Below are 72,089 nucleotides of genomic sequence, written 5' to 3'. Positions count from 1 at the left end.
ACAATGTTTAAACGTTTCAGGACCTTTATAGATATATATTACAATTTTTAAGGCAAGTCTTTATTTTGATTGGTTTTGTTTTACGGTGTATCCTTGTCAACCATCCCTGATCTGTCTGGACCCCTCCTTGTTCAGACCATTTCTTGATTTCGTCTGGGGTAGCATGTGTCTGTATGTCTAGTACGTCTTGTGTAGGATCCTTAACTGTCATACAAGTCGTCTGATCTGGAACATCTGTCTTTGTCGTGTTAACTGGAATGTCTGGAGTCTGAGCTGTAAGCTTGGCTGTTCGATCTGCTAGATCGTTACCCTGGGAAATGGCGTCAGTGGCTTTCGTATGTGCTTTGCACTTCATAATGGCAATGGCTGTCGGTAAATGTATTGCTTCTAAAAGGGCTTGAATGAGGGGGCCATGTTGAATCTTGGCTCCATGAGAGGTCATGAAACCTCTTTCTTGCCAGAGGACTCCAAAGTCGTGTACGACTCCGAATGCATAACGTGAATCTGTATATATGTTTACTTTCAGGTTCTTGGCTCGTATGCAGGCTTGGGTCAGAGCAATGAGCTCTGCTGCTTGAGCAGACAGGGTGTCAATACGATGTGTTTCTATAACTTCAGTTTCAGTAGTCACTGCATACGCGGCTTCTAACTCTCCTGTACTTGTTCTCATACATGAACCATCCACGTAAAGTGTCAGGTCGGGATCAGGTAATGCAATATCCGTCAAGTCTTGTCTTGGCTTTGTCATGGTGTTAATAACTTCCACACAGTCATGTGTGGCAGGGTTTGATGTACTCGAGGGTAACAGTGTAGCAGGATTTAAAATGTTGCAGCGTCTGATTTCTATGTGTGGCTGAAACAGTGTTAGTTCATATCCTGTTAAACGTGCAATTGTCAAATGCTGAGTCTGTGTTCGGTTTAAAAGAACTTCCACGGAGTGTGGAACTTGTACTGTCAGGGAGCGTCCTAACACTATGGAATCACTCTGTCTGATAGCTTGAACTGTGGCTGCAACTGATTTGAGGCACGCAGGCAGAGCCTGGGCTACTGGATCTAATGTGCTAGAAAAATAAGCACAAGGCTTGTGTTGTCCTGCTTGATCTTGCGTAAGAACAGATAATGCTGTACCATCACGTTCAGTGACAAAAAGTGTAAAAGACTTACTGTAGTTTGGTGTCGCTAAAACAGGTGCATTACATAAAGCTTTCTTTAACTCATTGAAAACAAGTGTATGTTCCTGGGTCCAAGGGAGGACAGTCGATGTCGCTGCCTCCTGTGTTGTCAACTGTATCAGTGGTTTGGCTAGATATGCATACTGAGGAATCCATTGTCTGCAGTAAGAAGTGAGGCCGATAAAAGCTCGCACCTCCTTCTGTGTCTTGGGCTGTGGAAGATGTGCAATTAACTGGATACGGTCAGGTGTCAACTGTCTACCCCCTCTTGGACAGCAAGTGTCCAAGATATACCACTTGCTGGACACAGAATTGCAGTTTCGAAGGGGACACCTTGTGTCCCATTTCTGCCAGAAAATACAAGACTGTCAGTGACGCACGTTCGCAGTCACGTTCTGTACGAGCTGTGATCAATAGATCATCGACATACTGGAGCAGGGCAGTGTCAGTTGGCATGTGAATACTGTCTAGTTGTCTTTTAAGTGCTTGACTGTAAATACTAGGACTCTCTGTAAAACCTTGAGGTGCACGTGTGAATTTATAGCTTCTTCCATTTAAACAGAATCCGAAAAGGAACTGGCTGTCTGGATGAATGGGGACACTAAAGAATGCGTTCTTGAGATCAATAACAGTAAAGAACGTAGCTTCGGAATCAATGGCAGTCAATAGGGAAGAGATATCTGGAACCACTGGGTACTGGGGTATGATACATTTATTAAGTTCTCGAAGGTCAATCACTAATCGATAAACTGGAGGTGCATTTGGGTCAGTACGTTTAAGAATCGGAATGATAGGAGAATTACATACATTGGAGTCAGTTTCTACAACTACTCCTTGAGCGATGAGCTCGTCAATGATTTTCGATAAGGCTGCTACAGCCTCGGGTGGCAATTTGTACTGTCGGATTCGTGGTAATACAACACCTTGTTTCAGAGTGACACGATAGGGTGTAATATGCATACAACCTACATCAGTTGGACCTTGCGCCCATAAATGCTGTGGTACATTCAGTAATCTTGGATCAAAATCTCGTAACACATAATGACCTTTAAAATCACGTAAAAACAATCTCACTCCTTCCGGAGAACAGCAAATTACAGCTCCTAATTCTTTCAATGTTTTAATACCAAGTAAATTTTCAGGACATGATTTCGTAAGTAACAAGTCTGTAGTTCGGGACAATGGACCAACTTCTAGGGAAACTGATTTCGATATTTCATTAACAATAGGCTTTCCTGAAAATCCCAGGGAAACATTTCTTGAGCCTGAGAGTGGAGCCCCTGGAACCTCGTCATGACTGATGGTAGTCCTACTTGCCCCTGTATCAATCAGAAACTTTCTGTCTTTCCCTAATACTTGACTGTGTCCATAGGGACCCTCTTGATCTACAGGAACTTCGATGAGAGGCAAGCCAACCTCCCTTTCTAGGCTGTTTCATGAATACTGCTGATATTCTGGATAATCTGACTGTGCGTACTGGTACATCTGCTGTGTAACGTGTTGTGTGGCAGCTATAGGCTGCGGTACTGTAACTGACTGTTGTGCGTTCTGCGGTGGTTGCGAATTCTGCGGAACATGTTCTTGTCTAGGAGGACGCGGTCTCTCTTTCGTCTTACCTGTAGCTATATTGTGTTTCAGAACTGCACATTCGTTTATATAATGACCTAGCTGTTTACAGTAATTGCATGTCCCTTTAACGGGAGCTGCAGAATCAGTAGTCTGATTCGTACCCCTCTTCTGACTATCTGCTGGAACAGACTGTGCAACTAGAACTTTCATTTTCGTATCTTTCATACGTCTCCTTTCGTGTTCTTGCTCTTCCCTGATACGGTTCTGGTGATACTGTAACATCTGTAGCATTTGGGACGGGGTATTAGCTTGCCATGTACTCTCGACTTTTAATACTCGATTTTTAACTTGTGGTAAGGAATTCTCAACTAATTTGGTAACAAAAAGATGTGGATACGACTCACTACTTGTTTTCAGACCGCTATTAATAATGAAACATTTCTCAAATCTGGAATAAAAATCACTAGTGTCTTCTTCTTGTTTCTGTTTACAGGCTGAGATGGCATCCCAGTCTTCCTTTTTCGTGGCTAGTAATCTTGGCAAGACTTGAATTAACAGTTCGGGCAACTCTTTGGCTTTATCCCCGAGACCAGTACCTGGAACTCGTGTATTATCTTCGTTCTCTAACGCTGTCCAATCTATCTTTTTCTCTCCCACCTCCCATTCTTTCTCTTTGAGTTTTTCATATATGCCCGCAGGCAACAGGACCTTTAACATTTTGATGATATCAGGATACGTGTATTCTCCCATACGGAGCATGTCTTTTAATTCACGGTGGAACCCTGCTGGATCTTTATCGTGACAGGGCACTAACCTTTTCATTTCGAGAAGTTCTATTTTCGTTATTGGGGTGTAAACAAATACTCGTTCGAGCTCACCCCCCGTTCCCTTAACAGGATGTACTTCTCCCAACGGATTCTGTCTATCTATGTAGAATGGGGGTGAAACAGGAACAGAATGTGGAGTCAGGAACCTTCTGTATTTGTGGCGCTGTTCTAAAATGACACTAATTAAATCGGTACCTAGACCTTTCCATCGGTTTAGTAGTAACTCGTTCAATACATTATATAAGGGACCTGGATCAGAATGCTGACTCTCATACAGTGTAATGAGGTGCTGGATCATGTACATACCCACCAGTCGCTGTTCGTCTGGGGGCAGTTTCAGAAACATTTGGGCCACTATTTCGTCTGAAAACGTGGTAGAATCACTAGTCCATCGAACTGCTGATCGGGCTAGTTCTTGTTCATGCATGGTACCAAGCTCACTGTAACCCATTCGTAGTTTCAGAACTTTATCGGTAGCCTGGAATAATTGTTCAAGAGAACACTGTTCTGGTACGGGAGGAGGAAAAGCTTTCTTGTAATCTAGGCGTGTGTGTCTATCGGAAGGTCTCGTTCTACCTACATACGCTATTCTAGTGGGATTCTCGTTGTCTACCTCTTCGTCTGAAGAGTCATTCTCTTTCTCGGCTACTCTGCTTGCTTCCTCCTTTTCGTGTACGCTTATAATTTCTTTACGAATCTTTCTGTACATGGTTTCTATACAATTTTGTGTCCTGTGTTTTCCTTCTGCTATATTGTCACTCCATCTGGTCAGGACTTTCATCTCTTCTTTGTCTTTATCAGGATGATCCTGTTCTCTTATTAAACAGTTTATTAAAAATTGCAAAATCATGCCTTGAGTCTCGACTTTCCTGTGTGCCATAGCTTCGTGAATACTTTCTGGTTTCTCCCCTGTACGAATAAAATGATATATTCTGTCTAGATGTTTTTCCATACCTGGTATGGTAACTAAAAAATGTGCAACTCGTCGTAAACGTACGGAATACAATATCATGTCATCTTCGCCTGGCACTGGGTAATATCTGCAATCAGTAAGATACTTTTTGAGGGCTTCGAACGTAGCCACTTTTGGCGTATGCTGTAACGCTGCATCTCTCAGCGTTAGTCGTTTTGTTTGAGGCGGGGTGATAGGAATACCTCCCCCTGCTCCTCCTGGACTAGAATCGCCAATTAATACTGAATGTGCGGCTGCTGGTAATGTGACTGGTAAAGCAGGAGTACGTAATGTGGGTTGATCCTGGGGTACTGGCACATTAACAGGATTCCCGGGACCAACGACTGGAGGCACAGTAATTACGTTATTAACAGGGTGCTGAAGTTGAACAGGCGGGGTAGGATTCGTATTAGCATATTCCGGGACAGTGTCGTCTAAGTAGGAGGAAAGAAAAATTTCAGCTGCAGTCGGTTTATGACGTATCTTAATCGGGACCAAGGGTGGCGGTAAATTACGCGGTGTTTCCGGGGTCGCCTTAGGCAAACCCTCGGCGAGAAGGGGATACATACCTTTAATAAGGGCATTTCTTTGTCTGTCTGACTGTTCTGCTCTAACTCGTTCACCTTCTTCTAGTAATTCCCTTTCTTGGGCTTTTCCTGAGGACTCTCTACTTAGTTCTGCTTTTCTGAATTCCTTCTCTGTTCTTTTATGGGACTCTTTACGCCATAATTCTATGGCATCTTTCTGGGATTGTCTGGCTTTCTTTTTCCATAATGCTTCTTCTACTCTCATGATGCACTCGGCATCCCATGTTCCTGAAACAGGCCATCTATATTTCTCTTCGAGATCTTTGGTGTAGTCCACCCATAAATCTAGATACAGTATGGCATCTAAGCCATGCTTATGATACATGAAATGTCCAGGACTGTCCCTAGGTGGGACAGGAACTGATTCTTCGAGTACTGCTTTTCGCGTTTTTATCTGACGTAACTTTGAAAACAGAGGCATATTTGGACCGTACTTGAACTTGAACACAATACACAATGAACACAGTAATAAATAGCAAAACAATTCACTCATACCACGACATCAAGAACACATTAATAACAGTTCGAACAGATACTACCTAATACATTGAAAACATAATACTTGAATTTCTCGAGAACAGACTTACTAGAATTACTGGATGCACTGCTAAAACAGTACAGAACATACCGGTCTCCTAAAGAGACACGTCATACCGTATCCACCTAGGTGAACACGTCGGACCGGATCTGTGTACCCAAACCCGTCGGACCGGGCACAAATTAATGAACCCGTCTAGATACGTTCCCAGCAACGGTACTCACCGGGAAGCAAAACTGAAGGCCTCGGACTGGACTGGACGGCTACGACGTCTGGTTACTGCTATGCACTACGCATGCGCCTCGGGCTTCGGAAACAGGTGGGCCTCCGGATACCTCGGACCTTGCTCTCTCGGCTTGGGCTCTGGTCGGGACGATCCGCCTTCCTCACCGCCTCGTCTGGATGCCGGACCGCAGTCTCCGTCTCCTCCGTGGGCCTGAGGGAGACTTGAAGCAGAAATATCTGCACGTGCACAGTAGGGGTCCGTCACGGCTGTAGAAGGGTCAGGCGGCCTGCGTTACATCGCCGGCGCGTGGGGAGGGGGCTCGTGCCTATTCGGGCGCCATCAACATCCATCAACAGCCATCGGGAAACATCAATATTCATGAGACCATCTATCTGTTCATAGAGCATCATTTGCTCGTCTTTAATCTTCTGAGAATGAGACTTTGGAATTGGAATACAAGAGGTAGCGCACAAGCCGCAAATCGCAGGGCCACATTGTAAACAGAGACAACAACTGAATATGATCATTACTACTATTCCCAGAAATGACAGTACTTTCCATCCCCAGGCAGATATTATACTCCAGAGCCAGCCGGACCATGTCCAGGTGCCTGGATTCTGGTGTAGCTGATGGGCTATTTTATGAAGTCTTGTTATTGCTGAATATACAGACGGTGCGTTATTAGGAATGAAAACGCAACAACTAGATCCGATGACTCTACAAGCTCCGCCCCTATCGGCCAGTATGACGTCAAGAACAAGGCGGTTCTGAAGAACGACAAATCTCATAGCAGATTGCTCTTCTGTTAAGTTACCTAGAGCGGAAGTAGTCTCATTCACTACTGCTTCAAGGGTTCTGGTTAACCTACGTATTAGCTTACTATTCTGGATAGGTCCTATGAAGAAAAAGAAACCTTTATTGAAATCTGTATACTGTTCTAAGGCAGTTTCAGTTTGATCGACAATTGGGGACTCGATCTCCCTTCTATGTCTGACGTGTACTAGATGTGTATTTCTGTGATAATCGGATGGGGCTAGAAAAACTGGTGGCAGTAGGAAGGCAATGAAACATGTTCCATCCCAATCTAGGGGTAGACGTACATATGCGGTCTGACCACATACAAAATACGAATGACGTGAGGCTTTGAAAGTAGATTTCCCACTGTCACTATACTCGACCACAGTAGTACAATCACTGTGTCCTAGATGTACTGAACCATTCTTTCTAACACATAATTCGCCTTTCATTGGGAGAACTGTAATAGCAGGCAAGTCTGGAGTAGTCTCGGACTGAACATTCAAAACCATAAAATCGGAAGAGAAATTACCTAGATCATATACTTCATTTTCTAGATCTAACCCTGTCCTATGGGAAAGACCTTCCTTGTCTGGGAAACATGTTCTATTCAAAAGGGACTTATCGTCTAAAGATGACGTTAATGTGAACCATGCTCCACACGAACCATTGTGTGAAAACGGATAGGGAAAGAGTGGCAGAACTCCCTTCGGTGTCTGGAAAGGGGGGAGTCGACCACACACCCAACAATTAGTGGCATTGCTGGTCTGGTGTGAATAGTGTAACATACATATAAAAGTATTGTTGCGCATTGCAAGTCGATAGGATAACTCGTGAGGGGGTAGTTCACTAAAAGTGTGCTCTACTGTATCATTAGAGGAAAAATGTACATGCGAACCAAGAGGAGGAAAAAATACATGTAAAACATAACTTATGCATGTAATCGTAAGACTCAGAAATAACATAAACAATAATGTAACAACACATCTGCTGCGCAGATTCTTACAGTATCGTATTTTCTTGGAGTTTCTAACTCTCTCACTATGTGGGTCTATCTCATACATGTCAGGAACCTGTCTAACCGCTTCACCCGAGAGGGACTTAAACAATTAAACTGTCTGACTTGCTAGACCTTAATTTGAGTTTATACTCCTGCTGCGGAGTTTTCTCTAACAGGGGAAGTTTAGAGTCAGTATCGGGGCAGTCCTTGAAAAAAGTCTTTGGACGGAGTCCATGGAAACGCTTGATGTGGCTGGAGTGTAGCCAGCCCTTCCGGCCTTCCAGCTTTACGGCGGTCCTTGTGGTCATCAGAACAAGTTTCGGCTCCTTCCAGCGCGGCTCCAGGGGGCTTGAACGATCGAAATTCCTTACGAGGACGAGGTCGCCTGGAACGACCTCATGCGGTTTCACCTGAGTGTTGTCTGGAAAGGCAGCCGCGACCTGTGAACGACAAGAGAGTAGTGCAGACATCAAGGAAGCTAGGTAATCTGTCAGCATATTACTGTCAACATCGGTGATTTTACGTGGCATAGGTGTACCCCACATGTTTGGGGGACGACCAAACACTACTTCATACGGTGACAGACCTGAACGGGAGTGGGCGACCATTCTCATATAGAAAAGGGCAACCGGCAGGGCTACCATCCAATCTACACCTTTCCCTGCACACACTTTCGCTATACGTATTTTCAGAGTCTGATTGTGTCTCTCGACGAGGCCAGCTGCCTCGGGATGTCGCACGCAGTGGAACTTCCACTGGTACCCTAACAGAAGTGATACTTGTTTCATGAGTTCGGATGAGAATGGCTGTCCGTTGTCTGAATACACGACCCTGGGCAAACCATAGCGTGGGAAGTACTCACGAACCAACTGCCTGGCAGTGGTCGCGGCAGTGTAATCTGGGACTGGATATGCTTCTGTCCATCTGGACAAAGCGCATACAACTACGAGGACATACTTGAAACCTCGGCATCGATCCATCTGAATGTAATCCATCTGGAGGACTTCAAAAGGGTGGTCAGGAGGATGGAATCCACCTTGTTCCACCGGAACACCTTTTCCTGGATTGAACTGACAACAGATCATGCAGGTACGCACTTTCTGCTTCGCTGCTGCTCGTAAATGCTTGTTAAACCAAAGGTTCTGGATACTGTCTAGCATGGCTTTTTCTCCTAAATGTGCTGGACTATGTGCGGTGTTAATAATGACTTGAACCATAGAGTCGGGGAGAAACCATGTGGCTTTTCCCTTCGTCAACCATCCCTGATCTGTCTGGACCCCTCCTTGTTCAGACCATTTCTTGATTTCGTCTGGGGTAGCATGTGTCTGTATGTCTAGTACGTCTTGTGTAGGATCCTTAACTGTCATACAAGTCGTCTGATCTGGAACATCTGTCTTTGTCGTGTTAACTGGAATGTCTGGAGTCTGAGCTGTAAGCTTGGCTGTTCGATCTGCTAGATCGTTACCTGGGAAATGGCGTCAGTGGCTTTCGTATGTGCTTTGCACTTCATAATGGCAATGGCTGTTGGTAAATGTATTGCTTCTAAAAGGGCTTGAATGAGGGGGCCATGTTGAATCTTGGCTCCATGAGAGGTCATGAAACCTCTTTCTTGCCAGAGGACTCCAAAGTCGTGTACGACTCCGAATGCATAACGTGAATCTGTATATATGTTTACTTCCAGGTTCTTGGCTCGTATGCAGGCTTGGGTCAGAGCAATGAGCTCTGCTGCTTGAGCAGACAGGGTGTCAATACGATGTGTTTCTATAACTTCAGTTTCAGTAGTCACTGCATACGCGGCTACTAACTCTCCTGTACTTGTTCTCATACATGAACCATCCACGTAAAGTGTCAGGTCGGGATCAGGTAATGCAATATCCGTCAAGTCTTGTCTTGGCTTTGTCATGTGTCATGTGTGGCAGGGTTTGATGTACTCGAGGGTAACAGTGTAGCAGGATTTGAAATGTTGCAGCGTCTGATTTCTATGTGTGGCTGAAACAGTGTTAGTTCATATCCTGTTAAACGTGCAATTGTCAAATGCTGAGTCTGTGTTCGGTTTAAAAGAACTTCCACGGAGTGTGGAACTTGTACTGTCAGGGAGTGTCCTAACACTATGGAATCACTCTGTCTGATAGCTTGAACTGTGGCTGCAACTGATTTGAGGCACGCAGGCAGAGCCTGGGCTACTGGATCTAATGTGCTAGAAAAATAAGCACAAGGCTTGTGTTGTCCTGCTTGATCTTGCGTAAGAACAGATAATGCTGTACCATCACGTTCAGTGACAAAAAGTGTAAAAGACTTACTGTAGTTTGGTGTCGCTAAAACAGGTGCATTACATAAAGCTTTCTTTAACTCATTGAAAACAAGTGTATGTTCCTGGGTCCAAGGGAGGACAGTCGATGTCGCTGCCTCCTGTGTTGTCAACTGTATCAGTGGTTTGGCTAGATATGCATACTGAGGAATCCATTGTCTGCAGTAAGAAGTGAGGCCGATAAAAGCTCGTACCTCCTTCTGTGTCTTGGGCTGTGGAAGATGTGCAATTAACTGGATACGGTCAGGTGTCAACTGTCTACCCCTCTTGGACAGCAAGTGTCCAAGATATACCACTTGCTGGACACAGAATTGCAGTTTCGAAGGGGACACCTTGTGTCCCATTTCTGCCAGAAAATACAAGACTGTCAGTGACGCACGTTCGCAGTCACGTTCTGTACGAGCTGTGATCAATAGATCATCGACATACTGGAGCAGGGCAGTGTCAGTTGGCATGTGAATACTGTCTAGTTGTCTTTTAAGTGCTTGACTGTAAATACTAGGACTCTCTGTGAAACCTTGAGGTGCACGTGTGAATTTATAGCTTCTTCCATTTAAACAGAATCCGAAAAGGAACTGGCTGTCTGGATGAATGGGGACACTAAAGAATGCGTTCTTGAGATCAATAACAGTAAAGAACGTAGCTTCGGAATCAATGGCAGTCAATAGGATAGAGATATCTGAAACCACTGGGTACTGGGGTATGATACATTTATTAAGTTCTCGAAGGTCAATCACTAATCGATAAACTGGAGGTGCATTTGGGTCAGTACGTTTAAGAATCGGAATGATAGGAGAATTACATACATTGGAGTCAGTTTCTACAACTACTCCTTGAGCGAGGAGCTCGTCAATGATTTTCGATAAGGCTGCTACAGCCTCGGGTGGCAATTTGTACTGTCGGATTCGTGGTAATACAACACCTTGTTTCAGAGTGACACGATAGGGTGTAATATGCATACAACCTACATCAGTTGGACCTTGCGCCCATAAATGCTGTGGTACATTCAGTAATCTTGGATCAAAATCTCGTAACACATAATGACCTTTAAAATCACGTAAAAACAATCTCACTCCTTCCGGAGAACAGCAAATTACAGCTCCTAATTCTTTCAATGTTTTAATACCAAGTAAATTTTCAGGACATGATTTCGTAAGTAACAAGTCTGTAGTTCGGGACAATGGACCAACTTCTAGGGAAACTGGTTTCGATATTTCATTAACATTTCTTGAGCCTGAGAGTGGAGCCCCTGGAACCTCGTCATGACTGATGGTAGTCCTACTTGTCCCTGTATCAATCAGAAACTTTCTGTCTTTCCCTAGTACTTGACTGTGTACATAGGGACCCTCTTGATCTACAGGAACTTCGATGAGAGGCAAGCCAACCTCCCTCTCTAGGCTGTTTCATGAATACTGCTGATATTCTGGATAATCTGACTGTGCGTACTGGTACATCTGCTGTGTAACGTGTTGTGTGGCAGCTATAGGCTGCGGTACTGTAACTGACTGTTGAGCGTTCTGCGGTGGTTGCGAATTCTGCGGAACATGTTCTTGTCTAGGAGGACGCGGTCTCTCTTTCGTCTTACCTGTAGCTATGTTGTGTTTCAGAACTGCACATTCGTTTATATAATGACCTAGCTGTTTACAGTAATTGCATGTCCCTTGAACGGGAGCTGCAGAATGAGTAGTCTGATTCGTACCCCTCTTCTGACTATCTGCTGGAACAGACTGTGCAACTAGAACTTTCATTTTCGTATCTTTCATACGTCTCCTTTCGTGTTCTTGTTCTTCCCTGATACGGTTCTGGTGATACTGTAACATCTGTAGCATTTGGGACGGGGTATTAGCTTGCCATGTACTCTCGACTTTTAATACTCGATTTTTAACTTGTGGTAAGGAATTCTCAACTAATTTGGTAACAAAAAGATGTGGATACGACTCACTACTTGTTTTCAGACCGCTATTAATAATGAAACATTTCTCAAATCTGGAATAAAAATCACTAGTGTCTTCTTCTTGTTTCTGTTTACAGGCTGAGATGGCATCCCAGTCTTCTTTTTTCGTGGCTAGTAATCTTGGCAAGACTTGAATTAACAGTTCGGGCAACTCTTTGGCTTTATCCCCGAGACCAGTACCTGGAACTCGTGTATTATCTTCGTTCTCTAACACTGTCCAATCTATCTTTTTCTCTCCCACCTCCCATTCTTTCTCTTTGAGTTTTTCATATATGCCCACAGGCAACAGGACCTTTAACATTTTGATGATATCAGGATACGTGTATTCTCCCATACGGAGCATGTCTTTTAATTCACGGTGGAACCCTGCTGGATCTTTATCGTGACAGGGCACTAACTTTTTCATTTCGAGAAGTTCTATTTTCGTTATTGGGGTGTAAACAAATACTCGTTCGAGCTCACCCCCCGTTCCCTTAACAGGATGTACTTCTCGCAACGGATTCTGTCTATCTATGTAGAATGGGGGTGAAACAGGAACAAAATGTGGAGTCAGGAACGTTCTGTATTTGTGGCGCTGTTCTAAAATGACACTAATTAAATCGGTACCTAGACCTTTCCATCGGTTTAGTAGTAACTCGTTCAATACATTATATAAGGGACCTGGATCAGAATGCTGACCCTCGTACAGTGTAATGAGGTGCTGGATCATGTACATACCCACCAGTCGCTGTTCGTCTGGGGGCAGTTTCAGAAACATTTGGGCCACTATTTCGTCTGAAAACGTGGTAGAATCACTAGTCCATCGAACTGCTGATCGGGCTAGTTCTTGTTCATGCATGGTACCAAGCTCACTGTAACCTATTCGTAGTTTCAGAACTTTATCAGTAGCCTGGAATAATTGTTCAAGAGAACACTGTTCTGGTACGGGAGGAGGAAAAGCTTTCTTGTAATCTAGGCGTGTGTGTCTATCGGAAGGTCTCGTTCTACCTACATACGCTATTCTAGTGGGATTCTCGTTGTCTACCTCTTCGTCTGAAGAGTCATTCTCTTTCTCGGCTACTCTGCTTGCTTCCTCCTTTTCGTGTACGCTTATAATTTCTTTACGAATCTTTCTGTACATGGTTTCTATACAATTTTGTGTCCTGTGTTTTCCTTCTGCTATATTGTCACTCCATCTGGTCAGGACTTTCATCTCTTCTTTGTCTTTATCAGGATGATCCTGTTCTCTTATTAAACAGTTTATTAAAAATTGCAAAATCATGCCTTGAGTCTCGACTTTCCTGTGTGCCATAGCTTCGTGAATACTTTCTGGTTTCTCCCCTGTACGAATAAAATGATATATTCTGTCTAGATGTTTTTCCATACCTGGTATGGTAACTAAAAAATTTGCAACTCGTCGTAAACGTACGGAATACAATATCATGTCATCTTCGCCTGGCACTGGGTAATATCTGCAATCAGTAAGATACTTTTTGAGGGCTTCGAACGTAGCCACTTTTGGCGTACGCTGTAACGCTGCATCTCTCAGCGTTAGTCGTTTTGTTTGAGGCGGGGTGATAGGAATACCTCCCCCTGCTCCTTCTGGACTAGAATCGCCAATTAATACTGAATGTGCGGCTGCTGGTAATGTGACTGGTAAAGCAGGAGTACGTAATGTGGGTTGATCCTGGGGTACTGGCACATTAACAGGATTCCCGGGACCAACGACTGGAGGCACAGTAATTACGTTATTAACAGGGTGCTGAAGTTGAACAGGCGGGGTAGGATTCGTATTAGCATATTCCGGGACAGTGTCGTCTAAGTAGGAGGAAAGAAAAATTTCAGCTGCAGTCGGTTTATGACGTATCTTAATCGGGACCAAGGGTGGCGGTAAATTACGGGGTGTTTCCGGGGTCGCCTTAGGCAAACCCTCGGCGAGAAGGGGATACATACCTTTAATAAGGGCATTTCTTTGTCTGTCTGACTGTTCTGCTCTAACTCGTTCACCTTCTTCTAGTAATTCCCTTTCTTGGGCTTTTCCTGAGGACTCTCTACTTAGTTCTGCTTTTCTGAATTCCTTCTCTGTTCTTTTATGGGACTCTTTACGCCATAATTCTATGGCATCTTTCTGGGATTGTCTGGCTTTCTTTTTCCATAATGCTTCTTCTACTCTCATGATGCACTCGGCATCCCATGTTCCTGAAACAGGCCATCTATATTTCTCTTCGAGATCTTTGGTGTAGTCCACCCATAAATCTAGATACAGTATGGCATCTAAGCCATGCTTATGATACATGAAATGTCCAGGACTGTCCCTAGGAGGGACAGGAACTGATTCTTCGAGTACTGCTTTTCGCATTTTTATCTGACGTAACTTTGAAAACAGAGGCATATTTGGACCGTACTTGAACTTGAACACAATACACAATGAACACAGTAATAAATAGCAAAACAATTCACTCATACCACGACATCAAGAACACATTAATAACAGTTCGAACAGATACTACCTAATACATTGAAAACATAATACTTGAATTTCTCGAGAACAGACTTACTAGAATTACTGGATGCACTGCTAAAACAGTACAGAACATACCGGTCTCCTAAAGAGACACGTCATACCGTATCCACCTAGGTGAACACGTCGGACCGGATCTGTGTACCCAAACCCGTCGGACCGGGCACAAATTAATGAACCCGTCTAGATACGTTCCCAGCAACGGTACTCACCGGGAAGCAAAACTGAAGGCCTCGGACTGGACTGGACGGCTACGACGTCTGGTTACTGCTACGCACTACGCATGCGCCTCGGGCTTCGGAAACAGGTGGGCCTCCGGATACCTCGGACCTTGCTCTCTCGGCTTGGGCTCTGGTCGGGACGATCCGCCTTCCTCACCGCCTCGTCTGGATGCCGGACCGCAGTCTCCGTCTCCTCCGTGGGCCTGAGGGAGATTTGAAGCAGAAATATCTGCACGTGCACAGTAGGGGTCCGTCACGGCTGTAGAAGGGTCAGGCGGCCTGCGTTACATCGCCGGCGCGTGGGGAAGGGGCTCGTCCCTATTCGGGCGCCATTATGTGGTAAATAAATAAATAAATACCGGTACTATTTTTCTATGCATTAACTGAAAAAGGATAGCTCAATAAATAAGAGGCAGAATCCGTGGTATCTGAGTCATACGGGCTTTAATTAGATGGCTCGAGCCAATAGACCATCGGGTTCCATCACCTGCAAAGGATCAGGAAGGGACAGACACAAGACAAAGGGAAAAGCCTAATGTCATATTAACATCATACAATATATATAGTAAAACAGTACAATTGCATTGAATACAGTAGGCGTAACAAGTGACAATCGAAAGATAAGAACATATGGGCGTGAAAAGAAGGCGTGCACAGGGCGTGCACAGAGACATGTGATGTAAACGTCACAGAAGTGTCATAAGTGGGTGGACACATGGAGGGGGCTACCTGAGCAGCTGGAACCTTTAACCTACTGGTGCGCGCAAACGGATCATGACGCGTAACTGAGGAGAGCCGGGGGCTCTGACTTCTAGCACTAGAAGAGGAGACTAAAGTCTGGGATGTCAGAACGACCTGTACCTATAGCATATCTGATATCTCGTGTTTGGAGTACATGTTGCTTGAATCTAAAAGTCATCAGGGGAAAGGCTACTTGTCACTAAGGCTAGTGCATGCATATATTTCTTAGTGTATTGCGTGTGCTATGAATCTTCTATGGATACTAATTCAGTAATTATCTTGCATGGAGACGGGAAGACTAGACTATAGATGAAGATGTTTATGCGGTTCGTTAGCTAGGAATGTGAAGCCGGGGAGCTGAACTGATAACTGTAGGCATAACATATTCTTGGCAGACAGGCAGGCAGGCCAGGCCGGGCACCGCGCTGCTTGGCAGGAAGTAAGTGAAGGGTCAGGGATGCGGGAGGGGCTGCATCTCTCCTCGGAGTGGTTCAGGAGACTTGAGGCTTGAGTCTGGTGTCCGGGCCCTGTGAGGCCTAGAAACGGGTACAACTCGATGATTTATCGTGCATAATGTAAAGACGTTGGCAACATAGGCCTAATACTTGTTGCTTTCAGGAGGACGGAATGACTGACATATTAACGTTGGACACAACTGTAATTGCGTCTTTATTCGGTCAAGGGGGAAAATATGCATATCGATCATGCACATATAACATACGATGGGGAACACGTAGGGACACATGACAGGGCAAAATTCAATTTTCCTCAGGTGAATAGAATTCTTTGCTGAGAATATCTTTAAATGACTTTTCGTCAGCACGTTCAGATTTAAACCAAAATCCTAATATAAGTGTGTTTAGTTTCAATGATTGATTAATTTGTTTGAACCGAATGATGTAACAAAATCCAAGCTTTATAACTTTAGTTGGTCTTGGTTTAGCCTTTTGTTAAATTACTTTGGAAATGCTTCTGGATTTTTTTTATCTTTATTATAGTAAGAAGTGGTGGTATTGGCAGACCGTGCAGTTATTTGTATTGTTTTATGGTGTGTCTTTGTTTTCCAGTCCTTGAAGATGCAGTTTAGATGTTCGTCTTCTATGAAACTCCACCCCAAGGGGTCTACAAGATTGAGCACTCTGGATAGGTTTTCTGTGTGGATTCCAGATATGTCCAGTGCACCAACCATGCTTTGATCTTGTTGTAATTTACCTCAAGAATATTCGATCCACAGTGCATACTCTATTTATTTAGTGTATTTGCAGCCTAAGAACTAGGATCTAAAAGTATTGTGTTATCAGAAAATTGCATTATAAGCATTTGGTGTCTGTTTAGTTTGGGAGTGTTGGGGAGGCTATCAGATTACTTACTGTTTGTTCAATATCTGTCAAATTAAATAGAAGGGGAACTAAAAACATCCTTATTCGAGACCTTAGAGAATATGTATTTTATCGATCTGTGACCAGTTATCACTCAGTTTAACTTGGATCCAGTTATTAGAATACAGGGTGATTATTGCGTTCAATAATTTGTTAGGAATCTAAACATTTCTAACTATTGTGAACTGAAGTTTCACTTCTATTAAGGGCACAGAGGTGAGGATTAGATTGTTTTTCTTCACCTCATTTTCTTCACCTGCCCATCGGAAGGTTATAAAGCATCAACACTAACTTCCCTAGAAGCAACAACACTGTTTTAACTAGTCATGAGGCAGTCCATATCACTCATCAGTGCTTCTCACTTCCCATGCCCCCTCTTTCTTTGTGCGGCAGAGATATGTCCTGTTTAATCTTGCTTGTTGTCATTTCCTGAAATAAATCTGAGACCAGTCGTTGTTACTATGTTTTCCAATACACTTCTATATGTTCTACACAACAAGCAATTATAGGGCAATTCTTTTACAGAAGCACCATACATCAAAACATAATTAATGTTATATGCTTACCATTTATATATTCCTTTTTGTTAAGGTCACTATACTGTAATCTCATTGCCATCCTTCTCAGGGCATGTGTCTGATTGCGTTTAATCAGTGGAGGGGCTAATCTTCGCCTCTGTGGCCTTAATAGAAATCAAAATTTCCTTGATGATAACTAATACATTTTATATTTTGTGTCAGGGCCAGAGGTGATGTGAGCCTTTTTTAAAGCTTACTCACCACCAGTGCAGCCATATCAATGACTGGTTTAAAGTAAAACCTCTTAATCGTGGAGTCTGAAAACCGGCGAGGTGCATTCAGGATATCTTCTACTTGAGCACCCAAGTAAAAACCTTGGCTGCCATACCCCCTAACTGAATGTGCCCCAACTTGTAAGGAATCTATTGCTGCTTCTTGCATGACCCAGCGGACCTAACTTTAAATGGTAGGACATGAGACAGCATTAGTCGTTTTCCTGATACTTAATTATGCCTACTATCCTGTGGTATAGGCCATCAACCAGGATTCTCCAGCCATTAGTGTCCTGTGCTTTTCTTTCAATCTGGCTCTGGGTTTACTCCACCTCCTTACAGTCAACCTTGGTGCCAGGTGTTTCTTGGCCTTCCTCTTTTCCCTTGAGGCTTGTAGGTCAGGGCTTGCCTGGTGGTGTTTGATTTGGACATGCGGAGGGTGTGGCTATCCAGCCCCTGTGTATTTTCATGATTACTTCATGGGCAGGAAGTTAGGATGTTTGCTGCCATAGGTCGTTGTTGATGGTGTTTGGTCAGCAGATTTGGAGGATTTTCCTCAGACATGTGTTGATGAAGGTTTGGACTTTGTTGGTGGTAGTTACAGTTGTCCCCAAAGTTTTTGCTCCATACAGAAGGACCGTTTCATGTTGGTGTTAAAAAGCCTGATTTTGGTTTGCAGCATTAGGTCCTTGGAACTCTAGATCTTTATTAGCTGAATGAAGGCACCTCTGGCTTTGCCTATTCTTTCCTTGACATGGGTGTCTGTGGCTCCCTGCATGCCTGTGACATTGCCCAGGTAGGTGAAGGCCTCAATCTCTTCCTTGCATTGCCTGCAAGAGGTATTTAACGTTTACAACAAAATTTTTACAACGCACTACCATTACAACGCAGGCATTACCACGCATACCATTACAACGCATTGCGCTGGGGGGCGCTCTAGGATAGGGAATAAGTTTAATTTTCTAAGCAACACCTTCCCTAGTGTCCACGGGGACTCGAGTTGGAATTGAAAATTATACTTACCACTATCCAGCACCTCTAAGCGCTATGCGTTGTAATGGTATGCGTGGTAAAAACCGCGTTGTAAAGGTATGCGTGGTAAAAGTATGCGTTGTAACGTCATACATCCCCTGCAAGAGTGACTGCAGTTGTGCCGCCTGTGTTTACGTTCCAGATCTTGGTTTTTCCTATGTAGATGTTGAGATCAAGTAAGTTGTGCTGATATGGTTGCAACTTTGTTGGTATTCTCTTGCATCTGCAGATGAGTATGGGAGATTAGGACTAGGTCGTCTGTAAAGTCCAGATTTTTTAGCTGCGTCCAAGGTGTCCACTGGTTTTCCTGATGGAGATCAGTAATTTCCTCTTACATGAAGGATAAAGTTTCTCTGTCTTCCTTTCATTGGCCTTAATTCACATTATCAAACACACTTTTGGGGCATCGTTGACTGCAGGATAGATATAATCCTAGAGTTAGTTGTAGACCTTCTGGAAATATTGAAACTGACCCCTTCTGACACAAAAACTTTATCTGTAATGTCCAGTGCTCTGACGTTTGAACCCAGCTGCAAGAAACAAAATATAAGAGTGTAGCATACATACTAGAAAGTTCTTTCCTGGACACGTTTCTGTTATTTGGCCACGAGAGAAACAAGTTTAGGACCTTATCGACATCAAGAGTTTAGAATACCTGGGTTCTGAGGGCAGGGAAAAACATTCTCCTCAACAGTTTCAGACAAACGGGTGTTCATCTATCAGGGACCCAACGATAGGAATGCAGCACGCTGATAGAGCGGAACAGAAGGTGTTTACTGACCTGTAATCCATCTCATCTGAACCCAATGGTATTAAGAAATTCAGGATGTGAACAATTTCAGACCCCACAGGATCAAAGTTCCTCCACAAGCACCAACCTGTCCATGCGGACTTGTAACAATTAAATGTGCCATCAGCCCATCCCTAACTGATGAGACATTCATCCTGTGGGGAAAGTCCTGGGATTCCTGGCTCCAGCCCAGTAAGAATGCATCCATTACGGCTGCTCCCGGGGTGGGTTTCCAGTTGAAGTACTCTTGAACCTGGTGGTCTAGTCATTAGGGCTAGACATCCACAGAGAAGGGGCCCATACCTGCTTGACATAGGCTCTCATTTTGAAAGTGCTTGGAGTGCCACATTGTTCAATGTACCAGGCAGACAGTCTGCCATCACTGAATCCTTGTTGTCTAGGCAGAAGTGCCAGATTCGCAAGAGCCTTGGATTCTGATCCCCCTGGGTAGCTGATGTAACGCATCGCTGAGACATTGTCCATCTTCAGCACTACATAGCATTGAACTTGATGTTTGATCCACCATTTACCGCGAAGTTCCAAACAGTTGTTGTGTGATTCATTTTCCTCCTATGGCTAACTCCTCACATCTGGCACCCCAGCTACTTCGGCTGTCCTCTGACTATGACTAGGTTTGGTTGGACCCGAAGATCACTCTCCCGCTCCATGCTTCCAGGTGGGATTGGCACCACTGAATCGCATACTTAGCTTCATTCAACAGAGGAACCATCTCTGAGTTGTCCCTTCTGAAGGTGATATGCCTTTAGTCTTTGCAGCACTCTGTATTGCAGTAGGCCAGGAAAAATGTGTTACATGGATGATAGGAGGGCCCACCAGATGAGCAATCTGATGCAGAGATGTTCATGGTCTGGGCAGGGTCTTGTTTAATTTGTGTTTAATATTCGCTGTCTTTGAAGTCAGGATGAGCAGAGTCTCCTTGGAGTCTGTTACGAAGCCAAGGAACATCAATACTTTGAGTTGATGTTAGAAGGTATATTACTTTGTTGGTGATGAATCTATGGTTCTCTTATAGATTCACTGTCATGTTGGGATTTTTCATCAAGTTTACTGGGCACTAGCCCATTATAAGGATGCTGTCCAGCTAGACGATGACACACATGCCATTTGACACTGGGTTGAGCAGCTATGTAAAGCACCAATGAGATACCAAACAGGAGTGTGGTGAATTTGTAGGCCTGATATTTTCATGTGAATTGTAGAAATCTCAAAGGGGGATTAGATGGGTTGCATGAGGTAGGTGTCTTTCAGGCCAGCTGACCATCCAGTCCTGCTGCCTAACAATGTGTTTTAAGAGACAGATTGCCTCTGTCTTGAAATGGCAAAACAGTAGCCATTTGTTGAACCCTCAGAGTTTTATTATCGGGCATTAACCCCATCTTTCTTTTTGACCAGGAAAAGGTTTCTCTCTAAACCCTGGGGGTGGACAGTGGTCTTGGATATTGCATTGCATTTTTTGAGAGTAGTTCTGACCAGTGTTGGCTGGTGACTTTTGAAAGTGGTGAAGCGCATAAAAGTAAAATATGCTCACAACGCACAAGAAATGATTGATAAAAATAATGTGCTCCGATCATCTCTGCAATACAAATGTCATTCAGTAGCTTACTAGTAGTACTATCATAAATAAATATAATCCTACTGTGACATCTGCATTCAACACACCCACAGCTGGTAGCTACAAAGCAGTACATCCAAGGTTAAATTCTCTTGCGCCACACTGTCTGGCTGTAAATATGTGCATGCTGGTCCCACAGAAAATAAGCCCCAAGCATCCAATCTAAGTACTGCTCTCATGCTGCTTATAGTACTAAACAACATCAGAGCAGTGTCAGGATTGGCTGGGACAGGCAAACACAAAGCTCCTTCGGAGACCGATGGGGCTGTGTCTCTGCTGTTCGGGCTCCCTAGTAGAGTCGATTTTGGAAGACTGAACCGTGGATGTTAGGCTGGCCACAGTAAAAACACCGGGCAATCTGACATCTGCCATACCTCAGCTGGTCCTGATCATCCCAATCAATACTTGTGGGAGAGAGAACCCTGTTGCACCGCGCCTATTGGAAAAAAATGAATGGTGGTACAGGGAAAGGTATTTAGGAGAAAACTATGTTGATAATGAATCTATACTGAAACTAAAACCCAAAGTATTGGGTAAAGGACCTAGCCATTGGGTGGGATAGGATTTCCAATCAAATGTGATATGGACATCTACAGGAAAGAAAAATGTCTTTCTTGAGTCCCCTCACTTACCAGGGTTTTCCCACGGTGACATGCTTCATCATAGGGGCCATCTCAGCTCTCTACGAACTGAGGCGTGCTGCGACTTGCAAGATTTGCGTAGGAGCACTTTCACGGAAGACTATGTGTAGTGCAAAAAGTGAGGTGAAGTGGGCTAAAGTGAATTAAAAATACCTTCCTAGTGGGCGAAATATTTTATTGTTGCTCCTAGTTTAGTATGTCTAAAAACGGGGTGTGATACAAGTAATCCAAACTATAATGGGCTAGTGATTCTTAGTATGCATCAACATGTTTCGAGCTAACCCCAAGCTCTTCCTCAGGACCACACAGGGACCAGCCCTGTGGGGAAACCCTGGTGAGTGAGGGGACTCAAGAAAGACATTTTTCTTTCCTGTAGACGTTTCCAGATCACATTTGATTGGAAACCCTATCCCACCCAATGGCTGGGTCCTTTACCCAATACTTTGGGTTTTAGTTTCAGTATGATAATGGAGGGTGGATCTAGCTCATAAAAAAACTCTACCTTCCCCCTATATTTTCTTTTGGATGATGAATCTATCTCAGGTTTGATGGCTCTCAGTAGGAGGTCAATGCCCCTACACCCCATAAAGAGGAACCACCCCTGTTTCTGACACTCCTTGTCTATGAGGCAGCAATATTGGTGTCTGAAGGGAAGTTGACTGGGTTGGCATTATTGGTACGGAGACCCATAGAATTTATATATAAATCTTGAATGGACTGAATGACCCACCCGTCCAAGGTCAGGATGCGCCAATTCTATACAACCCTTGCAAGTCTCCCCTTCCCTTAGTTTGGAAGAAGGAGTAACACTCCCTATTAAAGCTTCCTTGTGTGTTGTTTCCTCAGAATCCTCCTTGCTGACCCCTGTGTCTCAGTGCTCTTCACGAGGGAAAGAAACTTCAAAATCAAGATTAGGTCTTTCCTTTGGATGTGCTTGGAGCATTGTCCTCTGGATGGGGGCTTGTGTTGGGAAACAGCCAAATGAGCACCTTCTACCATGATCGGCTCTAAACAAAAGCTTGGTGATAAATATCTTTTTTATCAAGGCCTGGGCCTTGTCAAGCAAAGTAAAGGGGGAGACAAATTTCCCTAATTCTTTAATGAAGGCGTCTTTAAAGAGGCTACTTTGTGCCACTGGCCTGGCTTCTGAAGGGGCTGAGGTCACCCAATTTGAGATCTACTTTTATTAGGAGTAATCTGCACCATTTTGCGGAAATGACTTAATTGGCATTTCCCAGAAAGGTGATGGCCCATTGAGTCCATCCAGAAAGAATGTCGGAGGAGATCAGGTATCCTGATTCCTTGAACTCCTCTGCCATATCTAAAATCTTCGTCAAATGTCCTGCTAAATTGAAATATTTGTCATGAAATGATCGTCAGGAGACGATGGTGCCTTTTTTTGGGGGTCCTGCATGTAATTAGCTAGGAAAGTGGCCACTTTAGCACCAATTTCTGGTGTAAGAGCTATCTGACCCCCTAAGGTGAGACAGGGCCAGTTTGCCCCGAGGTGATTGAGAACCTTCTTATGCATATACTGCTACCTTCCCCAAGAGTACCCACTATGAGGATCACGGATGTAAGACACCCTCAGTGTCTAATATGTCAGATGTACCAATTCTGTCTTTCCCAGCATTTTTCAGCTCTTTCAAGTGTGCCAGAGTACCAGGCAAAAGATGCCATGGTCTGGATATTTCAGCATTCCCACACAAATACCTCTGGGTCTAGGGGGGTCTAGGGATCTGGGGTTGTCAGGTGTATTGGTCCCCCAGTGATTTAGCCCTCATCTTCTGGTGTGGGGGAGAAGAGGTCCCAGAAGGGGTCAAACCACAAAATGAGAAGGCTGTTTTCAGTCTGTCAAGGTAAATTAAATGCTTTTTTTCTATACCCTCCCCCCACAACAAGTGCCTCTTAGCAGCGGCTTGAGTGTTTGCAGTGTGCAATCTGACCTCTTCAACTGCCATCTCACGAGCTTAATCAGATCATTCAATTTCTAGGTCTTCCAAGCCTTGGTAACCCCCATAATATGCCAATTTCTTAACACCCAGAACTCCTTTTAGTGATTTCATCTTTCTTTTCTTTTGTTTTCTTGACTGAGAATCTGTCTTAACCTTTGCCAAGAAGAAAAAGTTGAACGCAGAATGAAGTTACTTTTACAGTGACTCTAATGTTCTTCTGTTTGATAATCAGAACCTTCTTAATTAAACACTAACACTCCAGTTTCTAGATATGTCCTACATCAGTCATGCACCTGACGACCTGTCGCAAAATCAGTTTGTACTATTGTCTACTTTTTATCCAAATAAATGTTATTATGGTTTCCATAATACAGGAAATCATCCCCTTCCCCCCTCCTCCAGCCAACCATTGCTTCCCCACCCCCAAACCCCTGAGAACACAACGTCTCAGGTAGATTGGTCACCACAGTATATACAACAGTGGCGTTGCAGCGGTATAATTATCTCAAGAGGCTGTATGTAGGAGCACAAAATACAAATAAAGGACTCGCCCACTACACTGAGAGTCTTAAGAGCCTTCATGGATCTAGGACAGTGACTGCTTTTTTACAGGGGGTATTCAGATTGGAAAAACTGTGCCAGGGAATAGATGTTATTGCACTAAGGCGTGTCAAGGTTTCTATGGGTTGCACTAAGGGTATGTGGCGTTTCTGAGGAGAAATATGCACTGCTGTTTTCTGCGACCATTTGTGGGATTTTCATCATTCTGTTTTCAAAGTTTACCATAGAGAAATAAAACACTCATTTTTCAGTGAATGTATTGAGGACCCCCATGCTGTCGTTTCCAGGGACTCTTTTATATGTACCACGTTTTGCTGCATTCAAGAACTGTCTCAGGCGAAGCTCGTGCTCTTGTTTTCAGGGTTCGTCATAAGGAGTCCCAGCGATTCTGTTTTCAGCTGTTCTTTAAGGGGAACTGAGTGCACCTTTTCAGGAACCGCCTGAGAGGCAGGGCTTTAAGTGGGCCGGGTCTCACCGGTGCAGAGCACCGGCAGTTTTTAGGTTTCGCGACCTATCGATGCGCGCAAGCGCATCGAGCAGAGCGAGAATTCAAGTGCTCGAAATCCTCGTGAAACCAAGGGTTTCTTGCGCTGCGGTTTTGTTTAAGTTCACATGAATCACGTGATCAAACAAGCACGCGCATCAGCCTCCCTCCCTCCTAATTGCATTTTTTTAACGCCCGCCGCACAGCACATCAAAGGGCTTCGCCCAGCGTGCGCTCTGCGGCTTCTCGGCTTCTCCTCCCCTAATTATTCATGGCTCAGTTTCCCGGCGCACGCATTTGTTCACATTTTTTTCGCCGCTCTCCCCACTCGGCCCCCTCCACTGCCCGCCGTGTCGCATTTCTCCTCCCCCAGCTCTTGCAGTTGTAAGCTATTTTCTAAATTACTTTTTTTTAAATAAAAGGAAGTGTGTGTAGCTGTTTGAACTGCACCAAATGTGTTTATTTATATACTTTTGGACACCACGCGGCTTTTATGTTATCAGCACGACACCCGCTTCAGGGACGCTGCACTTCAGATCATTGTCTTCTTTCCTCACCGGCGCTGGGGGGGAAGGGACATGGCTGCTTTGTTTACATTCCTCCTGCTACGGCGAAATAAAATGAACAAGCATTGGCATAGCCAATAGGTCTCGCTTGTGGGACCTTATAAGTATTTAGTTTTGCAGCACAATATCATTGGTGCAACAAGGATATTGTGCTGCAAAACTAAATACTTATAAGGTCCCACAAGCGAGACCTATTGGCAATGCCAATGCTTGTTTAAAGGGGGCCTCCAAACGGGTCTCTATCAGGCTGTTTTGTGCCCTGGCACATGCGTTCTATTTTTTTCCGGACTGCAGTGACCGCAGGCACATCGATGTGCGCGGCTTGCACTGCTGACTTCTCACTAATGGAGAAGTTACGGCATGATGTCATGCCAGGTGAGCGTTGTAGGGGGAGGGAAGTCCTTTAAAGAATCTTTTTCTCTCTGGATTTCCCTTCTCTTTTTGGAACTTGGGAGCAGCAACATCGTTGTGGTGTCACCAGGGCTTTAAGTGGAAGCTTTTCCAATAATATACACACGCCATAGTTGCTGATTATTTATCTTATGCAACTAATAACCATTGACAAAGCCAATAGCTCTGACTTGTTGTATGTATGATGTTAGTTGTTGTATCATATATCTGGATGCAATGACGGACACCGCAAAATACAAGTCGGGCGGCATCCTATGCTAAACACAGATTATTGGCTTATGTGTTTGTGAGCCACACCTTTTTATACATTGGCCATGCCCCTTTGAGAGATACCCCCCCAGTTTTTTCATCCCACTTAAAGCCCTGCTGAGAAGCAAATACGTTCTGATGTCAATCATCGTCTTCTGTCAAAAATTATCTTCACACAGGCTCACTCCCCCTCATCCTAGGTCGTGACCCTGATTGTTACATGACGCTCGTGAGAGTTCCTATAACCCTCGTCCAGGGCACGAGTCGGGGTTCCACGCGGGTGGACGGTGTCACCCCACTTCTTTCACAGGGTATATGCCGTCCACCCTACCAAGAAGTTGGGCCCCACTAAAAAAGATGCTGAATTCACCCGGTGTAATTTCCAAACACTGGGACACATTCAGCAGCGCCTGCACGTTGTTGTCTGCTTTTGATCACAGCAACTTGCAGGCGGGGACGGGACTCTTATTTCTGACTCCTGCTGGGATACTCTGCCATAACAAAAACCGAGTCTCAGGGGTCATCAAGCCTCCTTTTGTTGGAGTTTCCTGGCTGGCAGCAGTCAGGAGCCTCACATCTGATGCAAATGCAGCATAGGGGAAACAAAGTCTCTCACCTTGTTAGCACTTCACACATACTTAGTAGAGGCAACTTTTCACTTTGTTCAGGCTCTGTTTAGGAGTTTTGCATGCCCTGTTAGAACATCAGGGGCCCGATGTAGGTAAAATATTTTTACCGGTTCGTAAACACCGACTCATACCGAATCGGTATTTATGAACCGGAAACCCAAATGTAGGTAAACATCCGGTAAAAAATACCGAATCGGTATCAATCGGTATCCAAACTCGGTAAATACCGAATCGGTATTTACCGATTCGGTAATATCCGAGTCGGTAACACCCATACAACCCTATGGCCCTCCAATCCCATAGGAATCAATGGGAGACACCGAATCTGTATTTACCGAATCGGTAAAATCCGATTCGGTATTTACCGATTCGGTAAAATCCGAATCGGTAAAATCCGATCTCTAAAAAATTCGAATACATGACATGTGAGCCTCTGAACCAATCAGGGACACCCACCACACCCCACAACAAAGCATCTGAGAGATCAACCAATCAGATGCAAGTACCACACCCCAGTACCTGGAGGTGGCCACACCCATGCAGGTGCAGAGCAACAGAACTGCAGAGAGAGCTGGAGGGGAGACAGAGGAGCAGGCTGCACTGAGACCAGGATATAAACAGCATGGAGTCCCCAGGAGGCACAAAAGGATGGAGGGAACAGAAAGAGGAAGGTGAAATTCAGCCCAACAGAGCTCCAGGTGCTGGTGGAGGAGGTTGTGCAGTACTACAGCCAGCTGTTTGGGAGACAGTCTCTGCAAGTAGCTGAGTCTGTTAAGAGGAACACCTGGCTGGCAATCCAGGGCAAGGTCAATGCCCTAGGAGTGACTCATCGCGAAATCGACGACATGAAGAAAAGGTGGTATGATCTGAGGATCACCACCAAAAAAAAAACTAGCCACCCAGAGGAAGGAATCAGCAGCAACCGGTGGGGGGAAGAGCCGTGCTCCAAGCCTCAATGACCTGGAGCAGCTTGTGGAATCCACCATGGAGCCTGAGAGCATACATGGGATCGGGGATGCTGATAGCTCAGCCAGAGCTGCAAGAAAGAAAGGTAAGATGCATGGACATGTACCCCACCCGTTCCAAGGCCCCTTCCCCAATGTGGGTGATTCACTCACAATCCAGCACACATGACTGTAGTCCCCAGCAAAGCATCATGGTGGTCGTAGTCATAGGTACATACATCAAAGCTGCCAACACCGAACCCTGCATGCCATGCCACACTCCCCATACACAAACAGTCTAGGCAAATGAAATAGTGTGTTAGGAATCTGTGTTGGGAAAACACACAGCTGATCAATGTCCATGTCTGTTCACAGGAGAGTCATCGCGCAGAGCAGCGCAGGGAGGGGAGTCTAGTGCAACAACAATGGCTGCGAGGGAGAAGGCCACAGACACAGCTGGACCTAGCACTGTCCCTGAGGATACAACCACACCCCACGCACCCACAGCAATGGAGCAAGACACCACTGCACAGCCACTGTCGCCCCTGCTGTTCGAGACACAGACTCCGCCAGCACCTGCAGAAGCCACAGCACCCAGCTCAGGGTCCCCTGTGCATGTGAGGCCAAGGAGGCAGGACGTACCACCTTTAAGGATCCTGGAGAGCTTTGATGAGGAAGTGGTCTAGGCTCCCAGACCTAGCACACCACCACTGGCTGGCCACGCAGGACAACCTGGGTCAATGGGATCTGGCCGTGCAGGTGACCGTGGCCGTAGGGCACGAGAGCAGGATGAGGGGCAGAATGTGCAGGGGGTCTTTGCTGGGCTGGTATCCACAGTGGTTAAGGTCCAGCGTATGCAGGCCAAAGGCATCATGGCAGTGCACAGACATGTGCGCATCCTGAACACCGGGATGTCGGACATCGATCGGGGGATAGGTGCCATGGCAAAGGGAATGGAGGCCATGGGCAAAGGAATGGAGGCAATGGGCAAAGGAATGGAGTCCATGGCGGAGCGGGTGAGGGACATGGGGGTGCGCATGGGCACCCTCTGTGACAGGCTTGAAAGTGACCACCAAGAGAGGCGCAGGTATAGGCGCGAGGTCAGGCTGCTGAATCAGTCTATTCACCGGTTGGCAACTTCTACCACACTGCAGTGTCGCCGCTCTGTAAACATGCAGACTGACATTGTACACTGCTGCAGTGACTTGTCCCGGGGATGGGGAGGGTGACCTCTGCAATGGAGGTAATGCTGACACAGCAGACAGCCACAGGTGGCAACATGGGGGTTGGGGACACTGAGGAGTCAACGAGCAGGAGTGGGTCCAGCACGCCTGTTCAGGACATTCGTACGAGCAGCAGACTCCATGCTGATGACACCGGCACGACTGCGCATGTAGACCCCCCAGCCCCGTGGCTCGCAAAACATCATGCGTAAGCGCAAACATTGAGAGACATAATGAACACAGGACAGGTCACAGTGAAGTGAACTTTGGCCAACCATTGTGCAATGTGCATTTAATTTGATATATGTTCTTTTGGATGGTGCAGTCGTGCATATTAAAGTGAGTGTTCAAATAAATGGACATGCCTGTGTGTCATCGCTCTATTAGAAGTATCTGTTGGTGATTTCTGCGCGTCGCAGTCGACCATCTGTTGCTGGTGCTGCTCCTGCTGCATTGTGATCTGCTTGTACTGTCCCATCATCTATATCCTCATGATATGTTAGTTCTATCTCTGTGCCCTCCTTGGTGGCAAGATTGTGCAGCATGGCGCAGGTCGCAATAATCTTGCAACAGATAATTGGCGTGTACTGACGTGCACCTCCACTCTTATGGAGGCACCTAAATCTACTTTTCGGCAGTCCAAATGTACGTTCCACCACGCAACGTGTTGTTCTGTGTGCCACATTATAACGCCTTTCACTCCTGGTGGATGGGTTCAGGTAGGGGGTGAGCACAAATGACCGCAGGGCATTTGCACTGTCACCTGGGTGGGAAAGGATATTTTGATTAGTCACATACTCAGGAGTGCTCCTTCTGCATGAACTATCAGGGTGTCTCACACATACTTACCCAGCAGGTATCCATCACCAAAATCACCAGCCACAAGGCGTCTGTATATCCCACTGTTGGTGAATATGTAGGAGTCGTGGGTACTCCCAGGATATTTGGCTACAATGTCCGTTATCATGTTGCTAGCGTTGCAGATCACCTGCACATTGATTGAATGTGTGGACTTCCGGTTTCTGTATATGTGTTCAGTTGCTGCAGGTGGGCATAGTGGGATGTGCGTCCCATCGATACAGCCGATGATGTGCGGGAACTGTGCAAGTTGATAGAAATCGGTTTTTGTCCTTGCTAGTTCTGCAGGTGTCTCAGGGAACTCAATGTAGTGCTCCATCCTCTGCATCATGGCGTCAAGGAATTTTCTGAAAAAGCATGACAGGCAGCTCTGGGACACTCCACCTACTGAGGCTATCATGTGCTGGTAGCTCCCAGAGGCAAGAAGGTGTAGGCAGCACAGCACCTGTACATGGGGTGGGATGGTGTGTGCTCTTGGGGTTGGGTGTTCCAGATTTGGGTGGAGGTCCCTGATCAAGTCCAGGATGGTTCTGGGGTGGAGTCAGTACCTTTGCAGGATCTCTGCTTCAGTGAGTTGGAAGAGGGTGATCCTCTGCCTATATACCTGCTCCTCCCTTAGCCAGACTCTCTCTCCTGCTGCCTGTATCCGTAGCCGCCTTGCAATAACGTAGAAAGCCGCCATTGTGGGTGCACAGTTGCATTTTGGGACCTTCTTATATATCCTGTTCCTGGTTTCCACCTGCTTCCAATCCATGGTAAATACCGACTCTCATGAAATTCGGTATTTCCTGACTTTGCTACATCTCAACTGGCCTTTTTTACCACTTCTTATTTACCGACTCGGTAAATATGAATTCGGTATTTACCGATTCGGTAAATTACCATTTCTTATTTACCGATTCGGAGAATATGTATTCGGTAAATTCCGATTCGTGTAATACCGATTCGGCGTTTTACCGACTGGTATTTACCGATTCGGTACGTTTTTGGTGACATACATCTCGATGCACTTATACCGGTCGGTAATGGCCGAAAGTACCGATTTTTGGCCGTTACCGACCGGTATTTGGCTACCTACATCGGGCCCCAGATGTGTTGATCTTTCCCTGTATTTGCACGAAATAAATTGAATTTATATACGCTTATTATCCTTGAGGAGGCATTGTATAATTTAAATATCACTATTTCTTTTAAAGTACTATGGCTATAGAAAGCTTAACGCTGACAAAAGGTATCATTGTTTTATATGTAGCGTACAAAAGTGTGAATATTCTGCCTAAATCAGGAGGGTTTGCAAGTATACTCGAAATGTGCTCAAATGTACTCATGATACACCTGCTAAACATATATGTGAGGGCTTAAGATCTGATATCACTTCTTGTGATGCCAGTTCCTCTGATGTCACACGCTGTGATGTCACGCGATGTAATGTCACAGGCTGCGATGCCACGCGCTGCTATGTCACTTGCCTACTGATTAACTAGGTTAGTCCCCCCACTACTTTTTTTAGGACTTGTGCCCTGCCAGCGACTCAATTTTGTAAATTTCTAATACGTACTTGTGTAATCCCGATAGCTCCACCTGTTCTTAATATGTAATCTTGAGTGAATTTGTAGCTTGTTAATCTGTAGCTCTCACCACGAGAAACTGTAGTAGATATAAGTAGTGTCACCTACTACCATGTTACTTACGTAATTTACTTCGCTTTATTATACAGCGCTCTGACACCTATGGGTAAAGTACGCGCTATATAAAAACATATAAATAAATAATGAATGTGTCCAGGGTCCATCATTGGCCGTTTGCTTTGATTACCTCTCCCTGACTCCCCTGTATGCGTTGCTGTCCGTTCACTTGATAGTGGAAACGAGAGGTTAGCACAGGCCCGAGAGGCAGATGCAGTCGGTACTTCTCTCCACAGCACAGCAGCGTTTGCTTATCTGTCTGTCAGCAGTGCGGAAACTTTTAGAGCAGCGGGGTGGATAATTAAACAGACAAGCATGTCAAATCCCTCTTGTCAATGTTGGAGCACTGCTTTTCTCTCGTCGTTTACTTGTCTCTCTATTTCTCTGTTCTTTTCCTACCTTCTAGCTTAATTTTCATATTCGGTCATGACTTGTAAAAGCCAGGATGTCTTAGCTTGGCCTCCTGGCTCTGCTCTTTCCCATATCCCCTAACCCTGCGCACAACACGCGCTGGCTAATGAATACATAATAAGAGACCAACAACCAATTACTGATACAACTGAGTGGAGGACACCTAGTGAGGCTGCCCGCGGCCCACGCAGGGGGCCCCCATAGGAGGGTGGCCACCTTAGGGCCACATGATGGCACAAACACAACAGGGCTAGTGTTTGGATCTCCCGGCTGTCCTAGCGCTACTCTGTCATTTCCAGTGGGCGGGGCAGGTATATCTACCTTCCCCACCCAGCTGGCGATCCTTTTCACGCCGAGGATCACCCCGTTTAGGTCATCCTCTGGCCCTGCGTCACATTGCTTGGTTTGGGAGGCAGAGGCAGAGTCAGTGTCTTTCTGAGGTGAGTCTCCATCCCTGAGACACTGTTTTTGGGCTAGATGCCCCTGCCCCCAGGTGTTTCTAACTGGTCTTCTCCACGGCCCCCTCTTCTTGAATTAGGACAGCGGGGTGAGGGGGAGCAAGCAGATTGCTCTCTGCAGCATTTCCCGGCCGTACCTCTACTGCGGCGTAACCTGGTTACTGGCGGGCGGAGAGTGGGCTCTAGGATCTGTACGCATATGCCTACCGGAATGGTACATAGTTACATCATGGCAACAGGACCCCCCGCCCCACAACATACCAGCAAACCCGCAAATAACACACAAGACACAAGTGTTATGTTGGGAAAAACTTGCTGCAGGTTTATTACATACAACATTATGTAATCATGATGGGTTATCTAACGGGCGATCCAAGGGCAGGCCGCATTCTCGCCACCTGCCCGCCTGATGAGCCAAGCAGCACCGTGGCGAACCACCTGAGTGCTGCCCTTTATGGTAATCATTGTACTCGCGCCTCTAGTGGGACGGAGCGCAGTTAGGCAACCCCCCGGTTGCACAGGCCCACAACCGCCCGAAGGACTACTGGGGCGCCGACACCGGTTCCCGGACCTTCCCTGAGGTCCAGGTCTTAGGCTCTGGCACCCCTATGTGCCTGCTGAGGTACAGTGCTGCACCTCTCTGCTTCCAGATCGCCCTGTAACTCCAACTGCAATGAAAAAGGATACATTATAAAGTTCAACCAATTCCCCCCAGCTGACACTCAGGGTAAGAGGTAGGGAGGGAAAAGAGTGTCCTAGTAGCGTCTGGAGGCGTCCGGGGCGGCAAAGAGGCCTCTAAGATGGCGAGGGGAACTTAAATACCCACCGCCCTGCCTACCGCCCCGGGCGCACGTCACTGGCCCAGCCCCTTTCCTGCCGGGACTCCTCCTACCCCAAGAGGAGTGAGTGGCCAAGCAAGACAGAGGGCGGGGGGGGAGTCCCTCTGTAACTACGGTGCCGCCCTCCTGATGTCCACCAGGTGGCCTCGGGCAGCCGCATAGTTACATCATGGCAACAGGACCCCCCGCCCCACAACATACCAGCAAACCCGCAAATAACACACAAGACACAAGTGTTATGTTGGGAAAAACTTGCTGCAGGTTTATTACATACAACATTATGTAATTATGATGGGTTATCTAACGGCGATCCAAGGGCAGGCCGCATTCTCACCACCTGCCCGCCTGATGAGCCAAGCAGCACCGTGGCGAACCACCGGAGTGTTGCCCCTTATGGTAATTATTGTACTCGCGCCCCTAGTGGGACGGAGCGCAGTTAGGCAAGACCCCGATTGCACAGGCCCACAACCGCCCGAAGGACTACTGGGGCGCCGACACGGGTTCCCGGACCTCCCCTGAGGTCTAGGTCTTAGGCTCTGGCACCCCTATGTGCCTGCTGAGGGACAGTGCTGCACCTCTCTGCTTCCGGATCGCCCTGTACTCCGCCACAGCCTGGCCGGCGGCAACCGACGCCGCCCGGGCCCCCCACCACCTAGCTTCCTATACTATTTGCAGCCTTTGCCCTGCAGTGCTTCCTGTAAGTCCAATAGAAACAGGTCCATACCGACTGGAGAAAGGTGGACACCGTCAGGTTCAAAGTAACCTTTTATCTTGTCCTGAATCATTTCATGCCTGATGAAACCAATGCCCCTCCGCAAGGTGAATTTACGCATGTCGCTGTTTATTCTCCTCCTCGACTTCTCTATTGCTTCGCCTGACTTAGCGCCCTGCCATACCCTGCGTGGTACAAATTCGGACCACCATACTTCACAACTTCCCAGTAATCTTCAAACTTCTCCCAGGTCCACTTTCATTTTTTGCAAAAGCGCTGACCTTCCCAGGTTGGTGATGTCATTGCCCCCCAGGTGGATGACCAGATGATGGGGAGGTGCCCCCCTTGAGGCTAGGGAGTCCTTGAGCCTAGGCAAAAGGCCGTTCCGGCGCATGCCTGGGAAACCCAGCCACACGCACTTCGTGTTGGAGAAACTGCGCATCCAGTTCCTTATCGCCGCCCATCGGCCTAACCTTGCGACGGTTGAATGCCCCAAAACCCACACACTTGAACTGTTGAAACAAAGGACACAATTCACTTTTTGTTCTTTTATTAACACAAATGGTACAACACAGCAAACACTGCACACGAAATATCACTTAGACCATCACTGCAAACTTGACATCAACCCGTACCTCAGGGGCGGATGTAACGCTTATAACAAAGGGATTCCCAGCGCCCAACCTTTTGTATGCTTGCCGCTGGCATGCCAGCGCAGGAAGCCGCAGTCGCCGCCCCTATTCGAAAAGAATGGCTGGAGAACTTCTTTCCCTTATTCGCAAAACCTGCTCTGGAGAGACATGCCAACATAATTTTGTCCATCTGGTACCTGGTGAGCGGGCTTAGATCCTCATGCATGAGGAGGTAACCTGCTACTGTTGGTCGAAGGGCGAGGTAGGCACGGACCGCTGAGACTGGACAACCTATCTGGTCCCCTAATGGAGCCTGCACAATGACAACTCCTTTCCTAGCCTGATCCGTCTTTGACTTCCTGAGCGTGATAGTCAGGTTCGTGTCTACACTGACGTCATCCCTGCCCAGAGCATCCCTAGAAATGTCACTCTTGGAACGTGCAACCAGCTCGCTACTACGAAAAGCTCCGAAGAAAGCTAGGCAGAAAGCTGCCGCAAACAAAGAGGATTCAAAATGAGAGTGTGCCATGGCTTGCAACGCCACCAGCATAGACTGCAGAGTGCGAAAATCAATGGGGGCTCTATTGTCCGGTGTCCTTGGTTCGTCCCTTGCCCAACCCTTCAGGGCTGCCCTGATGACAAAACACTGGGCTGGATCCCTCAAACCCTTCAGCTTGGCATCATTGCTAACAGCGCCTAAATGGCCACAAATCCAGGAGTGAGATTTTCCCTGCTTCTTTGCCCAGACAGTGAAAGCCTGTACTCTGTCTTCAATGGGTACTCACGCCAATCCCATGCCTATGACTGCATCGTTGAAATTCGCCAGGTGCCTCGCATAACGCTTCCTAGTACCTGGCGCCAATGCTCTCTCCCCCATTGCTCTCAGTTCCTGCTCCACTCCAAGATACGCCAGGGTGCCGGTGGGTAGGGGGTCATCTCCTTTCTCGCACGCGGGCAGGCCGCCCGGAAACGGTCCCACTGGAAACGAGAAAGAGCATCAGCTGCAACGTTAATGACCCCAGGAATGTGTCGCGCCCTGAACTCAATGTTGCAGCGCAGGCTCCTTCTGGCTAGCTCCCTCAGCAGGCAGAGGACCAACGGGCAACTGGCCGTCTGTCCGTTGATAGCTTGGACGACCGCCATGTTGTCTGACCAAAAGAGGACCTTTCTGTCAGACAAGAGGCCGGGCCAGAGAGGCAGAGTGTCCTAGTAGCGTCTAGAGGCGTCCGGGGCGGCAAAGAGGCATCTAAGATGGCGAGGGGAACTTAAATACCCCTCGCCCTGCCTACCACCCCGGGCGCACGTCACTGGCCCAGCCCCATTCCTGCCGGGACTCCTCCTACCCCAAGAGGAGTGAGTGGCCAAGCAAGACAGAGGGCGGGGGGGAGGCCCTCTGTAACTACGGTGCCGCCCTCCTGATGGCCACCGGGTGGCCTCGGGCAGCCGCAATGATGTGGGTGCCTGGTATGACTCTTCAGATTGGATTTGCGGTGGTGAGCCTGGTCCCTTTGGGGCAGTTCCGCACAGGGGGTGGGGAGTGGGGGGGGCTGCATGCCCCTGCCCCAGCCCCCAGGTTTTGCAGTACTTTAAAGGTAGGGGGCGTGTTGGGCCTCTCATGATATGCTCTCGTGTCACGGAGAGCAGTTTCTAAACAATGTGTCTTTGGCATACAGGATCAAATTAATACGAGCCCTGCTCCACAGAGATCTCTTGTGCCTTCTCAGGGTATCAGACAGAATCTGCATAGGGCCCAGTGGAATGTGTGGGAGGGTTGGCGGGGGTTGACCTCTGGCCCCTGACTGCGGGTGGGGGCTGGTTGGCCTCTTCTGTGGTTTGATTGCACCTTGAGGGAGGTTGAGACTGTTTGTGTGGCACATCGGGCGATCAGGGTGTGGAGACTGGGAAGGGGTGTGGCAGGGGGGCACCTCGATGCCTTCTCATCTGCGGGGCTCCAATGTAGGGCTCCGATGCAAAGCCTGCCGCAGCGACCCAGATGGGCTGTGCGCTGAACCCTAGACACGCCCCGGAGGCACATTCACAGCAGGGAACGATCTTCATGAAAGCCATAATTATGGCCAGCGTTGCCGCCTCGGTGGTTCCGGGGCCAGGCCGGGGTCCCGTGGGTTCGTTTCCCTTGTAGCTTTTGTTTTCTGTGTCGGGGGCGGTATCTGCCACAAAGCCCCCTTCCCCCTTAGTACAGTGGCTTTGCCCTCCTGGTTGGGGCACGGGTGGTAGGGGGGTGCGGTCATGGGAGCTCAGTTGCTTGTTCCGGGATCCAGTCAAGCACTGCATGTTCTCAACAGGGGAAAAGTTATGCAGGGTGTTGGGTGGCCCGCATCACAGTGCACGGGCCACCCACTTGTGTTTTGATGGTTCGAGCCGCGATGGCGGCTCCTTGAATCTTGGGTTGATCACTTGGTCTCTCGGTTTGGCAGGGGCGTGGGTTTGCGGCGGTGAGTTTGGGCCCTTTGGTGCAGTTCCGCCCAGGATCCCATAGTACGAATGACTGCACTTGGCTTGGACACCGGACCTTCGAAGTAGATTAGTGTTGTGCCTGCTAATGTAATCAGTGAAAAGGAAAAAAATGCACTATTGACAGCTGGATGGAAATGTTTCATGCTGTCACATGCCAGCAGGAGCTTGTCCCGGTTTTTAGAAAGGGTCTGCTGAAAATGGTATTAGGTGCCTTTTTATGTTTTCCAAAGCAGGGATAGTTAGTAACTGTTCTAATAAAGTAATGTAATTAACAGGCATGATACTGGCTTTAAAAAGTGCATTTCATTTATGCTCTTACTGCCTTTTCTGTAAATTTATGGTGATTTGCATGGTCATTCTGTGCACTCGGTTGAAGTAAAATTGCAGTCTTCTAATTTTGTCCCGGTTTTTGGCTTTAAAATTCTGGTCACCCTATGCTGAGGGCAAGGACGAGCAGCCGAGGATGAGGGATGAGAAGGGACGTGTGTATCCAGCCATTGATTCTCACTGAGCATTAGCAGGTTTGGGGTAAATCTGGCCGCTTCTGGCATAAGTGCTGTGACTTCGGAAGTGACTTTTGATTGGCTTGTCATTGCCAGCAGTATAGTGCCAGTAGAATAGTCCGGTAGTATTTGCTCCCCTTTACCCATTAAGCACCTCGTTCCAACAGTCAGCGAATGACCTAAAAACGAACAGAACTCCACTGCAAGCGGCAAAAAAAGATCGAAACGCCATCGACCCCTACAACAGGAACTTCCCCAATTGTACTTATTCATGCGATATTCCTATTGTTGTTATGTTTTTAGTTCACCTCACCTTGTCACATCACACACTTTTCACTTTATGTGAGCACCTGATTACTCTGACTATTGCTAATCTTGCTTGTGTAAAATAAATGTTCGAGGCATGTGGGCTGCTGAATTCATATCTGTGCATAGATCGCCGCCTAGTGTTGGGTCCGGATGATTGCACTTTGTTGTCTTGGAAGAGTCTTCGAAGTATCACGAGATAGGTGACTCCTCCCCTGGACTACAGTGCGCATGGGCATCTTCTCCATCCTCAGATTGTTTTTTTCCGCCATTGGGTTCGGATGCTAACTCCATAACTCCAACTTCGGAATCGAAAACAAAACTTTTCTAAAGGCCAAAAGGCCTTCGACTTCAACGGTATTGTTCTCGTTCGGTACCTCTCTACTCGATCCAGCCTTCCATCTCCTCTCGGTCGTCGACGCGGGCCGTTGGGCTTTTTCGACGCCACATGAGCCGACCGTCGATGGAAAGAAGCCCTTTTAAAAGGTGCCCACAATGCCACTCCAAGTTCCCACATACTGACAAACACTCAGTATGCAACAAGTGCCTTTCCCCAGACCATAGGGAAGAAACCTGCCCGGCCTGCGCCCAGTTTCGGTCACAGAAAACCATACGGATCCGACGGGCCGCTAGGCAAGAGATGCAGCGACAGGTACCGGAACCGGACAACATCTTCGATGGTGACCAAGAACTACCGGAAGCTCCAGATTCGGACCTAGAGATCGTCACCGTCGAGGACTACTCAGACTCCGATGACGAGATCCCGCCGGGGCAAATCGTGAGTACACTGCCCCCGACATCAATTAGCCCGTTACCAAAGGCTCCGGTCGAGGCATCGCCAAAAGACCTTAGCCAAGATCATAAAAAAGTTTCGACAGCCCCGCCATCTGGCTCGGCTCCGAAATCGAAACCGAAACCGAAACCTTCAGAGACCCCAGGGCCCAGTACCATCGTCCCGAAGAAGGTTCCAGAGCCAAAAAAGGTTGTCGACCCGAAGGGCGCCGAACTGAAGAAGGCCGTACAGCCAAAAAGCGTCAAGCCAAAAAACACTGTCGACCACAAGAAGGCCGCTCAGCCAAAAACTGTCGACCCCAAAAAGGTGGTCGAACCGAACAAGGGCACGCAGCCGAAGGGCGTCGAACCAAAGAAGGTCGCCGACCCAAAAAAGCCTACTGGTCCAAAATCCGTCGACCCGGCTAAAGGCGCCGACACAAAGGGTGCCGTACCGAAGCCCATAGCACGGCCGGACAAACCTGTCGAGCCAAACACAAGTGCTCCGAAAACACCAGTCGATCCAAAAAAGAAAGTAGACCCGGGAAAGGACACTCATCCAAAAAAGCCCACGGAGCACAAAAAACGGGTCGACCCAAAAGTTCCGGTCGATCCTGAATCACTAGTCAACCACAAAAAGGGCCAGAGCCGAAGAAAACACCAAAAGTCGTCGAAAAACCAGGTGTTACAGACCCAAACAAGTCTAACACTCAACCCAGGACTGTAGAGGAAGAACTCTTCCACCCAGATCCATCAGACGACCAAGCAAAGATATACATTAATCCAGAGACTGGTAAAGTTACCATCCAGCACAGAAAGAAGAGACCTTTGGACTCTGGCTCTCATTCCCCAATACCATTAAAGAAAAAGGACTTTGGGAATTCTCCCTCTAGACCCTTCATTCCTTTTCAGCCTGTCATGCCTACTACACCCTTTAATCCTTACATTCCTTACTCTCCTTCTCACCACGGGGACAATGAGGGTAAAACAGGGTATGAGCCACAGCCTCAATATGATTTCCCCCAAGATCCTCAACCACAAGAGGAACCATGGGAGGAGCCAACAGACCCTTACGACACCCACCCCATCCCTGATGTAACCTCTTATCTTACTAAGCCGCCATCCTACAGATGACACCATAGTGTTCAATCAACTCATAGACAGGGCAGCACAATTCCACAATGTAGACATGCATAATGACCCTGTTGAGGAAGACTTCTTATTTGACACCTTCCCCACTTCAGAAAAAAGTGTTAGAACACTTCCCATTTTAAAGGGAGTTCTAAAACATGCATATCATATTTAAGGATACAGCCAGGGCACGGGTAATAAATCCCAGAATAGAAAAGAAGCATAGGGCAGCTCCTACAGACCCTACTTACATCAGAGGGCAGTTACCACTAGACTCACTGGTAGTGGCCAATGCACGTAAAAGGGCCAACTCCCAAAAAACAGGGGAAGCACCTCCCCCGATAAAGAGTCAAAAATACTGGAGGCGTCAGGCAAAAGGGTAGCAGCACAAGTCTCCAACTCATGGAGGATTGCTAATACACAAGCCCTACTGGCTCGTTATGACAGGGCGCATTATGATGAGCTCGAAAGCCTAATGCAACACCTACCTGAGCCTTTTAACCCCTCCCATGCTCATGACGAGGTGAGCTCGTCATGAGCCACGGCGCTCCAGTGCTCATGACGAGCTCAGCTCGTCATGGCCCATGGAACGCTCAGGTGCGGGGAGAATTCCCCCGCTGTGCTGAGCGTTCCACGGGAGGCAATACACCTGTGACGAGCTGAGCTCGTCATGAGCACAGGAGCGCCGTAGCTCATGACGAGCTAGGCTCGTCATGAGCATGCGAGCGCTGTGCACGCCCCCCCAGCACAGCGGGGGATTAACCCCCGCAGCGAAGGGGTTAAAGCACAAGCTAATGACCTCACACAGGAGGGAAGATTTATATCAAACGTCTCCATCAAATGTGCACTTGACGCAGCAGACACCGCAGCTAGGTCAATTAACTCTAGCGTCTTACTACGCAAACATGCATGGCTGCGTATTTCTGGTTTTAAGAATGAGGTGCAGTCCACCATTCATAACCAACCTGTCAATCAGGATTTTCTATTTGGCCCTGCTGTCGACACCATTTTGGATAAAATGAAAAAAGACACAGAAACCGCAAAATCAATGGGGGCATTGCAATTTCAGCAACACAGGGGCTCCTTTCGTCGCTCCTCATACAGGGCAACTACACGAGGAAATACCTCGCAAACATCCGCCTCATACAAAAGTAACACACAAGGTTCCTTCAACAAAAACACAAACAGAGGAGGTTATAGGGGCAACAATAGTAAGGGAAGAGGACATGGAGGCAATAACACCAGAGCCTCTACTGCCACAAAACAGTGACTTCATTACGCTGCCTCCAGACCACCTAACACCGGTCGGAGGCAGGCTCCAACAGTTCCTACCAGTCTGGCACGCAATTACCATGGACAGGTGGGTGAGAGAAATTATACAGTTTGGTTATTGCCTAGAACTGACTTCTACACCACCAAACATACCACCCAAACATCGTTCAATGTCCACGGAACACATCACCCTGCTCCAACAAGAGGTGAAATGCATGCTGGAAAAGGGGGGCATAGAGCAAGTCCCATTCCACCAGCAAGGGACAGGAGTATACTCTCTATACTTCCTTATTCCCAAGAAGGACGGTTCCCTCAGACCAATATTGGACCTCAGACCCCTAAATCAATACATACTGTCGGAGCACTTCCATATGATCACACTACAGCAAGTGCTCCCGTTGCTACAACAAGGAGATTTCCTAGCAACACTAGACCTCAAGGATGCGTATTTTCACATACCCATCCATCCAGCCCACAGAAAATATCTAAGGTTCACAATGGAAGGTCAACACTACCAATTCAAGGTTTTGCCCTTCTTGGTTACCACGGCTCCAAGAGTGTTTACAAAATGCTTAGCAACAGTAGCAGCACATCTCAGAAGGCAACACATCCATGTGTACCCTTATCTGGATGATTGGCTAATACAAGCCAAATCGTACCAACAGTGTGCAGCACACACATCTCAAACAATTCAGTTGCTACACAGCCTAGGGTTTTCAATCAACTACCCAAAATCGCATCTGCAACCATCCCACACACAGCAATACCTGGGAGCCACTATAAACACCTCAGTGGCAAAGGCATATCCAAAATCAGCAAGGCTAGCCAGCATGCAGATACTCATTTGCAAATTCCTGCCACAACACTCTCTGCCGACTCGAGTCTTTATGCAGCTCATAGGCATGATGGCCTCCTGCATATTCATTGTCCCCCATGCCAGACTTCAAATGCGCCCATTACAAGAATGCCGAGTACGGCAATGGAACCAGGCTCAAGGACAACTAAAAGACCTAGGGCCCGATGTAGGTAATCCCCGATTACCGATTCTTAAAAACCGAATCATACCGATTCTGTATTTAAGAACTGGCAATCGGGATGTAGGTATATTTACTGAATATTTTACCGAATCTGTAACATTCGGTAATTATCGAATCGGTATTTACCGATTCGGTAATTGCCATTGATTCCTATGGGCCTTGAGACCCATAGGAATCAATGTCAATTACCGAATCGGTATTTACCGATTCGGTAAAATTACCGAATTTACAAGGCGGACAGGGTGCCACTTTGACACCCTGTTGCACCCCTGATTCTGGCTTGTGTGCAATGTGACACATATACATGCCCTTAGGGCATGTATGTGTGCCACATGGCACAGGTGTACATGCACAGATGTGCATGTACACAGGAATTCGTAATTTACCATGAGATAGTATTTCATGGTAAATAACGAATTCCTAAGGGCCTGTGGCACTATTTTAAGTGCCACCTACATCTGGAATTAACAATTCGGTAAATATACCGATTCGGTATTTTACCGAATCTGTAAATTTAACGAATCGGTAAATTTACAGATTCTGTAAAATTTGGGCCCCCTAGATCTCAAAAACCAATTACCGGTCGGTAACGGCCGAAATCGGCCGTTACCGACCGGTATTTGGCGCCCTACATCTGGCCCCTAGTGTTGGTAGACAGTCGCGCTCACAACTCTCTGCAGTGGTGGAACCCACAAAACCTTTCCAAGGGGCAACTGTTCCAAGAGCCGGTTCCACAACTAGTTCTAACAGCGGACGCATCAATGACAGGCTGGGGAGCCCATCTCCTTCAATACACAGTACAAGGGCTCTGGAAAAACAAACAGAAAAAACTACATATCAACCAACTAGAATTGCTAGCGATATTCCTAGCCCTGAAAGCATTTCAGAAATACTTGTACAGCAAGACGGTGTTGATCCGGACGGACAACATGATCGCAATGTACTATATCCAGAAACAAGGAGGAACGCACTCTCCACAGCTGTCCCAAAACATTTTTCTCCTAGCAGAACACCTTCCAGGGAAGGACAATCAAATTGCCGACCTGCTCAGCAGGCACAGCCAACAGCTACACGAATGGGAGATTCACCCCCAAGTTCTCCAACCATTCTTCGAAGAGTGGGGTCACCCAGAAATAGACCTGTTTGCTACAAAAGAAAACTCCAAATGCCAGTACTTTGCCGCCAGATTCTCACATCCGTTGTCACAGGGCAATGCGATATGGATGAACTGGTCAGGCAGATTTGCGTACGCTTTTCCCCCAGCACCACTAATCCCGCTGGTGGCACGCAAACTGCGACAACACTCACTCACGCTAATCCTAGTTGCTCCCACATGGGCGAGACTACCGTGGTACACAACGTTCCTAGAACTCTCAGTAGTTCCTCATCAAAGAATGTGCCTTGCACACCATCTTCTAACTCAGAACCATGGAGAAATCAGACACCCAGATCCCAATCAGACGAACCTAGCGATCTGGCTCCTGAGGTCTTAGAATTTGGATACCTTAACTTGCCCCCAGATTGCATGAACATCATTAAAGAGGCAAGATGGCCAACCACACGAGCATGCTCTGCAGCTAAATGGAAAATATGTTATTTACTGCAACAATAACCAAATCAACCCGTTAGATGCTTCCATACAAAACATTATATGTTACCTGCTGCATCTACAAAGATGTAACTTGGCATACTCTTGGATACGACTACACCTCGCTGCTATAGCAGCATACCTTCAAAACAGGCAACACCTTTCACTGTTTAGAGTACCAGCAATTAAAGCCTTCTTGGAGGGTCTAAAAAGGGTGATCCCTCCAAGACACCCACCTTCCCCAGTCTGGAATCTAAATATAGTACTTACCAGACTTATGGGCCCTCCTTTCGAACCTCTACACTCATGCGAACTACAATTTTTAACGTGGAAGGTTGCATTCTTAATTGCCATTACCTCACTCAGAAGAGTTAGCGAATTACAAGCACTAACAATTGAAGAACCTTTCATGCAGGGACATGCCAACAGAGTGGTTCTTAGGACCAACCCAACATTCATGCCTAAGGTTGTATCAAATTTCCATATCAATCAATCAATAAAGCTGCCAGTATTCTTTCACAATCCATAGTCAGTAGCTGAGAGAGCCCTACACACATTGGATGTAAAAAGAGCTCTACTTTATTACGTAGTCAGAACTAAATCCTTTAGGAAAACAAAACAACTATTTGTTGCTTTTGCACCACAACACAAACGCAATCCTATTTGAAAGTCAGGAATAGCCAGATGGATAGTTAAATGCATTCAAATATGCTATCAAAAGGCAAAACGCACTTTAAACTTCCCCCCAAGAACACACTCTACAAGGAAAATGGGGGCATCCATGGCTTTCCTAGGAAATATTCCTCTTGAAGACATCTGTAAGGCAGCCACATGGACCACCATACACACTTTCACAAAACACTAAGGTGTAGACGTGCAAGCAAAACAGAAAGCTGCTGTAGGCCAGGCTGTCCTCAAAACTCTTTTTCAAACTGCTGCAGCTGGCACAGGTAGCCACCGCTAGAGGAGATACTGCTGTACAGTCTATGTACAGATATGAATTCAGCAGCCCACATGCCTCAAACGGAATATGCTACTTACCAGTATGCATCTGTTCTTGGCATGTAGGGCTGCTGACATTCATATCGCCCTCCCTCCTCCCCGGTGCCTGTCGCAGCTGCAGCATTATCTTTAGCATGGCCATATCTTACTTTCCTATCTCCATCTCTGCCACAATGGCGAAAAATAATCTGAGGATGGAGAAGATGCCCATGCGAACTGTAGTCCAGGGGAGGAGTCACCTATCTCGTGATACTTCGAAGACTCTTCCAAGACAACAAAGTGCAATCATCCGGACCCAACACTAGGCGGCGATCTATGCACAGATATGAATGTCAGCAGCCCTACATGCCAAGAACAGATGCATACTGGTAAGTAGCATATTCCTTTCTATTTTACACCACATATGCTCCCCTACTTTTGTGCCCCCTTGATAATTAAGTGTGTAGCTTAAATTATAACCTTCTGTCCCCTCTCAGGGACCCTACTTTTTGCACAGGAGCCGATTGGGCCAATACTGAACCTCTGTTTCCCTAAACACACTATAGCTGGTCCATCCTGGTGGTGTAGGAGTGGTTGCCCTTAGAGGGGGCAGGGTCCTCACAATGTGCGGTACACTTATTGAAGGTCTCTGGCTGACAAAGTGTATTAAACCAACCCTCATTTCCTCTCCTGCATCCCAGCAATACTTCTGGGTGCTGGGTAATCCACACAAGGGTAGGTGCGTCTCTACAGCTAGTCAAAGTCTGCAGTTAGACTGGGATTGGATTCTGTTCAGACTGACCTCTCGTTATCACTATCCACTTGTCTGCTTCCTGGTATACATTAACAGACGTTTGGCACAGGGCTACTCACGCCAGGGTGGGCACAGCAGCAGAGTGACTCATCATCTGTAGATCGCTTTCAGACGGTGATGGACTTGCAGGCAATGGAAAACATAAAGGGCAGGCAATTTGTGCATATGGTTTACTCCAGGGTCCCACTAGCCAAAAGCATATGACCTGTTTGGCACACTGGTATACCTCTAGCAAACACTGGCTTATGGGCTACATATGCTAGATCCACCAGTCAGCCAAGGGGGTTGCGTTAGTTTGTCACAACAAAATAGGTGCTATTACTGCAAGAGTGTTGACAAAATATGGGTTTGGAGCACCAATGCTGACTATTACCAGAACACATTTGCAGTCATATTTAGATGGGGCAGGAGATTTTGCTCATATGTTACTCCGCGTCCTCAAATCCACAGCATTGACTAACCATCCGGCACTCTGGTAAACAAGAAGTAAAAGCATAAAAAGGCTACAATGTATTAAGAATACTTGGCATGTCCATTATTCAGGAAAATTCTAATTTGGAAGGAGCAGATAAACTGCCACTGCTGGTGCAGTACACGGTTATAAGGGAGAACCCCCGAAGTTTGGGTATAAGCAAGTACGGGGGCAAAACGAGGGCTCAGTCTTCAGGGCTGACGTGCGTTGGAGCATCATGTGTGAATGTGTGCAGTACGAATTCTGAGCAAACTAAATACAATCTTGCATCTCTCCAGGGGGTCCATATTTCTCTTTGTGCAGCACCCGGTCATCAGTGAACCCCAAGTGTGGACTCACCAAGCAAGGGGGTTTATCCAAGGTCTTAGTCAACCCCCACATGGAACTGCACATAATGGCACACAGTGAACAAGGGAGTATACCACGCAGAAGCCTGGTAAAAAGAAGAGCAGTAGTTTACTTTTATTGTAATATCTTTGAATGGCACTGTACTTCCATACAACGGAAGTCAGCCGGTAGAGAGAAGGGTATTGTGCGGCCACAATTAATAACTGTTAACAATTATACCGATGGGCTTGGATGCAAAATCCACCATGATTAGCAGCCAAGCCTTGTACCAGGCATCAGGTGGTAAAGGGTAAAAACATGACGCAGCAGTGGAGAAGTGTGGCTCAGGGTGGAGAAGTGTGGCTCAGGGGTTAGAGGCAGCAGATCCGGAAGCTGAGATCGGTCCTGGACCAGGGTTCAATTCCCCGCCTCGGCGGGTCTTGTGCTAAAAATTCCACGGACTGGATAATTCTCGCCCCGGTGCCTCCTCGACTCTCGGGTTCACACTCTGCGACTCTGGGCAATAGCTTGCTTAATCTCCACAACGGCCCCTCGCGGCGGGATGCCTGACTTTCACCTTGTGGATACCCTGATATCTCATAGGGGAATACCAGGACGGGTTCCCTAAGCAAGCGCCGGGAAACCCACTGCGGGTAGCTGTGCGCTATATAAGCTCAACTACACACACACACACCTAACAAGAGGCACACAGGGCACCATAGGGATTTCTAACTGAAAAGTAAAGTAGTGATCAGTTGCCGCATCACCAGGGAGGCCATTGAACGTGCACATTAGGATGAATAAAGCTGTGGCTGAAACAGAGAATAGCAGTTCCCAAGTTAAGTGGAGGCCAGCGAACTTGCTTACGGAAGGGTAAATAAGTCATGCGCAAGGACACCAAGCATGACGGCTTGGTTCAACTCTAATCCAAAATCATATATAATCTGAAGGGCCCAGTGAATTAGGCATGGTCTCTTTAGTGCTACACCACAGGATTTCCCCGATAGGGCCAGGAAACACATGCAGAGGTAGATGTGAATTGTCCAACCAGAAGGACTGGTAACTATGTCAAAGGTAAAAGGGGATTGTCCAGGTCTGGAGAGGCCATTGAAATTTCTCGCAGGAGGGTTAACAGCACCATGGGGGGGGTCTATTTGTCTAGATTGGGCATGGACCTGTTTCTGTTGGACATGGGTGATGCCCTAGAAACATCTGGGTATAAGTAAGAATGCCTGCCTTGGTGGGGGGCCCTGGGTTTGACGGTGCCACACTCAGAGCTGTGGCGGAGTTACAGGGTGATCCAGAGGCTGAATGGTACATAGGGGTACCCTCTTCAGGACCAGAAGATGAGTGCAAATGCCAAATAACTCCAGGGAGTCCATACGGCCGGACCCTGGAGGAACCAGGAGCTTGCCTGTATATGCTCCGCCACCTCACCGGGCGTGAGTAAATGGGTGGCCTGGTGGTCCACAGGATATAAGGGGTAATCCCTCAAAATGGTTAGCACTGATTGGTTATGCCATGGTTCAAATTGGTGGGCAGGCAGCAGAGCGGTTGCCTGCCCTTGGATCACCCATAAATTGACCCACCATGATGGCATATTTCTTATGCAAAATAAACCTGCAGCAATGTTTTCTCCAACAACCAATGTGTCTTGTGTGTTTTTTTATTCTGGTATTGCTGAGTTTGTGGGTTGGGTGTGTTGCCGATATTGGCACTATGATGCTGCCTGCGGCCCACGCAGGGGGCCCCCATAGGAGGGCGGCCACCTTAGTGCCACATGATGGCACAAACACAACAGGGCTAGTGTTTGGACAAGCGAAGGGTTTGTCAGGGCAAGATTTGTTTCTTGTAGTTTGTTATGGAAAAATTCCATATACACATTGGTTCATTTTGTAGTTTTTACATAGGTGTCACTATATTCTTTTTTTTTTTTTTTTTTTGCGTAAGACCTTTATTAACATAAAGCAAAGTACACAGCATGAGCCTACAACCCTGGGGCCGGCTCGCCACGTGATGTTGATAATCCAATAAACAGTAATTTAGTAACGAAAATCAGAGTAAAAATCTTCTGGCTGAGCTGCCGTACATAACCTCCGTAGGGCTCTGAGCAGACAATCGAAATGAGTCTCACATTTTGTCTTTTTGGAAAACAGAAAATTCAACATACCCCAACTTAAGACCTTACATTGCCCTTATACACAACCTATACAGTGTGAGAAGCAGTAGACCGGCATGTCCTTAGTGCAACCCCCAACTGACCCCCATTCACCCCCCACTTATCCCTCCCGATAGCATAACCAGAGGTCGAGCTATTCCTCCTCATCGCCCTGCAATGAGGTTAGGTAGTCTGATAAGAAGCACCATACGTCCTTCGGTTTTGATTTCGCCGGTAAGTTCTCCTCATATGTTTGCAATTTGTCCCGGCAGATGGACATGTCATGTAGCCATATTTTTGTAGTCGGTACCCTACGGCTGTGCCAACACTGTGCCACCTGTCTTTTTGCTAACAACAGGGCTATTGCACAGAATTTGCGTTTCAGCGTGCTGAATTGGGGTATAATACCTAGTAAACAGACCTGTGGCGTGCATTGCACCTCATCCTCTAACATGACCGTGAGTGTGGCCGTAATCTCTGCCCAATAACCCGCTACCTTCTCGCAAGTCCAGGCCAGATGTACAAAGTCCGCACCCTCCCTGCCACAGCGCTTGCATTTGTCTTCCTCTTGTAACCCAAATTTGCGCAGTTTAGTCGGTGTGTAGTAGGCCTGGTGGATGAACTTGAAATGAATGATTCTTAGATTTCCGTTCGGTGTCAGTATCTGTGTTAGCGCTCATGAGCTGTGCCATTCCTCCTCTGTTAGTGGAGTATCTAGCAGCGCATCCCACCGCCCTTTAGCTTTAAGTGTGTGGCCCGCTATTTCTGATTGTGCAGCAGAGTACAGGCTGGACACTAAGTGTGATAGATCCCTTGTAGTGATCAGCATTTGCAGAGGTGTTAGGCTTTCTGGTTCCGCAGGGAAGGATGGGTAATGTTCCCTCAATGCCCTCGTTAGCCTATAGTATGTGAATCGGAACATAGGAGTCTGGTTGCGAATATAACTCAACTGGTCAATGCCCATAAATGTGCCTCCCTGGAATACATCGCTCATCTTGTCGATACCCGCTCTAGTCAGCAAGGACATCCCCACCTTTTCGTTAGTGACTGACAGTGCCTGATGATACTGCAATGGCATGTTCGGTGCGTATAACGGGGTTTTGTGAGCCAACTGCCCTAATTTGTTCCATGCTTTAATCGTGGTGTCTACAGTGTTGATATCCTTTGCGTGTAGTGGTGGCCTGGTGTGCGTCAGTATCGCTGATAGGGGGACAGGATGGGCATCTCCCTCCTCAATGGCCGTATGAGTGAGATAGGGGACCTCATGGTACCAGTATGCTGCATATTGTGCCTGGGCACAAAGGTAGTATAGGAGAAAATCAGGGACTCCGAATCCGCCCTGTGTAATCGGGAGTGTCAGTGTCTGCAGATCAATACGAGCTTGTTTACCCGCCCAGATCAGGGTTAGTACCAGGGACTTTATACGGCGGAAGACTTCTTGAGTTGGCGTGATGGGTATGTTATTAAAGAGATATAATAACTTGGGCAAAATGTTCATTTTGACGATCGCTATGCGATCTGCTAGTGAGAGAGGTAAGTGGATCCACCGGCGGATCTTTTCGTCCAGTTGTTTGGAGAGTACCACCCCATAGTTTGCTCGCATGACTTCGTCCGGATCTCTGTGGAACATGACCCCTAGGTAGCGAATCGGATCTTGCTGCCACTCTAGCGGGTAATCAACCGCAAATGAATTTGTGGTGTCGGTGAGAGGTATAAGTGAGGATTTGGACCAATTAATCGCTAACCCCGAGTGCCCCCCAAATCGGATATATTCTCTAAGGAGCGGGTTTAGATGTACCTCTGGGTCGCGAACGTATAGCAACATATCGTCTGCATAGAGTGATATGTGCAGTGGCCTAGCCGCAAACTGCAACGCCGAGTCTTTGTAGTTTTGCCGTACTATGCACGCTAGGGGCTCTAACGCTAGTGCGAATAGCAGGGGTGACAGGGGGCAGCCCTGCCTAGTACCCCGCCCAATTTCAAACGGAGCTGAAACATAGCCATTGATCCGGACCCTTGCACATGGTTGAGTATATAGCAGGGAAATCCACTGGACGAACCTTTTAGGGAAACCCATCCTATTGAGGACCGTTAGCATATAACGCCATTCGATAGAATCGAAAGCTTTCGCGGCGTCTAGCATGACGGCCACCGCCTTAACCGAGGGTTCCAGGTAGTGCGCCAGCGCAAACAGGGATCTGGTGTTATGCGAGGCGGATCTGGTGAGAACAAACCCCGCTTGGTCTGGAAGGACCAGTCGAGTCATCAAGGGGGACAACCTAACAGCTAGCAATTTAGCAAGTATCTTCGAATCTACGTTTATCAGGGACAAGGGCCTGTAGGAGTCGCAGTGTTCCGGATCCTTGGACGGTTTTAGGAGTGCAATGACCATTGCTTCTCGCAATGTGGGGGGTAGCAACGCTTTCTCAAAGGAGGCCCCATACATATCTACCAGGTAGGGGGCGATGATGTCTACAAACTTCTTATAGAATTCGGATGTGTATCCGTCCGGGCCCGGTGCCTTTCCATTTGGAAGTGAAGTGATCACCTCCATGACCTCCTCCACCGTTATTGGCCGAGCTAAATATTCCCTTTGGGCGTCCGAAAACCAGCCAATTGCCACGTCATGCAAGTAATCATATGTTTAGTCCGCTGTCTCTGTTGGTTGAGATTGATATAATGTGCTATAGGAGTCAACAAAGCTTTTCAATATGTCCGTCGAATGTGTTTGCAATATCCCCTCCCCTGATTTGACTCGGAGTATTGCTGATTGCCCCCGTCCTTCACATATTTTCCGCGCCAGTACACTCCCCGGTCTGCCCCCCTCTCCAAAGGCCCTGGCCACATGTTTGCGATCCAAGTATTTAAGTTCTGAAGTTAAGCAATCCGCATGTTCGGTGTGCAATTAGCGTAATTCGGATAACAGTGATACGTCCTGCGTCGCTTCATATTGCAATTCCAAGTCCCTCATTTGACTTTCACAGCGACGAATCCGGCCCCTGATGTCCTTGAGTACTCCTATGGTAGTGCCAATGCATACACCTCTGATCGTGGCCTTAAAGGCTTCCCAGAGGAGACATGGGTCCTCAGTGGTTTGGGAGTTATTAGCAAAATAGTCCTTGATCGCCTTTGTCAGAGTGTCTATGTATATTGGGTCTGTGAGGGCTTGGGAGTTAAATCGCCATTGGAATGGGGGGGGTTCGTAATGTGGAATGTCTATCTGCAACAGAACCGGGTTGTGGTCCGATAATGTGCGCGGTAGTACTTGTATGTTACGAACCCACAGTGCCACGTCTTTGGAGCCCAACCAGTAGTCCAGCCTGGACCAACTGTTGTGTGATGCGGTGATGTGTGTGGCGCCTGGTGCGTCAGTGTGTCGTATCCTCCAGAGATCTGCTAAAGCTAGATCCCCCATCATGTGACCCACCATTAGTCTCGATTGTTTGTGTTGTTCTACGGATTGTGAGGAGCGATCCAGTCCATCCCGTAATGCCACGTTCCAATCCCCCCCACATAACATGTGTGTGTTAGTATGTTTCTGCATGTGTCCCCATACATCCCGATAAAATTCGGGTGCGTCCGTATTTGGGCCATAGACTTTAAGGAGTGTCATATGTTGGCCTCTTAGTGTACCTGTCACCAGCACATATCTGCCAGCAGGGTCCTGTGTCACATGCTTCTCCTCAAAGTTGATCCCTTTCTTAATCAATATAAGCACCCCCCGAGAGTAAGAGGAATATGACGCCCTGTAAGATGCCCCCGCCCACTTTGATCCCAATGTAGCGTGTGCATGTGGTGCGAGGTGTGATTCCTGTAGGAATGCTATATCAACGTTCCATCTGGTAAGGCTGGCAAATACCTGTCTAATTTTCTGAGGACGGGCGAACCCCCGTATGTTCCAAGTAACCACGTTCAGACCAATTCTGCTTCTATTCCTAGAACCTGTTGTACATCAAAAGCGCAAAATAACTAATCTCTACACCCTCAGGCGCTACACCCAAATCTCGTCCACCCGCAGCCCACTGTACAGAAGTTACAATGACAGACTCTCTCCATCGAGCATCCAATAAAGTGTACATTAGCAATGTCTTCGGTCTCAGTAAACAGTTAAACATCCCCCCTTCCCAATTCCCACCCACTCCAGCATCCCCAACCTGCCGAAGCCATACCCCTTCAGAGCACAACTCTCCCAAACACATAACTATCAACTTAGTGCTCATTTTAAGAACTTGTGTTGGGTATTACCCTCATGGAGGACCGCCAGGAGCACAACCCTCACCCGTTGAAAGGGTGCAGGCGATTCTAGAAAACATGAACATATTCGCAAAATACGTGACCCGTGATCCGCCATCCCCACCTCCCCATCGCCACTCCCAATATGGGTGAAAGCAGTGGCGCTGTCATAGAGGAAATGCATCTCCCCCCCATATCGATCAAATGTACATGGCAGGAAATAGGCCCAGCTCATCTAATTTTCAGTCTGTCCTGCATAAAGCCAACACCCGGACCCAAGTAGTTAGGTAAACAGAGGCAGGCAGTGCCGATCTTATCTCGGTTAGTCTATACCTTGCAGCATGATATGCATCGCAGTGTCCAGTGGTTCGTTGTCTCTATCTCTATCTCTCTGCACATCATAGGGTCTGTGAGTATATTTACTTGAAAAAGGTCTGACCCATCACTCGCAGCATCCGTAACAGTTACAGTTTAGCGCGGCTGCGGGACTAGTCATCCAGTGGGGGAGAGCGCCGTGGCAAGTGTTAGTCACGGGTATCAGCTGCACTCCAGGACGTGAGTGCGGTGCAGCCCTTGTTACAGCCCCCGTCATCTCCACTTGTCCCCACCTTTACAGTACCCAGTTTCGCAGTAAAGCGCTATTATCTCACCTCTATGAGTCTCGCATCGGTCAGTCCTGCTCAGTGCGGCTGAGGATGGCCATGCAGCAGTCCATCGTAGCCATCCGCGCAATAGCACTCACCGCTGGACCACGATGAACATCACCAGTGTCTTCATTCCGAGTCTCTGTTCTGATCGCTCTGGGACTCTGACCTCGTTTCCCGCTGTATTTTCTTGACTAATTCAAGTGCCGCTTTAGGTGTCGCTAATACTATCGCCTGTTCCTTCCACACCACTCGAAGTCGGGCAGGGTATAACATAGAATAGGCGATATTCAAATCTCGCAGCTTAGCCTTCACCGCGGTGTATTCCGTACGCGCCTGCGGAACAGCAACCGTGTGATCAGGATAAAACTCCAGAGTGTTACCTTGATGAGTGATTTTACCCTTCTCTCTCGCGAGCCTGAGGATCATGTCCCTGTCACGGTAGTTGAGAATCCGCGCCACAATCGGCCTGGGCTTAGCGCCGGGTGGCGGCTTGGGGCCCAGTGACCTGTGGGCTCTTTCCACAATGAAGATCTGCGACAAGGCCTCCGCACCAAAGATATCCTTACATAGACCCTCGATGTAATGCTCCATACGCCCTGTGTTGGTCGATTCTGGCAGGCCCGCGATTCGCACGTTATTGCGCCTCGAACGCGCTTCCAAATCCTCCTCCTTTGCTTTTATTACCTCCAGAATTCGCTCCATTCTGGCGCATTTAGTGGTGGACGCACGTGCTTCATCTTCAACGGCTGAGATTCTTGTTTCCGCTTCATCCAGGCGCTCGCCATGCTTTTCTTGCCGAGCAGCCATGCCATCCATCCTGCACGTCAGATTGTCCAGCTTACCGTTTATATCTTGCAAATTCGACTGAATTGCCATCAGAATCTTCTCTATGTTGCTATTTTGTGGTGATTCTGACGAACCGCCGGCCTCCGCCATATCTTCTGCAGGCTTCGTTGCTTTCCTGTTGTCAAAGGAGAGTTTCGGTTGCTGCTTATCTGGCTTCCCCATTGTGGCGGCCGGTGTATGTACTTTCCGCAATGTGGGTCCAGACGCCCTCGTTATTCTGTTCGCCGTCGCCGTGTTTCCTCGGCAGTGGTAGCCAGCCGCTTCCCGTGGCTAAACTCCGTGTTTGATATGGTCACTGTCAGTAGGTTCCCGCCAGGGTGTATGCGTTATAGGTGGGATGTATATTGTGTATGCCAACAGCGTCTAGTAGCAAGGCGGAGGTATAGGACCGTTTCCACAGTGGGGTCCCTCCGCAACTAGTTAGGTAAGCTGAGCGCTACTCCTTCGTGGGGTTTCCCGCTTTTGTTCTGCAGCCTGTGATTACCCTACCCGGTTAGTTTGTGCGTTCGGCGCCAAGTTGCCGGCAGCAGGCCGCCTCCAGTCTCATATGCCCCACAATGGTGTTTTCAGCTCCCACACTCGCCGATCCGGCGGCCAGCCAGCCCAACGCAGCCGAGTCCCAGTCACCGGCGCTGGTCCGAAGTGCCCACTGCCTCCTCAACCGGCGCCGCCATTTTGTCAGGCACCCGACCGAGGGTACCCACAGACTCAGCCGTCACCGCTCGGGGGGTGAAAGCAGCGCAATTCTGCCACACTGTGCCTGGCAGCAGGAACTCACCCCCGGACCTTGTGTGTTGTGTTATCCGGCAGTCCTACGCCGAGTTCGCCGTGGTTGTGCAATGTCCGTTATTCGCCGCCGGCCATCTTGTCAGGCAGTCCGATGCTTGCTGCGGTCAACTCGGCATTTCTCAGCTTAGCGGGGTTAGAGACCTCTACAGTGTAGGATCGCCCATGCCCCACATCTTCCCTCACCCGGAAATGGTCGCGAAAAGAGGGTTGGTGGGGATCCAGGGACAATGGATCACATCGTGTGTGATCGCCCGGCGGAGCTGCGGTTCAGGCAGCCATTCCGCTTTGCGCCCCCTAGCGCCTCCCTCTCCAAGGTGTCACTATATTCTTGATAGTGAGTAGAAAAACAGTCTTCCTGAGGTCCAAGCACTACCCTGTCATTTCTGGCATGCCAGTGGGCGGGGGGCAGGTATATCTACCCCCCCCCCATGCTGGTTATCCTTTTCGCGCTGAGGATCATGCCGTCTCCCTCCCTACCACTTACCCGGTGTGTCGGCTGGAAGGGTGGCTAGGGTAGGAAGGCTGTGAACTTGTTCTTTTGTGTTGCAGGTGGAGTTACAGGGCGATGCAGTGGCTGAATGGTACATAGGGGTACCCTCTTCAGGACCAGAAGAAGGGTGCAAATGCTAAATAGCCCCAGGGAGTCCTTACGGCAGAAACCTGGAGGAACAACGTTGCCCCATTAGTCTTTCAGGCAGTGGTAAACCTGAGCAACCGGGGGCTTGCCTGCATACACTCCGCCCCCTCAAAGGGCGTGAGTAAATGGGTGAACAGGTGGTCCACAGGATGTAAGGGGTAATCCCCCAAAATGGTTAGCACCGATTGGTTATGCCACGGTGCAATTTGGCTCATCAGGTGGGCAGGCAGTAAAGGGGCTGCCTGCCCTTGGATCGCCCGTAAATTGACCCACCATGTTACATATTTCTTATGCAAAATAAACCTGCAGCAATATTTTCTCCAACAAACAATGTGTCTTGTGTGTCCTTTATTCTGTGTTTGCGGGTTGGGTGTGTTGCCGATATTGGCACTATGCAGGCAACAATGGAAGTGGTGGACTAGTTACTCCGAATTACAACTCACCCTGCCCAGAGGGAATGGGGAGGAGGTATATGTGTGTGCGTGGTGATCAGGGGGTGTTAGAAAAATGCAGTGCCGAGCTGCTGCCGACCTATATGCTGCAATATGCCCGACTTGGAGAGTCACATTTCACTTGATGGCCAGGTCCTTTTCAGAAACAGGTCTTTTTTCCGCGAGTAGTGCACATGGGAGTTCTAATGTTTCTAACTTTGCTATGGCCTGTTTACCTGGACTGAGGAACAATATTTCTCACAGGATAGGAGGATTGCAGACCGGGCACTGTGAAATGGCCTTTATAATATAATTAACAATTATCTCCTCCCATCAGTTATATTTTACTCATGTTTTAGCCCAATTAATCTTCATCCCCTTGCAATTGGCAGAGGGTGTGATGCCATAAACCCCTCCCAGGGGAGAGTCTTCCTCTCCCCCCCTGCCCACTTAACTGCGTCCCTTCACCTTCAATTTACTCCACACCTTCTTATCTCCCCCAGCCGCTCGCCGACTCGCCCCCTGATTGGTCGCTCCCTCTTTCGCAGATTTTGTGATGGCTCTTGTAGATTTCCCCTTATTGGGGAGTAAAGGGGAGGCATCACAGGAAAGATAAGCCAACAACACCTTTTGCTTGACCCACCCTGTTTAAAGTCAAAGAAGTTTGGCAAAGACCCCTGTTACCTGTTCCAAATGTCATAAAAAGAAATTGAATCTTTTCATATCCAGATGAAGAAAATTTGTAAATAGACAAGGCTCTATGAACATCTAGTAGATATAAACAAATCTCCTTGTCTGAAGAAGGGGAAACAGGCAAAATAATATCTTCATTTAAATGAAAAGATCACTCCACTTTTGGAAGAAAATCTGGGTCAGTTTTGAGTCCTACCTTGTCAGGAAAAAAACTTTAGGTATGGTTCATCTATCAGAAAAGTCCCAACTCCCCGTAATTGTCTGCCAGACGTGATAGCCACTAGAAAAAAATACTCTGAGTCAAAAATTTCGAAGTAACCAAGTCCACTGGCTCAAACGGTGAACCCTGAAGAACTTTAAGGACCAACAGGAGATCCCAGGTTGGAATGGGAGAGTACATTACCCGTCTCGTATCTGTAAATCTCTTTAGCAATTTAACAACAAGACTTTCAATCTCCGAAGTCACCGGGCTCCTGAAAGCTCTAATAGCAGTCCATTGACTACGCAAAGTGGAAACAGCAAGTCCAAGGAAAAAAACATCCCTCAGGAATTCTAAAATAAGGGTAGAAGGAAAGGAGACAGAAGACAAACCCCTTGAACTACACCATACCTCAAAATTCTTTCAGCTCCTGGAATAACATTTTTGAGCATTGAAGGCTTCCTGGGCTGCTGAATCATAAAGCCACTTCCACGGACAACCCAAACTAGTCAGGCTTGATCTATCAAGTTCCAGGCCGCAAGTCTGAGTTTTCTCAGTGAGGCTTCTTGAAGGAGGGGAAACTGAAATGGAGAAGGAGAGGTGGGAAATATCCAAGGATCCTCCACTGCTAGTTTGAGGAGAATGGGAGACCATGGCGTTCGAGGCTAATGAGAGGCAACAAAAAGACTTGACTCCAAGCTTTCTGTGAAGGGCTCAAGGTGCAGAATCTGGGAAGTTGATAACGCTGTTCTGTGGCAAACATGTCTATCCAAGGGACCACAGATTTCTTGCTAAACTTATGGAAAATCACTGGGCAAAGGCTCATCACAAGTGAGGACTGAACACCCTGCTCAAATGATCCGCAAATCCATTCTCCCTCCCAGAAGATTAATCGCTTCCAGAGAAAGGAGATTGGACTCTGCCAAGGAACCAATTTCCCGGGACAAGGCTGCTAGTGCCTGCACTTGTGTTCCCCCTTCGTGAATTATGTAAACCTTGGCCACCTGATTGCCTGTTCTTATCCTCACTGAATGATTGTGAACCAATGGGAGAAAAGCCTGGAGAGCACTGAATATACCTACCAGTTCTCTCTAATTTGAAGAGTTCTTTCTCTGCTCCAAAGTCCAAAGCTCCTGGACTGAGTGAGTCTCTAAAACAGCTCCTCATCCTTTCAGACTGGCAACTGTAGTGACAATCCTTGGCTATGTAGCCATCAAAGAAAAACCTGTTCAGATTTTCTGGGCTCAGCCACCAGTTCAGTTCCTGTCTCAACTGCTCCAACACTGGAATGGGTCTCTTGTATTCCTGGGACTATGGACTCCAATGTCTCAAGAGGTGCTGAACCAGGGGGGTCAAGTGAAGCCTGGATCAAGGGACAATTGCCAGATAGGATAACGTCTCCTCCAGCACTCCCAGCCATTTTCTTACTGTTGCTGAGTCTTTCATCAATAGATTGTTCAATCTCTGAGTCCATTTCAGCTTCCTGTGTACAGGGAAAAACATCTTTGCTTTCTCAGTTCGAAAAATAGCTCCTATAAGCTGAAGTTCCTAAAATGGAGTCAGTTGGGATTTTTTGAAGTTCAACTGAAACCCATGCTTCTGAAGAACTCTGCATATCGTCGGAACATGAAAGTTAGTCTTGGAAAAGGAAGATGCAGAGATTAGTAGATCATAAAGATAGGGAAAAAGACTAATGCTGTGTTCATGCAACAACCCCACTAAAGGAGCGAGTACTTAAGTAACGACTTAAGGACCTAGGGACAGCCCAAAGGGCAATGCCCCAATGTTGGACATGGCCCTCCTTAGGGGGAGTTCCCTAAAAACATGTGCCTTTTGTCCTCCTGGTTTTTGCCTGCTCTCTTTTTCTGAATTTAGGATTCTGGGCACTTTCCCACTGAGCTGCAGTGGGAAAGTACACGCACCCTTTCTACACATGCCATGATAGGGCGCTTACTCGATTTTCTCTTTACTTACTTGTTAGTTTGCAGATATATTGTTTCAAAGAAATATTAAGACAGGAAAGCAATTTAGAGTAGTCTATGTACACAAGAGGCATGCACAAGGTAAGGGGGAAGGAAACGGGTATTAAAAAAATTGAACGTTTAAGTTAAGGTGAATTTTGTATGCAGGGTTCAAGGAATATAGCAGGTGGTGTGTTTTTTGCAGTAGCGTGCAATCTCTGGGTGTAAACCTGTTGAAAGCAACATTTTACAATTATTTTCTAAAGGACTGCGTCTTTTAGCATTCTTTTTAGAAATACTATAACTTTCAAAGAGGTGACAGATAGATTCTAGCCTCATTTCAAAAAGCAACCATGGGGCTCGTTGAGACCCTCTTAACGAGCAACGATCAAGCAGTACGACATTTAAGCACATCCCAGTACCTCAAATTCCCATTTAAAAAATGCCATTGAGACAGTTATGGTCTCAAATTGTTGAGGCATTTGATGGTATATCTAGTCCTTGTACACCCAATGCCCCATTGTATACAATGAAAGCAATACCTTAAAAGTCAAAATGGTGTCCTGTGTACCTACCACACCAGTATATTCAATATTATCAAGTATTGTTACAGTTTACACCATACAAAAACATGAATTCAAGAAGAGTAAAAATAAATCTTACCTTGCCGCCACCGCCGAGAGTCAGTCGGAAACAGCCGCAGAGCACCAGGAAGCTCCACTAGTCATCGCCGCCACCGCCAAGAGTCCCAGGGCTCCGGACTCCGCGCCGCCGCTCCGGGAGACCACAAATCCCGGCAGGCAACGCGGCGGCGCGTGCAGAGTGACGCGCCTCGCGCTCAGAGAGCGCCAACGGGGGTTGAAAAGACCGGCAAACCCGGCGGAGCGGGGGGACACTCTTACCTTGCCGCCACCGCCGAGAGTCAGTCGGAAACAGCCGCAGAGCACCAGGAAGCTCCACTAGTCATCGCCGCCACCGCCAAGAGTCCCAGGGCTCCGGACTCCGCGCCGCCGCTCCGGGAGACCACAAATCCCGGCAGGCAACGCGGCGGCGCGTGCAGAGTGACGCGCCTCGCGCTCAGAGAGCGCCAACGGGGGTTGAAAAGACCGGCAAACCCGGCGGAGCGGGGGGACACTCTTACCTTGCCGCCACCGCCGAGAGTCAGTCGGAAACAGCCGCAGAGCACCAGGAAGCTCCACTAGTCATCGCCGCCACCGCCAAGAGTCCCAGGGCTCCGGACTCCGCGCCGCCGCTCCGGGAGACCACAAATCCCGGCAGGCAACGCGGCGGCGCGTGCAGAGTGACGCGCCTCGCGCTCAGAGAGCGCCAACGGGGGTTGAAAAGACCGGCAAACCCGGCGGAGCGGGGGGACACTCTTACCTTGCCGCCACCGCCGAGAGTCAGTCGGAAACAGCCGCAGAGCACCAGGAAGCTCCACTAGTCATCGCCGCCACCGCCAAGAGTCCCAGGGCTCCGGACTCCGCGCCGCCGCTCCGGGAGACCACAAATCCCGGCAGGCAACGCGGCGGCGCGTGCAGAGTGACGCGCCTCGCGCTCAGAGAGCGCCAACGGGGGTTGAAAAGACCGGCAAACCCGGCGGAGCGGGGGGACACTCTTACCTTGCCGCCACCGCCGAGAGTCAGTCGGAAACAGCCGCAGAGCACCAGGAAGCTCCACTAGTCATCGCCGCCACCGCCAAGAGTCCCAGGGCTCCGGACTCCGCGCCGCCGCTCCGGGAGACCACAAATCCCGGCAGGCAACGCGGCGGCGCGTGCAGAGTGACGCGCCTCGCGCTCAGAGAGCGCCAACGGGGGTTGAAAAGACCGGCAAACCCCGCGTCGCGGGACGCGAGCGGGACGCCCGGGGCTAAGCCCGGGCAAAGGGCGGGCCCTCTGAGGCCCTCAGAGGTCAACAGTGGTCGGGCGGGCCACCCCACCAACATCTTCTATAAGGTTAGTTACCTAATAAGCTGTCCATAATGGCAAATTGCACCGCTACAAGTGATAATGTTGATATCCTGACTCAGGACGCAGAGTCCCCTGTAATACTGCTAACATCGTTTGAGACATTAATAGATACTGCGTTTAACGAGATAGTTGAGACCGAAAGGAGATTTTCTATGGGCCCGACGAGTACTAATTTATTACATGCCACTGCCAGTCTTAATGGTAATGGCAATACCCATATAACTCCTGAAATAATTGTTGTAAAATCCTCACATCCCCATACAGAAGTACCAATTGTCCTAGACGATGATGACACTGTAACATATATAGCATCAGAAGTGACCCCTGGCCATGCCTCAGTAAAGACACCGACAGAGGCTGGAAATAAGGGAACTGATAAAGTTGCAGCCAAGAGAAAGAGGGGCCCTGCAAAAACAACTTACAACAAACGGAAGCAGCCGCTAAGGACTGTTAATCAACCTACCCCACAAAGCATGTGGAATAAGGGGAAGAGACAAAAGTTGGTCCAGCATATAGTACCCATACAGGATCAACCGCATCTGGGTGATATGGTCGTTGTAAGCAATGAGGTGTCAAATAACGTATCTATCTCCACCCAGACTGAGCCCCTCCACGGAATTGACAAATTCAGCCATTATTCAAAGTCAGAGGGGAACCTTATTGAGACTGTTGTTGATACAATTTTTTAAAAATTTGGAAGGTCAAATGATCAAACAATTTAATAATATTTTTAAAAGACTTGACAAATTGGAGAATATAATTAAAAACGAGGATGCTAAGAGAAAAGGTATAGCAAACTTGGACAAAATGAGAGTAGAACGATTGTTAAAAGACCTAGAAACTACTACCCATGTCATTATTTCAGGTGATCACGGTAATACAAGGACAGTGGAACAACAAGCTGTAATTAATCCAATACAGTCAGATACACCAAAGGCATCTAAAAATAAGGGCACTACAGGCAGCAACTCGTCTGCTTGTCAAACCAACACCCCCGTACCCCCATGTAACCCTATACATGGATATGTTGCTTCGACTAAATCCTCTGTTCCAGCTAATGATGTAAGTGGATCATTAACTAATTCTATTCGAAAGAGTAATGTAGCGAAGCAGACCACCTTAGCCCAGAAGGGTCCTGTTAATTACAATCAGCATAACAAAAAGAATATGCATGAGGACAACAGGCCTATTAAACATCAAGGCCCGGCCCTACATCTTCCACCTGAGGCTTGTCCTTATGTTTTAGTTCTGGCTGGAATCCCGCCGCTTAAGGAAGGTCAAGGAGAATCATGGGTTCAACTTCACAACAAGTGTATAGATTGGCTAACAAAGCATAAGGGGGTGGGTTATGATATAGCTAAAGAAATTATAACCACAAGGCGAGTTACCTGGGTCGGTCCTCTTTATAAAAACATCAATGGGGACTGCATTGTAATTAACTTTAGAAATCCGGGTACAGCGAAATATCTGCTGAATACTAACCCTGGCCGTTATGGACCTTCTACTGTGGTGACCCCACTTCCCTTAAAATATTTCTATCGTCCTCCCAACAAGTTGATGCAACCGCCACCAGTTTTTCCGTTACAGAATAGATTTGGAATATTCCAGGATCTGGACTCTTTGGACTGACTGCCTACTGAAACCACTAAACCACTTCTTGTGTGTTCTGAGGCAGCACAGTCAGAGGAACCACCCCTAGAGGGGACCCTGCCAATATTAGGGATTTCTCCATCTAGTTCACTAAGTGTCCAACAAAGCGTGGTTATACCTAAAACTGCCCCAAGCACCGACCGGGGTGCATGTTCAAGGAACAATATAAACAATAATCTAACAATCTTTAGTTGGAACATAGCGGGTTTGAAGTCCAAAATGGGAATTCCATCATGGAGGGATTGTGTCAATCGTTATGATATAATGATGTTCCAAGAAACTTGGTGTGTTGAGGACCTATTGTTTGAGGGGTATAGTTGCCATAATAGGACTGCTTTGGCCCCTCTGGTTGGTCGCCCAAGTGGTGGATTGTCCATTTGGATAAAAATTACTGCTGAAGTGAAGATTGATGAATTACAAACAAATTGTCCTAGTTTCATGGCACTTTCGTATACTCAGAGGATAAAACTGTGTTTAATCAATTTCTATAACAATGATTTTCTGTCCCAACCTAATCCTAATTTTATCTCTTTATTTGATTTTATTAATGTAATCATGGATGGACAAGTGTATGGAAAATTTGATGGCATATGTTTAGGGGGAGATTTTAACGCGCATATACATTCAAGAAACCCCCCATGTAAAAGAGGTATAGAACTGTTAGATTTTCTCTCTTCTAATGAACTTGTTAATTGCATGGAGCATGTAGGTATGGAAAACCATGCATCCCCATTCCCCACCTTTATTGGTCATGGGGGTGGTACGACGATTGATTATGTTTTTGTTTCCCATGCCATTGCAAAGGCATTAATAAGGGCAGAAGTAGTGTGTGAAATTTACAGTGATCATTACCCAATTGCCATCCATTTATCACAACCAAGGGGTAAGTGTCCAAAGCGTGAAATAGGCGCAAGGGGTCTGGAAATCTCGACAGACAAGTTGAGGGTAATCTGGAAGGGTGCAGACAATAAGGGGATCCTGGCTGAAGTATGTAAGAAACATCCATCTTTGATTAAAGATTGTCTTACCACAGAGGACCAAGGGATAAATGTGGTTAAAGCGTTTTCTGAACTCTGCAATATAATTAAAGGTGAAATTTCTAGACCAGCCTCTTGTAAGGCCGAGGAAATACCCAGGTGGTTCGATGCCCCATGCTCAAAAGCGAATAGGATGCTTAGAGCTGCCCTAAAAGCTGAACCAAGGGACACATTGAGGGTAAGGCTGCTTAGAGCAGAGTACAAGCTCGCTTTACGTACTAGATCAAATGATTTACTGAAAACACACTGGGATTCCCTGGCACGATCTGCTGATCTAAAAGATACCACTGGATTTTGGAGGGAGGTAAAGGAAATAAGATCTATTGGCTCAAATTTGACGGAAATTAACTGTAACATCACTGGCCCGATCTGGGTTGCGCACTTTGGTAAAATTTACGCAACACCAGACAATACTCCTTTGCTGCTACCCCCTCCACACCCAATGTCTATTTCCACGCTTGAGGTTTTCGATGCAATTTTAGAAAGCGCCGGGAACAAAGCTCCTGGATCTGATGGGCTCTCCATAGACCAATTAAAATGCGAACCAGAGTTTTGGGCTCCTTTGCTATGCAATGTTTTCAATAATTTAACTGAAGGAGAGATTCCGGAAACATGGTCACGTAGCATTATTGTTCCCATTTTTAAAAAGGGCGATAGGCTGGACCCTGGGTGTTACCGCCCAATCTCTTTAATAGATAACACCTTAAAAGTCCTGGGACGGATCTTATTTAAAAGGATAAGAACATGGTCAGATGAGAATAACATCCTACATCCTAGTCAGTTTGGGTTCCGCAGCAGTGTCGGAACGGTGGAACAATGCTTGAATCTGAATTTGATCATGGGAAAATATAACATTGCAAAGAAATCCCCTTTATATTTTGGTTTTATGGATTTGAGCTCGGCTTTTGATTTCGTTAACCGCTCCCGGCTTTGGTCTACCCTTCTCGAATATGGGTTGGATGACCATCTGGTACATTTTTTAGCTTTTCTACACCGTGATCTTAAAGCCTGTGTACGTGTGAATCAAATGGGTGAAGTTTCCAACGATATTAACATTGGTAGGGGGGTGAGACAAGGGTGTGTGCTGGCCCCTCTCCTTTTTATTTTGTATATTAATAAACTCAGCGGCACTTTGAGCACCCTAACTAGTGATGTGCCTTACATTAACGGAGCCCCAATACCCACCCTTCTTTACGCAGATGACGCGGTCCTGATGGGCCGTACTCCGAAGGCACTGCGTATTTTAATTTCAGGGTTTGTCCTTTTTATGGCCGATTTAGGTTTAACAACCAATTTTAAAAAATCACTGATTATGAGCTGTGGGCCAAAAAGTCACAAAATCCCCCAGATTATTTCAGGGTCAAATGTCTTAAAAAGTACCAACACCTTCCCCTATTTAGGGCTTTTATTCTCAAATAGTGGTACGTGGCATGCCCATGTCTCTTATGCCAGGAATAAGCTGGGCAAGGCCATTAATTGTGTAACCTCGTTGAGGCAGCCCACCCAAGCTGATGTGATAACCCCCCTGGTGAAGATATACCAAACCCAATGCATGCCAACTGGCACTTACGGCGCTGAGGTTTGGGGCTACACTAAGTGTTCCTCCATTCAAACAGAAGAAAATAGATTCTGTCGGAAGGTATTGGGGGGGGTCATCTGTTCTCCAACCTATGTATGTCATAATGAATTAAACATTGCCTACATAGAGGATTTTGTGAGATCAAGACCAGCATTGTTCTGGATAAAGTTATGGAACAATATGGCTGCTACATTGACCCGTGATATTATTTCGGATTGTCTAAAATGTGACAGGGGACATCAGATTCCATGGCTGAAATCAGTAAAAGAGTGCCTCGTAAGCGTGGGTTTGGCATCCTTGTTCACATCACCGCACCTAATAAATCGCTCCCATAAGACCATCATTTTAAGGGCATTGTATGATTTATATAGTGAAGAGCGGGACAGAAAGAATCAGATCAAATGTACGGTTGTAAAATATATGGCCTGTTGTGAATCTCACATTAAAAAACCTGGCCTACCGTACAGATATTTGCGTTTGCATCTTGGTAGATGGGTAAGGGGCTTATTGTTTCGTTTCCGAGAGGGGAGTATAGTTAATTTATTGAACTTCCCTCTGGGATATAATAAACATCTTGAAACTTTAAATTGCCCCTGTAATCCCTGCATGAAACAAAGTCTCATGCATTTCCTGTTCTTCTGTGGTTTTTACAAAAAATTTACTGTACATTATTTAATGCCCTATTGCAAGAAAAATGAACTGACTAATTTTAAATTGGCACTTCGGTCCTTCTTGGTATTGGGATCAGACGAAGTCATTTTTAGGATGAGTTGTTTTCTCAAAGCTGCCGTTAGATCGAGAGCCACCCTTATTATTGATGTTTAACCATAGCACACTGCACTTTTTATTCTGTACTTTTATGATAATGAACTTTTTACATTTACCATTTTAATCCTTAGCATTTATGTGTAATTAGGTAATATTATAATAATGTGATGCTTGTCTTTTAAGAAAGGTTTTTTAAAATTGTGTTTTTTATCAAATTCCTTTTACTATGATTATTGGGAATGGACAAATTTGGTATAGTTGTGAAACTATCTTTATTGTAATAGATTATGATTCGATTTAGATTTGATTGTGCTCGTTTTATCCTGTATTATTCTCCAATTGTCATTATTGAATTGAATGTTTTTGATATGTGTTTTTTGTTTGTACTTTTATGGATGTTTTTTATTCCGAATAAAGATCCTTTGACTTGACTTGATAAATCAACGACCAGAACACCGCAACAGCAACGTTTAAGGGTAAGTTTCATAGAGAAGGTGAGGCCACAAAAAAACTCATGAAACAACTGCGATAACAGATTATTATAAAAATGAACATAACCTGGTGTGTCCTCAGATGGTACACTGTTACTTCTGAAGAGTCGACACTGAATCAGTAGCACCATGTCTGCTTTGTGGGGACAACATTGTTTGAAAGTAGAGATGAGAGCAAGCATGAAGTGACTACTGCTAAGCGACCTGGCTGTCTGGTGTGTGTTTAACTAGATAAGACAACACTGTTGTATGTAGAGCGTTCCTTAAATCCTGCTTCAATTACCAGCGATGGATGAGAAAAGAAAAACTTAGAGCTCATCATATCTGGATTCTGCGGGGACACTTAGGTAAAATAGGTTAATATGCATTTGCACAAGGCATACTACAATATCTTGCACGCCATTGCAAGGCTAAGAAACAGTACCCGTGCACATGACTTATGCAGTTGGTAACTACACATTTTGGGGCAGATTTATGTTAACTGGCGCATCCCCAGGGATGCGACAGTTAACATGTGCCACAGTGCGCCACTGCTCCGCCACCCATGGTGCGCCGCATTTATGATGCGGCGCACCATGGTGCAAGGAAGTGAGGATGCGTGACGCATCTCTCGGCGTACGGGCGGCAAGTGCGACATGACTCCTGCAATGCACAGGAGCCACCTATTGAATGCATTGTGCGTCACCCTTACGCCTGCTTCAAGCAGGTGTAAGGAATTGACGTAGAAAGTGGCTGAGTGAAATCTCATAGATTTCACTCAGCCTCCTTATGGCGCAGGGGTTTCCAACGTGACGCATCTCCTAGATGCGTCACGTTGTATATAGGGCACATTGTTTGCGCTGCCGTTGCGTCACATTTAGTGACGCAATTGCGTCGCAAGGAGGCGCAAGGGCATCATAAATCTGCCCCTTTATGACTCCTACAGTGCACATTGGTGACGTTCAACATGTTTTTGAGTTGTCAACAAGGGATTCTTCTAAGATCACACGTGTGTCAAGTGAGAAAGCTGGAACTCATGCTTTCTGAGCACTTGGACAACAGCTTATCTCTTACGCCTGACTCTCTACCAATACAGTTCTATGATTTACCTGTCCCGAGCATTTCTTTGATACCTTACCTTTTGCAGGCAGTAGAAGAAGGTAAGGTTTCTCTGTGTTGTTTTTAGCTAAATGAAATCCTTTAAAAAATAAAAAACAATAAGAAAAGAGTAAGAAGCACTTAGGGCCCGATGTAGGTAATCCCAGATTACCGATTCTTAAATACCGAATCATACCGATTCGGTATTTAAGAACTGGCAATCGGGATGTAGGTAATTTTACCGGATTCATTACCGAATCTGTATGAATCGGTATTTACCGATTCGGTAATTGCCATTTATTCCTATGGGTCTGGAGGCCCATAGGAATGAATGTCAATTACCGAATCGGTAAATACCGATTCGGTAATTGGAGGAAACATTGAAGGGTGGCAGGGTGTCAGTTTGACACCCTGTTGCACCCCTCAATTGTGCATGGGTGCACATGTTGCAGACATACATGCTCATAGGGCATGTATGTCTGCAACATGGCACTGTTTAAAAAGCAAAAAAAAATTATTTTTAAAGGGTTTTCATTATTTACCACCAACTTCTAGTTGGTGGTAAATAACGGATTCTTAAACCCCTGTAGCACTGATTACAGTGCTTCCTACATGTCAAAATACAGATTCGGTAATTTTACCGATTCGGTATTTTACAGAATCGGTAAAATTACCGATTCTGTATTTTTACATGCCCCTACATCTCCATCCTCAAATACCGGTTGGTAACGGCCGAAATCGGCCGTTACCAACCAGTATTTGGCTACCTACATCGGGCCCTTAATCTCCAATGGGTTTCTCCTTTCTTACAGATGGCAAAAAGAAGTGCATTTGCTGTCTGACAAGCAGTTCCTTTTTAGTTCTGTGAACTGCAAATAATGTCCTACTGAAACGATTCCAGCTCCTCTAAGAAGAGTGCTTGAAACAATAGTACTATTATTTACAGAGTTACACCTTTGTATTTATGGTTTACACCTCACAATAGAAAAACCCATTTTTGCCCCCGTTAACTTTGGACACCCCTAAACAATTTGTAATATATTTGAGTGGCCTCATTCATCCAAGCATTGGGCATGCCAATGTTGCTGGAGATTGGTCACACTCTTCAACTGTTATGAAGGGGTTCTGAAAATTATTAACTTTTCATATAGCATGAGTGTTCAGACAGCAGCTTTTCTATGAAAATAACTCTAAAACTGCTGAATGAAATTCCACCAAACATTAATGGTACAATCCGCCAAAATCTAAATTATGCCGCTAGTCTCGTAATGTTCATAAACACAGTTGGAAAATCACAAAAACAGCAACACAGTAGGGAAGCAGATGCTGCAATGTGTATAAATGGGTGTCCCTTGGTCATAGACAAATTGACTGTTAATTTGCTGTATGCATTGTTAATGACCACACAATATTTATATATATATAAGTACCAGCACCTTAAAGCATAACATAATTAAATAACAAAGCATACTCAACCCAATAAATAATACAGTGTAACACAATAATGAATAATACAAATCAATATTACATTTTACTAAACAATATATAACAATACAAATACAAAATAATGATAAATAATCCAAATGAAAGCAATACATAATAGTACAAGTACATTCATTCTCATTTCTCTTAGGAGTAATAATATATGTAATCTCATCTGTAAAATTACTTACAACATTTGTAATTACATCTGTCACATCATGGGTGAGGGCAGGAGTATTGCATTTGGAGTGCAAGTGTTTGTTTGCCTGGCCGTTGTGTGAGTTATGGATTGCGGCTCTAACCATAACTTGTGAATTTCTGATTTTTTTCTATCTATCTATCCATCTATCTAGATATGTATATTTACTGAGAAAACAATGAAGTCATTTAACATTTCATGAGTGGTGTAATCCCTGAGGACAGAACCAGTGCATGTCGGAGGCGCATGTTATAGTTATTTAGAGAACTATAACTTACGAATATGTGTTTTAAACATTCATTTTTATCTGATTTCAACACCTAACTATAACATCAACGTAACCTTTGGTTTTTTCCACCAATACCTTGTTTTATTTTTTTAATAAAAGCAAACCTTTTATTACTACCTCTAACTACAACATCACTTTAACTTTGGGCTTTTTCAATAAATTTCTATGTTGTTACCATATTCAGCTAACTCCATTCTACAGATTGCCATTGACTGAGTGCAGTAAGGGGCTGGCGCAGGGCCTGGCCTCTGAAAAGGCCCTACACCCAACCCCACAGGCAGCAAATCCCCCGCTGTATATGCCACAGGCCATGCACATTGGGGGCTGCAGCAGGTTCAGTCCTTCGGTTAAGTCCTGCACCCTACACCCTATGGACACCCATCTCCCCACGGATGCCTAACACACATTTATTTTTAATTTATTTGAATTTTTTGTATAATGTGATACTCCTGATTTACCCGCCTCTCAAGATTCACCCCTATGGTACTGCAGAACCATGCAAACTTTCTCAGGGAAACTTGTGCAGTGTTGTGGGTGAAGCTTGAGCGGTGACTCCCACGAGGGCATCACTGTACCACACAGAGAACCCCACGGTGCCAAACAACTTCAGACCTGTAACTAACATCCCCATGTTGGCCAAAGTCCTGGAAAAATGTGTCCAACAACAATTAAGTCGACACATGTCTGAGTTCAACCCGCTAAATGTTTGCCAATCGGGTTTCCGTCCAAACCACAGCACAGAAACTGCAATTTTACACATCGTAGATGACGCACTACTGGCTCTTGACTATAACGAAACCTGCCTTCTAATATTGCAGGACCTTTCATCTGCGTTCGACACGGTGAATCATGAAAAAATTATAGACCGGTTGAAGAACACAATGGGCCTAGATGGTACAGTCCTTAACTGGTTCAGCTCCTTTCTTAAGAACAGATCGCAAAAAGTCATGGTCAACCAAACCCTCTCTGGCCCAACAAATAATACAATAGTAGTTCCTCAGGGATCAACGCTCTCACCGGCTATATTTAATCTTTACATGGAACCACTAACAGAAATACTGCAAAAGGCAAACATAGCTTTCCACATGTATGCAGATGACACCCAGCTGTACATCAAGGTGGCATCAACAGGAGAAATTAAGACCATGAACTATGCACTATCAAGAACCCTCAAATGGCTTACCAAGAATCATCTGAAACTAAACCCACAGAAAACAGAATTCTTACTAATCACACCACATAAAAGAAATCAAAACTTAACAGAATGGTCCAAACTTATCACTGCTCTTAACTCTACCCCAAAGATTGTAGACTCCACCAAGTCACTGGGAATTACCCTAGATAAAAACCTGAATATGTTAGCACATATTAATGCAATGGCAAAAAACGCCAGGTTTCACCTGAGCTACTTGCGAAAACTTAAACCCTTCCTGAGCAAAACAGATCTTAAAACAGCAGTACAAGCACTGGTCATTTCAAGGATCGAATACGGGTGCTCGACCCTGGCTGGTCTCCCCAAGATCGCAACCGCTCCATTGAAAGCTTGTCTTAATGCAGCCACAAGACTGATAACAGGTTCAAAGAAATTTGACCACATCTCACCTCACCTGAAAATGCTAAACTGGTTGCCAGTAGAAGCAAGAATTCAATTCAAATTGGCATGTATCACCCACAATGCAATTCACCACAAAACTCCAGGTTACCTGGCCCAGAAACGTACGCCATCAGGAGGTAACAGACTTTCCAGGAGCAAATCAGACTTTCTTTTGAAACTGGCTCGATTCTACAAGAAAAAGATATATGACCGAGCATTCTCAGGAGCAGCACCAAGAATTTGGAATGCACTCCCACCAAACATCAGAAGAATTACATCCATTGCTACCTTCAAAAAGGAAGCGAAATCGTACTATATGAGCAAATTTCTTCCATAAAGATCTTAGGGGAGGTCTGCTATCCCAGCCAAAATGCTTATCTTTTTGACGGACGAAACAATATTTTATAAGCTATGTCACTCCACGCTAGATCATGAACAAAGATAATCATGTACCTTAACTGTGTCTGACAACTGTATATTGAATGTATATATGTCTATATGCTAAACTGAAGTATGTAATGTTAACAACTGATGAATCTCTACTGTAAAGCGCTCTGACACCCTACGCTGGGTCTTGTTCGTGCTATAGAAAACACTAAATAAATAAAAATAAATAAACACAGGAGGCTGCCCTGGGTCCAGTGGGAGTATTGCTGTACTCGCAGCATGAATTTTCTTTTTAAATGTTTGACCCTTGGAGGGGGATCCTTCTGTGCACCTCCGCCTGCACCCCCTTCAAAAGTACCTGGAAGTCAGTAGGTACCTACCCTGCCACCGTCTACCCTATTGGAGGAGGGTGGGCGCACACTGCCTCACATCCCAGCACTCAGTTTGCCCCGATGCATCATGGAAAATGCAGTGCATGATAGCTCTTACTGCGGTGTCAGGCTTTAGTTTTTCACCCTTGTTGGTGCAGCCAGTGCTGTGTATCTCTAGACAAGTGTTTCAGGATAGTTGTCTTTCAGACTGCTCTTCTGGAACACACTTGTGTGCTGCTCTTGTATACTACCCTCATCGGCAGCTTCTATAGGCCACTCTCATAGATTACTGATGTAAGCCGCTTTTACAGACTGCTTTTGTTGACCACTTGTGTATAGCACCTTTGTACGCCCTACTTGTAGCAGATATATAGGTCACTAACATACATTGATCTCATAAGCCACTCATGTAGGCCGCTCTTGCAGGCCACTCTTGGAAGCCACACTTGTAAGGCGCCCTAGTATGCCACTCTTGCAGGTCACTTTTGCCGACCCCTGTTGCGGGTTTCCCTTTTTAGGCCATTCTTGTACACTGATCTTGCTAAGCACTCTAGCAAACGACTTGTATAGTCAACCTTCCATAGATTGCTCTTATAGACCACTCTTGCAGACCACATTCACCTGGCTGCTCTTGTAGGCCGCTTTCCAAATCTAC

The sequence above is a fragment of the Lissotriton helveticus genome, chromosome 1_1, assembly GCF_964261635.1.
Source record: "Lissotriton helveticus chromosome 1_1, aLisHel1.1, whole genome shotgun sequence".
Classification (NCBI taxonomy): Eukaryota; Metazoa; Chordata; class Amphibia; order Caudata; family Salamandridae; genus Lissotriton; species Lissotriton helveticus.
This window is presented reverse-complemented; position numbering follows the sequence as displayed.